The sequence below is a fragment of the Argiope bruennichi genome, chromosome X1, assembly GCF_947563725.1.
Source record: "Argiope bruennichi chromosome X1, qqArgBrue1.1, whole genome shotgun sequence".
In the NCBI taxonomy this organism is placed as follows: domain Eukaryota; kingdom Metazoa; phylum Arthropoda; class Arachnida; order Araneae; family Araneidae; genus Argiope; species Argiope bruennichi.
Window position 1 is genome coordinate 18760179 of NC_079162.1, and position 72089 is coordinate 18832267.

The following is a 72089-nucleotide window of genomic DNA, read 5'->3' on the forward strand; positions in this document are numbered from 1 at the left end:
TGAGTGAAATACTTGATAGTTTAAAGACCAATGTGCAACATGGTTCAACAAATTTTAAATTATAAGTATGGGTAATATATAAGTGAACATTTAAGAAATAATATGTCAAAGAACAATATTTAATGAATTTATAATTGTTATTTTTGATAATACTATATAATTTGTAGGCAGTCTTGAGGCAAGGATCTTGTTTTTATTCTTTTTCTCTTGATGCGATAAAAATATAGTTTCCCAATTCAGTTAATGTTATCAAAATAAATAAGTCTAGAAGTCAAGGGCAGCTACTGTAACACTAACGTAAGCTATTTTAATGGCCGTATCGAAGGAGCCTAACAGCTTCTTACTTCCGTTAAGTTTTAGCTTATTTTGAGCAGTTCATCTGACTGTTCTGCTTGTTATTTGCTTTTTTGTTTGTTTTTTTCGTTGCGGTTACTAAAAAATATGCTCAGGAAAGAGCTATGTTCACTTCAAAACAAAATCTATTTGCATTAAAAATAAAACTAAAGTATTCAGCTTTTAATATATCTTTTATTCAGTAAATTCAAGTAGTACAGAATATCTTGCAAATGTCGCAATATCGATTGAATTAAATTGATCAGTTTCCGACCAAGTCCTACGCTGCAATTCAAGTCAATTTCTTTCTATATCTGCCGAAATTTCTATTCAATATTGTCTGTGGGAAGCAAGTGAATTGATCAATTTTATATTGTGACGGAATTATATCGTGGATACAGAATATGTCTTTCAAATACAGATCAAAATATTATATCAGGTCAAAAAGTGTATAAAAAATCTATAGTATATTTATAGTCAATGGCATATGTTGTATAATATATCTTTGCATACCAATTACTTCCTATTAATCATTTTCAATTTACATGCGAGGAATACGATTGTTAACAAAAACATAAGGAACAAACATCTACATTTCTGCACGCTGCAATCTGAAATGTTAAATTCTACATCTGTAGAAATTTCTATTTATGTTCAATAATGCCTGTGAGAATTAAGTGAATGGATCAATTTCACACTGTAACGCAACTGTATTGTGGAATTCACGATGTAACGCAACTGTATTTATTTAGCTCTAATTCCGTGCGAGGTCTTATATCTGGTGTGAATGAACATCCTTTTTCACGGCATCGCCTTTCAACTGACGAATTGACACAGACCTTGATTTCGAAAGTATATGCACCCAATTTTCCTATTCTGATCCGTGTTCACAAAGTGTTCAAAATGAATTTGATTAGTGAAGTTGTCAAATTTTGCTCTTTGCCTAAAACTCTGAAATTCTAAGAAAATTCGTAAAGAAAATTGCCAAAGATTAAAGATGCGTCTTTTAAAATATTTAAATGCCTTCTTAAGAAGCGCTGAAATGAAATTATATAAAATGTTTAGAAATCTCCTGAAGATTGTCTACAGAATAGTCTTCATAAATCAATAATTTTGATGTTTTTTTTCTTCTGGAATGATTAGTTCACAAATTGTTAAATATAAACAAATAAATTGTTAACAAATAAACTAAGTTAAAAAAAGAATGAATCTTGAAAGAATGAATGAAAAGAGGCATAATTTTTGTTGCTTTCATTTATAGCGGGAACATAAAATAAAAACTGCATGTACAGATTAAATATTTTTTTAAAAAAAAGAGAGAATCATTATTGGCAATCTAAATTTTAACAGTGAATCATACATTAACGTTTTTATGTAAATAAAAATATTTTTAATGCATTGAATTGCATAAAGCATTTGATCAGGAAAATTAGAATGTATATTCAAATTGAATGTTCGTAATAAAGATAGATGAGTGAGGAAAATTATGAAAACAAATTCCTAAATATTTACAAAAACTCTTAGATATAATTTGCATTCAAAGATTAAAGGCTCAAATTTACCATCTGATAGCTGTTAAACATATCTATGTCATATTTTTTCGAAAAGAAAAAATGTGAAGCTTATCGAGCAACGGATTACTTTCTTTCATTTTTTAAAAAAGAAAACCATAAAAATATAGTGACCGTATATTACGAAAAAAAAAGCACGTCGTATACGGTCAATATATTTTTATGGTTGGCGTTCAATAACATTCATATCAGATCTCAAAATTCGAAAAAAAAATGAAAAATGGAAAATGAAATAATTAGGTAGAAATCAATTGCATTACTATATAAGATGTGTCTAAATCTACAAATGAATCCAAGGGGGGAAAATTCTTTTTTATTCGGAAATATAATAACTAATAATATAATATTATATTGGGAATAATAATAATATAAATATAATTTTTATTAGGAACTATAATAGGAAGTTCTAGAATTCTCTTTATTACATTCCTACGTATTTTATTCAATTCAGTCATCACTCCAAATCACCAATTAACATGGGATTTGGCTCAGTTGAATCTTTTCAACCTTTCTCCCAAATTTATAAATTGCCTTATTAACAGAATTAGACCAAATTCCTGCAATATGAGTCCTAGCACTCAATATATCATTGCATTCACTTCGTGTTCTCAAATACTTTTCGTCACAGAATCTTTCAATTATTCTGTCATCACTAGGTGTTGTGCACTTTTTATTGCCTTTACCAAACACATTTTCTAATGAATGTTTCCTCATACTTCTTTCAAGAAATACCGCCTTTAATTAAATTTTATCCAGTTTTCTGTCTAATTTCATTAAGCCTTGTTTATGCAATAGTAAATTTTTAATCTTTTTGGGTGACCAAACAATCTATGTGCAATTTATTTTATTTTATACCTTTTGGCATCTCTCAAAATGGAAGATTACAAAAAAAAAAAAGAAATAATGTTATTAACTTGATGCTTATAAAAAGTCCGAAAGAACGCTCTCCTGTCAACTCCAAAACATAGCATCGATTGTTTGAGACGAGCTAGAAGATGAATATCATTTAATTAATTTTTTCGAATCGCTAAATCGAAATTTGCTTGAAAGTAATTATATACTGATTCAATTTCAATTTATTAAACAATTTAAATTTTTGTATTTAAAAATCAAAAAATTTTATTCTGAAATTATACCTTTTTTACAGCAGCCGTACATGCATCGGCATCTATCGTTACCATCTTTTCTTGAATTCTTTTAAAGTAATGTTTTTGTTGGCACGTATTAAACATGTGGACTGAGAGAATTCATAACTATTGCTGATATATAACAAAACTTATTTTATTTCCATATGTCAATAATATAGATATTGATGAATTATCGAAAAAGAAAAAGAAAGGGTTTTGTCCTACATTGCAGGATTCAGTTTTGTCAGCACTCCTATAATCACAAGTTGATCATTTTTTAAAGCAAATATTCAAAACATTTTGAAAGCAATTGATCGGAAAACCAAAAGACAAATTTGTCAGTATTTAGATAAGTCCATCAACAAATGATTATCAAATTATCAACAAATAATCATTTGTTAGTATTTTATTGATTTCAATCATTTTTACGTTTATAGGAAATAAAGTTTGAGTTGAAACTGTGCTTTACTGCCTTTATTGATGCATTGAAAACTTACAACTTTTTTCAAATGAAATTTAAAGCAAAATTGCATAATCACGATGCCTAAATATAAATATGCTAAACCAATTGGACTCTGATATACATTTACAGCATATTTTAATTTCTAATTAAATTTTAGAAATTTATTTACTCGTGATATACATTGCGGTTTAATTATATTAGTTTCAACGTCTCATACCTTCACAATCATGTTTTGAGGATAATATTTCTTTTTAAAAAAATACTTTCAACGTTTTAGGACACTAATATAAACGTTTTTTTTAATGATGAGTCTTTAATAAAAGAAAGAGTTTGCTTCGTCGCCTAGATTGTAACCTGTATTAAATATATAAATCATAAAACAGAGAACATTATTAAATAATGTTTGTAGAATCCTTTTTAAAAGAAATCACTTAAGATTAGATGAAAAAAGTATTTACAATTAGATATCACCATTTAAATATTTTACCAAAAGATTAAGATCACTTGCGCTGCTTTAAATTATGTTATTATATCCTCAGAGGGACAACTTTTTTGACAACAATTTACTATTTTATTGAAATAATTTAAATATAATAATACAGCAACTTCTCAAATTGAACCCTAAACAGTTGCTTCCATCGAATAGATAAAATAAATGGAACTAGAAGAATAGCTCAGAAAACGGTCATAAATGTTCAATTTGGCAAAGCAGTTTTCTTAACTCGACCGATGACATAATTTTGACCCCTTTTTTCCTATTTCCGATAGTATTTTGTAAAAAGTCGACACACATTGGGTGATGTTGAATACTAATTCACTTTTATATTCTTGTTTCAACACAGCTGCTGGATTAATCGAAGACACTAACCGATTTCACTTTCTTTGTTTAATTCAAACAAATGTTTTCGGAATCGATTTAACATTCCGTCTCCTTTGTAGTAAAAAAAGTTAATCGTATCAAAATAATAAATAACAAATATTAATGACAGCAAAAGAAAATTTGAAAAAGTGAATAATTTCCTTAGTTATTAGGTATTTTGAAGCATTCTAGATACCAAAAATCTTTTCCTAAATACCTGAAATGATGAGAGCATGACTACAAAATCAAAATAGTTCTTTTCATATAATAACGTTTATGCATCATAAAGCCAGTTAAAATTTATTTTTATGGAAGTAATAAATATGCAGTAAAAAGAAAGAATAAAACTTTTTTAAAAATATAAGCTACAAATTTCTTTAAAGCTTGCTTACTTTTGAAGGTCACTCCTATTTTTGGAGGGAAATCATCATTACATAGAAGAGACATGGGACAAATTTCAGTGCTTTCTTATGGGCCATGTGGATCAAGTAATAACCATAAGCTCAATCAATATTCCAAGCAAAAAAGTAGGTTGCCAAATACGTATAGCTGATAATTAATTAAACGTTGTTTACTATCTGATCATTATTATCGTAATGTGAGATGAATTTTTTACTGCACAAAAAATAATTAAATTGAAACGTGTGATTTGTTCTTCTTAAGTAGGCCCGAATATAACTTCATTGTGCACTTCTAGAAACGAATGATGTATTTAAAGGAACGGCTTTTACCGGTGAACGAACTATATCTGAATGGATTAGAATGAAGAAGTTAAATAAATGCTAAACTACAACTAATAATTTCAACAGACCAATGCATTTCCTTCATTTTTTTTCTCAGCTGTCAATAATCGTATATAATATTTTTATTGCAATAACTTACACTGTACATAGTAGTCCATTTATTCTAATTTCCTTTTGAAAAAACTGGTTTTTTATTTCACTCGGACTAAATCGGGTTGCTTATAATCTTCCGATTTAGACAAATCAGTTTGAGATGCACGGAATTCTTTTTTTGTTTCTTTCATATTAAACTACAATCTTGTCATTATGATCAGTTTTGTTTCTTTGTTTAATAACATCTCTTTCTGGACTGGGTATTTCTTTTCGCCCGTTCATAAATCGCAGGAATTCAATGAAAAATAAACAGAAAATTAAAATTTAGAAAAATAAAAAGAATAATAGATTTCATCAACACCTTTACTGTTCTTGAAAACGGTTACGAAATAGCAAGAAAAGAACCTGTTGCATGGTTATCAGACGACGAATTTTCTTCCAATAAAAAAGAAAAGGCGATGGAGAGTGAAATGTCTACCTCAAACTGCATATATATCTTCAAAGTAATGTAATAAAATCCTATAACACATTATTGGAAGAAGTCCTAATTTATTAACACATTTTCGAAAAGAAAAAAAAAATCCTGGTTGAAACATTGTATACACGTGAAGGTAATTAATTTTAACTCATTTGTAACGTGATTCCAGTTAGGTACATAATAATAGTACAGCAGATATCTTTCCTGTACTCAATTTTTATTCAGGGGAAATTCCATTCTTTTCTGATTTATTTGCATGCATTTTTTTATCTTTTGATTGGTTTCAAATCAACTGAAATGTAAACTGCTTTCAAAAACCGAGAGAATCACTCCCTCAATGCGCATCCAAGAACAACCAAGTAGAATTTTTTTTTTATTTGTAAAGTGCGTATGAAGCCAACTGAACCACTTTAGCAGTAATTACTTCCGTTGATTTTGCCGAATGTATGATTTCGAAACCTAAACTTCACCAAATATCAGCCGACAAGGGGGAAGACCCCTTTTCAGACTGATTGGCAGGTAGCCGGACCAATGAGCAAATGGTGGGAGGGTTCGAGAGTCTGCATCCAAGTGCAGCGAAGAGTGGCGAGAGAGCGGATGGGACAGTAAAAACGGAGTCGGCTCAGTGAATCCACTCCGCCCTCGCGCAAACAGGAGACACGTGCATTTCTATGCATTCGAAGCAAGGCAGAATGGGTGAGTAACGACTTCTTTTCCATTTGATGGGAAAAGCAATCGCTTGCATTGGATTGGATATTTTCAAAATATCTTATTTGTATTTGACAACACCGGAAAAATATTATTTTGAAAAGAAAATTTAATAAAAAAGATGACAGAGAAGTGTAAAAATGAAAATTCAATGAGTTCGGCAAAGAAATACAGTTTCAGATAAAACACATTTTCAATGACAGTTTGAAAAAAATTCCTCAAACCTCTGTTTTAATCCATTTCAGCTTCGAAATAGACCCCTTTTCAGTTCAGTATTTAAATGAAAAGATTGGATAAAATTGCAATTATACTATCATAGGTAATATAAAAGAAATATAGAAATTACTTCAACTTAACTAATCTTAATTATATTTTCACTTCAAAAGAAGTTGCATTGCCCATTTTCCTTTAAGCAAATTCTTCTTACGACTTTCCGAATGATGCATTTTGGATGTTTTATTTTGGATCAAATGATGGTATTAAGGTCATATAAATCGTTACATTTTTAAGTTATGAGCACCCCCGCGTATAGATATGCTCAAATTTTGGTGCAATCGACGATTTTGATGATGATAAAATATGCCTAGTTTCATCCATCTAGCTTGCTGCATTTTTGTGTTCATGCTCACATGGACAGACTGACCTTTCGTAAATAGATTTCGTTCAAAATTGGTTAGAATTTCCTAGGTTTTATGAAAAGACTGCGTATCAAATTGCAGTTATCCTAGTTCATTGCTTTCATATACTTTCAAAAATGGTGTTACCGTTCTCATAGAGTTTTAAAATGGGCTTGAAGTAGAATTTTTGTTTTTAACATTACAAAGTTTTTAAAAAAATAAAAAGGAAAAGAACAGGCGTTTTGCCTAAACAACATGAAACATTAGTTGTTTCTTTTTTTTTTTTTTTTTTTTTTTTTTTTTTCGGATTTCGAGAGGGACTGAGAAGCTCCGATTTGATAATTTCAAGATTTTCTTTCAGTTACTATTTAATATTTCAAAATTCTAAGGAGTATTCGCTCAAGTTTTTTTTGATAATGATTTTTTAAAACTATACTGAGTTCTCTACATTAAGACTGTTTCAAAAGTGAAAAAAAAAAAAGTTTAGACGAGAAAATCGTAAGTTTATAAACTTTGTTTATTTTTAAAAGAAAACTTTTGGCAAATTAATTTTAAATAATAATTATTTTATCAACAATGAAAATTTTTGTTCCTTATTTTAAGAAATTGCTTTTCCCAAATTTATTTATTTTAGGTAATGTTTTATTCGATTGTTCTTATTGTATAAACCTTAATAACGATAATCGCTCCTAGTAACAGTTTACATTTTAAATCCCCTTTTTTCATTTAAAAAAAAATTGTATTTAAAATGTTCCTACATATTATAACTCAAGTCATTCAGTTAGCCGAATTTTCATCTCTGAAAGTGCGCTTTTGATTTGAACTTATAGTAACTTTGAAAATTCTCTTGCTTTAACTCCTGTTTTAAAATGTAGAAGGAAAAATTATTTGAATACGAACAGTTTTCAGCATATCCCATTGTGTCTATTTTTATTTCGGAATCAACAGGCATTCGCACCTCTGAACAATTTAATACCTTTAACCAATGCGTATTATCTGATAGGCACATTTCGATATCATGATCTAAATGAGAGTTAAGGACCAATGGAATTTGAGACAGAAAAGGAAGAGGGGATAATTTTTCAAAATATTTAAAACTGGGAAGAGCAAAAATCATAAAACTTTATTAACAAAATAGGAGCTTTATAAAATAGCTCGAATTTTTGCTGCATCTTTTAATGTAAAAATTATTAAAGGAATAATATACAATACATTTATAAAAGTTGAAGTAAAAAAAATGTGCTTGATTGAACTTTAATATATAACTGATATTTTGTGAAAATGATTCTGCAAAAATCGGCCTCAAATTATTGATAAATTTTTTTAATGAAAAATATTTTCTGTATTTGCATAGTTTTCAAATTTTCGTGAAAATGGATTTCACTTCTACCTTAAATAATGCTAATATCATAATAAAAATAATAATAGAAGAGCATATTAAAAAGAATTCATTAAACATTGAAAAAGAAAAAGAGGATATTTCATTTGCATTATTTTTTCTATTATGTTGAATTTTGTCATAACAAAAGTGACAAATAATTTTTTTTAAAATAAACACTCAATAAAAAAAATTAAAAACAATATTTAAAAATTGTAAATTTTTCGTTTACTTAATTTGTTATTGAATGCAGTTGGGAAGTGTATCGCTAGTGAATGCATATGCACACATTGCATTTTGGTAAAAATAAGTTTGGTGTCTAATGCCCTGTAATAATACCTTTTTTTCATTTGCCCTAAGCAATGGTGAAAAACCATTTTTTTCAGACTTAATTTTGTTTATTAGTATTAATAGCAAACTGAAAATGAATGCCACAACTTCTTTAAAATTTTTAAATATCATTTCAAAATCTTGACGACTGAAAATCTTGCCGTAATATGAAAGCGTTTATGTGACTGCATATTTTTTTCCCTCCTCATATGAATATCCAAAACCCAGTTATCTCAGGAAAGGATACCTCAAATATGGAAATGAGAAGCTGCTTTATAAGTAAATGGATTATCGATTCTTGGATGAATTTTGCTTTCATCTCAGAGCTCAGTTTAAATGTCATGGCTACCCTGAATGGCTATGCAGGTCGGGAGAACTTCTTTTGTTGTTTCCTTAGCCCGGATTAACTGCAGATTGGTTTCTGTCACATCAGATGCGTGAGTGAGGGGTTGCTATAAAAATAAGAACATTTTCTTTTCCACTGTACCGTTTTAACTTTCATGACGGCTTATTATCCCGAGCGCTTAAACAATCAAATCATAACAATAAGAGCCCTATAATGGATTTGGATTTGGATCAGAAAAAATATCATCCTAAAGAATAAAGGTGATATTGAGAAAATCCACCCCTTGTCATAGAAAAACATTAACAGATACAATTTATAAGGATGGCAGAAATCTGATAGAAATAATCTACTATTATGAAAATTTGTTACCGAAAGTAATATAAGCTTGAATCTCTGAATTCAATGAGCTTTTCCTCGAACGAATCGTAGTTAGATAGAGTTAAAAAGAGATGGAAATGAAAATTGAATGTTTCACATTCTTAAAATGAAGTGTTAGAATGCTCTTGGCGAGCATAAAACTTTAGTAACGGATCATTTTTAATAACTATATTCATACGATAGCAAAAATATACGATTTGGGAGAACTCAAGAAAATGATGACTCCATTCATCATGAAAATTGGCTCAATGACAAAATTAGTCCTTAAAAAAATGATGACAAAGCTATTTATTTGCTTCACCTGACTAAAGTACTACTTATAAAAAAAAATATCAACTTTTTTTTTTCCTCTAGTATTTAATAGTTCATGCCGGTTTCAATGTCATCATAGCATCGAATGACAAATATGAGCCGTGATAAGATTTTATACTTTAAAGCTCTTTAGACTGCAATAATTTCTCATAAAATTTGTTACTTATATTTTTCTGTTACATACTGCAGAATACATGTAATACTAAAAATAGAATATTTGAATTATTATAACATCAATAATAATTCAAAATGGGATAAACAAATTCTTCAGAAATAAGTAATATTATCGCCTAAAAATAAATGACAAAAGAATATTTGCTTACTGGTCATATTTTAGTGTGCGTGTTTTTTCTCCATCGATTTCCGATAATAAATAGGAAAAAGAAGATAATAATTTATTGAAACAAATATTAATTTAGCATAAATTTTAAGAATCGAATGTTGCTATTTATAACTATGAAGTCAATTACTACTAATTCAAAGAAACTACATATTCATTATTAAAATCCGTTTCAGTACCAAACAGGAGAGAGATGTTGTTGTTAACAACTTATCATTTTTAATTTTTTAATAAATTCAAGTTTTGAATACGTTGATTTTCGTTGATCATATTATTAGAATGGTCTTTTCTTGTATTGAATTTAACTGAATATTTTTAAATATAATCGATATTATTTTTTGGTATTTCAAAAATACAATGCAAAAGTATCATCTTGCCCTGTTACTAGTACAAGATGACAATATAAAAGACGAATATAATTTTATTCTTAGAAGTTATAAAATTAACTAAATTAATTGAAATATTTTGAGTACTTTTTCTTGAATAGCATGTAATGAAAGTGTTATTGTGGTTAGTAAATATAATACGAAATTGCGCAAATTTATGTTAATGTTTATCAAATGTTAAATACACAAATTCCCTTCGTTCTTCGAGTATCCCTCATGCCACCGTGTGTAACTGTTGTAATACACATTAGATAAAATATGCTAACACCATTTAACAAACGAGAAAATGATAGCAGTTGCTCCAATTCTTAGTTTCCAGCAGTGTGAAGAACTAGTAGTATCCGTAGGGTGGTGAAATTTGAGTAATATGAACTTGAACTAAGTCATTTGTTATCTTGCCCCGGTCTCCCCTAAGTCATCTTATATATAATATATATTAAAGAATTTAACATTATCAAATTCATTAATATTCATATTAATTCAAAAGTCGAACTGTGCACTCCTTTTATGCTCAAGAGAAAAGGAAGAAAACTTTTAAGCGAATTGCTTTCTGTTTTGAAAGAAACTGTCAGTTCCAATTGCAATAGAGAAAGTTTAATTCTAAAATTGGATTTAAATTGAAAAAATATTGAACGAAATAGTGAGTTTTAGTTTAACAATGGGATATAATTGTTTAGAGAAACAAAAAAATAATTAGGAAATGATCAAAGAAAGACTTTTGATCAATCAGAAGATGTAGAAGTGCGCATCATTCAAACAGAATCTAGAAGACTAATAACACGATCATGAGCTGACATATTTTCGAGAAAAATCGAATTTGTCAGGAAATGCCATGATTTTTAGTAATAATGAGCCATATGATACCATACCGATAAATAAAACTGCAAATTTCAAGCTTGTAAAAAATAAATTTTAGACTGACTTGCAGCAAATTCAAATAATTTTTCATCTGTCATTTTAATAGTACAATTATTAAAATGAGTAAGATGAAATGTTCCCAAGTTTAAGACTTTAAAATATATTGTTTTACAAGAATATGGCTGAAAGCATTTCGTGATTAATGGATTAAAATATTTATCGACCTATCATTGCGACTTCAACGTTATTGAATATAGTTGGTCAGATACAAAGAGACGAATTTGTAATATAAATCCTACAACTGAGTAAATTACTTAATGAAACGAAGGAGGTGATTAATAAAACGCCCAGGTAATCCCACTGCAAGCATGCTCAGAAACCTGAATCGAAATATTGAATTCCATTGTTAACGGAATGTATGAATACCTTGAAATTCCATTAACAGACTATAAGGAAAATAAATGCAAAGCTACGATTTCGGCAGTAATGAAGGTGATAATATTTAAAAGTAAATTTTACCTAATTATTTTAAATATTATATTTTTAAGGAATTAATTTTAATATTTTAAAGAGTTCCAATTTTGCAGCGAGTTAATAAATGAAAGTAAAATATTTTTATTCAGAGGAAACTTTAGATTATCAGCGGTTACTAAACTCAAATTGTTTTTAATAAAACTTCAGTCATGAAAAAAGAGTATTTTAACATTTAAAAAAAAATACCGGGTTTTTGTGTAAAAAAAAATAAACTTGTAAGTGGTAATGTCTCATAAAGGTATGTACAGGCCCCCTTATGTCAAATAAAAATTTTTCATTTTGCTGTGTTTCTTCGGCAATTTTGAAGAATGAAAGAGATTGCTATACCGCCTAAATCCACGGCTAATCGGTGCTTATTGCTACGTTAAACGTCAACAACCTTCATTCCATCTCTATTTTGGTGAAATCACCTGGTACATGCTTAAAAGGTAGAGAATTTCTCTATCTGAAATTAGGCAGTACATATCTTGAGAAAAAAGGCAAATAATGACACCCTAGTAAGAACGAAACCATATTAAAACCTTTTAATTGGTCGTCTCAGTCTGGATGATCAATTTTTTGAATTAAAATTACTTTTGAAAATTATAATTAATATACAAATTTTATCAATTATTCTTGATAGGCAGTAAATTTATAAATTATTCTTTGATAAATCGTAAACGTATCATTTATTTTTGGAATGTTAGGTAGATTGTGTTTAAATAGACCTTAATTGTTCTCAGATTTTTTTATATTTTTAATTTTTTTCTGCAGCTTTATCATTATAATAAAATATAGTTGCATGATTAATGAAGTATATTATTGAAATTAAGTATGGTCTGATTCCTAATTCTTTCAATTAAAAAATTCTTTGATTTTTATTTATTTATTTTATTTTATTTTACTTTATTTTTGTAACTATTCAATTATACTTAAGATATAAGTTTTAGGATAAAAATTTAGTCCATAATCGTTTTAATTTGATTCCAAAATCAAGCGACAGTACAATTGAAAATAACAGAAATTTTTTGAAATAAAATTTAGTGTTGAGTATTTACATGAAAATATCCTTAAATGGACGGTACAATTTTAAGGATTATTACAATAAATGTAGTCTTTCAAATCTCTGTTCCTTTTGCTACAAAGTGGATTAACATGTCGAGTTATATACTCAATAATAAGATAAACTTTGGATGTGATAAAAGTTTTAAGAAGAATAAACATGTATCTATAATTACACCAGATTGGTTATTGCAATAACGAGTTGTAGTTATCATTATATGTTGTTTAATTATTTAAAAAATCAAATATTCATGAATATTGGTCTTCATTCTAAAATTGGTAATTGGTTTAAAAAATTTTTTACTAAAAAATAGACTTAACAGAGGCCGATTTGGACAAATTGGCTTCCGTTACAACAATTTTTGATTGATTTTTCAACAATTTTTAATAAATGTAGAACATCTACAGTTGTTTTATTAAAAGGCATAGTAAAGAAGTTTTACTGGTTATTTTGCTTTACATGTTTAATAAAGAAAAATACTATAAGATCAGTCCTCATCTTAATTTGCTATCATATTATAATACTTTGTTAGTTGGGTTAAGTTTAATATGGATTATATTATTTTAGAAAGAAATGTTTATAACTTTTTTTTTAATTTTTAGAAATAAAATAATTCGTGAATTAAGAACTGGGAAACTTTTAAATGAATGATAAAAACGAATGAACGAAAATTCTTCGAATCAAATGTATTCGTTCTGTGAATGCTTCTATGGAGAAAAAAAAATTGAGCTCTGCTTGTTTCAAGAAATGCATGATAAAATCTCCTCCAATCCTCTACTTCAAAATGAAATTTATTTTTTTAAAAACAGAAATGGCTGAATATATTTTCTCGATATTTAAGATATATTCTCAGCGCTGAGTAGTAAAAAGAACCTAGACATCACTACAAGCAAACGAGAGAAAAATGTCTTTTAAATGAAAGCCTCTTATTTGAAAAAAATTGTCAGATACAGAGTTCAAATGGAGTATTTTTAAAACGCATAAAATCTCTAACATCGCTTTGATTTCTTTCATGATTAAGTAAATAAACAAAGAATTTGGGTATCTGGAGAGAAGAAAAATAGTCCTTTCGCACATAATTATTTAAAACAATCCTGTTCATTTCCCTATTAGAATAGAAAGGAAAATAATAAATAAAATTTGCGAATAGCATTTGTCTTGAAACCACAATTTTTTAAAAAGAAATAACATGAAATATTAATTTTTTAAAAAGAAATAAGTGAAAATATTAAAATAGACCTTACCAGAATCATAACAGAACATTTTTTTGTGCGGAAAATATTGAAATAGATGTTATTTAAATAATTGGTAAAAACGTAAAATAAACATTTTTCGCTTTGCATTTCAAGAAATCAATGTAAGAAGATAAAATGTCGAATACTGTTGTTGCTTAACAAATGAATTACGTTATAAACTCTTAAAAATTTTTAAATGGCAGAAAAAGTATCTTGTATCATAAGACATTCAGTATACATTTTCTCTTTTCTGGGCTAAATACAATTGATTTATTTCAGATGAATTCAATTAAAATTGTACTTTTTTTTTCATCTCTGCGTATATTATTTAAAAGCTGCTAAACTTTAGCAAGAATCATATCTATTTGGTTGTTTGACCACATGCGTCCAGTTAAATTTAGGTAGAATGTTTTTCCGATAAAACCATATATATTGCAAAAAAATTAAAAATCAAATAATGGGCTCTGAGTATCTTGAGTCACCTCAAAAGATTAGTTATATCATTCCGAAAATCTTCATTTATAGATTTGTAAATAGTTCTAAAAATTTGCTCTTTTCCTTTAAAACTGAATGCGATGCATTGTGTCGATTAATTTCTTAACAGATTGCAAAGGTTTTCATACTTTTCATCAAACTCATGCTTATCTTTATTCATATTTATCATTTTCTTCCCATACAATCCCCAAATCTCTCAGTTGATTTGCTTGCTTACCTGATAAATGCGTAGTCGCTTGGGTAGATCTGATAACACCTCCAGCACTAATAAACGCTTAATAACGAGCTCAAATAACGAGCACAGCTTAAATAACGAGTAAGTTATTTTAAGACGGTTCTCGCAATTTTGAGCCTCGAGCAGATGATGAAGACGGCACTTGATGTGCGGTTCTCTTTCCAGATTTCCACACTACACCAACGAGATAGCGTTTGACTTCAACGCTATGGCTTCAGATTTAGTATGCCCCAGGCTGATGTACATGATAGATCTTTGGTGAAATCGGGTTTCGAACCTGGAGCCGAAACTTTAACACTAAGCCTCCGGAGCCTATCTGTTATTAAACGTTTTAAATTTGTCACATATAAAACTATAAGATGAGAAACATATATTTATATATTGTATAAATATATATGTGACAATATATATTTATACAATATATAAATATATATTATCACATATATTTTTCTCGTATAAATATGTAGATCCATTGCATTTTTAAAGTCATTTAACATTTATATTTCTTTTGGATTTTCATAAAGTTTTGAGATTTTTTTAATTCGAAATTTCTGTGTCATTCAATTTGTTGCAGCCATAAATACAGGATCAGAATTGAAGTCTGCAGTTGAATAATTACTGTTTACCTAAAAATTCTATCAGTTAAGCTGCTAAGAATTTCAAATTAACGGTTGAAGCTATTATTAATGTTTGATATATAATATATTCTTTAAAAACAAGATGATTTACATATAATGTCAGAAATTTCTTTTTTTTAAGGATCAAAATATTTACTACACTTGTAATGATATTGAATGACAAAATGTTTGCAGAGAAATTCTAAATGCAAATGATACAAACTGTGTTTGGAATTTATTGGTGCAACCTGGACTGCAAGATAATGTTGCACCAAAGTGCTTGAATAGATTTCAAAACATTTCATTGAAATATCGCTTATTTATTCAAATTATCTCATAATCATTTATTAATGAGTTTGTAGAATTTGACAAGATTGATGTGTTATGACTGAAACGATATTGTCCTATTTAATCAGTCAACATTTTTGCGGGGAAAAAAGTCTTTGCTCGCATTAAAAGTAACATTATCTTCGTCAAAGAGGAAAAGAATTTCTCCAGTTGTATATTTATAATAGACTAAATGTAGATTTTGATTCAAATATTGCCTAAATGAGAATTTGGATTCGACTAAAAAAAATCGAATAGAATTTCGGAATCAATCACGAGACTGTTTTCTTATCATATTTTAAAGCATTTTATTTTTTAAAGAGAATAAATAACCTTTATGATTTTGAATCAGAGCGGTAGAAAAGATACCGAAAAAGTTTTTTAGCCAAAAAACTAGTAGGTATAATTTGGTAAAAAAATGTTAAATTTGTTTAATTCATAACATTCTCATAAAAGTTTCCTTAATGAAAGTCAATTTCTATTGACTTCCAGTCATTTCTCCTGATTTTAATGATTTCTGACTGCAGATAAAAACCTTAATGATGAAAAGTTCTTAAAAATGGTTAAGGTGAATTGTTTAAATTTTACACTTGATAAATTTGGACTTGAAATCATTCTGAATCGGTTCTGATTAACGCGTATTTACCTCTCTATGTTATCTAAATGTCGTCTTATTCCCCAGGAAATTTTATATGTTTTTTTTATTTCTTTTCAAGAAGTTTTTCTCTGTCAAAGTAAAAATTGTACGAGAGAAAAGAAAAAAAAGAAAAGAAATTTTCTACCTTCTGATTATACCTGAACGACAAAAATATTATGCTGCGTTATGAAATGCAAAATTCTTAAACTTCAGAAGAAACACATTCTATTAAAGGATAAGATTTTACCCTACCTTCACCGCTTAGTCTTCACTATTTCTATTCTTCTTACTTACTCTTCACTTTTATTAATCTACTTACTTGCTCTTCACTTTCACTATTGTTTAATTAGCTGCAATGTCACTGATTTCAGAAATTTCTCTTTCATTATTATATAAGTCTCTTTGTCATTCAGAAATTAAGTAAAACTTATCTCATAAGAGGTAAACAATTGATTAAATTTTGGATCGATTTTTTATTATTAGTCTTTATATACTATAATATTCAGGTCCATATGATTGATATATATATGATAAATCTTTGTTGCAAAGGGCTGGGATTTTTGATCGTATCATAAACTAAGAATAATTCAAATAAACAATAAAGATGCTTTGCCTTATTTTTTTAATTACATTAAAAACCATGTTGATTTTTGAGTAATTATTTAATAAAACGAGTTTTTGGAGTGACTCTAAAACTGTTCAGTAACTGGTATAAAGCAACTAACAGCTCTCTAACTGCAGAAATGATTTTTTTTTATTTCTCTCTGACATCTTATTGTAGAAGAACTGTCTCTTTTCAATAAAAATTGTATTACCGAAATGAGGAGGGATGCTCCTTGGATTCCATTTCACACGTTTAGTGTGACGATCAACTATCTCATACAATGGTTTGTGTTTAAGTGATGCTCCGAGACAGCTTGAAATTAAAATTGAAATGACCAGCATAGTCAATTTCTTTATATTTGCTTACAAAATTATTCTTGAAGATTATCTTTAATTTTTCAGAAGCGTGAAAATTCGGCATAAAAACCACAAAGAAAAAGAAAAAAAGTTTCGTGCATTGCCGTTTTTAATAAAAATGTTGTAAAGCATTTTTTATAGGATTCTTTTCACAGTTACAGTTCATTCCTAATCACTGAAGTAAAAAATAAATAAATACTTCGATTTTATGTCCTTGCCTCTATTATTATTTCTCTCTTTCATTGAGCGAAAGAGTTTTCCTAAAAGGTCAGGTCCTTTTCTTTCTCGCCATTTCTAAAGAAAAGGCACAGGAATTGAAAAACACCCGAGACATAATTGGAGGTTATTTAAAAGGACTGGACTGATAAGCACAACTTTTCAAATTTCTGTGCCTTCTTAGCAAAAACGGTTTTTCTCCCCTTCCTATTACTCTTCTGTTTGTTTCTCAAATATCTAAAATGCCTCGAAAGATTAAAAGAATTTCATTGAATAACAAAATTGAAATTTTATTTGAGTTTTGCTAATGTGCACGATTAATAACGCTCGAAAAAAAATGGATATTCCACATTGAACTCTGAAAACAATTGTCTATGACCAAAAAAAGAAAATCAAATACAGGGTATCAGCTTCCTGAAACTTCTACGTGAAGATATTTCTTATATAAAAAGGCCGCATTTCCCGAAATAGAGGCGTTTTAAACGTTCTGACTTGTATCGAATATTCCAAAGAGTGGATCCATGTATATAGAAAGGGTAAAAGAATGTTAACATTTCATTTCTTAATACGATTCATAGACTGTATTTAATAATACAGATTACAGATTTGCTTTTTATATCACGGTTGTTTACATGCACATAAATTGCAAGATATGCAATAAAATGTTTTCTTACTTTTATGATAAATTATTTTTTTTAAATATAATTATTGTTTGACATTTTATAAATTATTTGATTGTACTATCTGTAAAAAATAATTAAAATGACAGATTTTAAATGATTTTGCAATGGTAGCATTAAATTTCTTGTAATCAAAGTTGTGTATTAAAATTTTATTCTACATTCTTTGCCATTCTATATCGTTTGATTTCGGTCCCTGGAACGACCTCTAAACGGTATTCATGTAAATACAATTACCCGTTTTAACTTCCTTAGAAAGCTTTTTAATCAGATTTTAAAACTTTTATGGAAATATTTAGTTGGTTCACAATCAACAAACACGCTTCAACAAGAGCCCCTTTTTAATGTAATTATTTATGCTAAGAATAAGAAAACATACAGAATCAATTAACATTTCTCCTCTTCCTGTTGATTTTTCCATGTCGGGACAGTTGATATTAGCTACGAAAAACTTCGGTTTACTAAAATTCTATAACAAGAAATTATATCATAAATATATTTCACGATTACAAGTTCATAATTAAAAGCATGGAAAGAAATATTTTATCTCTATTTAATCGTAAAGATCATTCATTACTTTTCACTCATTTTAAAGCGCCAATAACTGATTATGGCATCAGTTACAATATTTTATATCACATCGACTATAAAGAGTACCGTTTAAATCAAACGCATATTCGTAAGATATCCGTTTTTCTGCATGGTATTCAAATTAAAACAAAGAAGGACAGTATGTATTAGGTAGCAGATATTGAACTTCATTAATTGCTAATCGATTAAAGAACTTTTTCTTAGGGGTATTCTGCACCAAAACATCTATTGATGCAAACATAAAATTAAAAAGTTAACAAACTAATAAGGGATAGAATGTGAATTCGTTAATAATTTCAACCTCTTAAATAAGGACAATATTTAATATACTAATAGATCTATGAATTAAAAAAAATCTAACCATCATTGATAAGTGTTAAATTTTAGGTTGAATGGCTTGTTAAATCTGTTAAGAATTCTTAATGTATGAATCAGTGAAAGCTACTTTTTAAAAGAATGAATCATTTCCTCTTGCTTTCTTACTGCCGTTTTGAATTTTAATAATATATTATTGATACAAAGTGCTTTGCAATTAAATGAGAAAGTAATTCTTTGATTTAAGGTACCGAACAACATGTGATTAATATTGATGGACTTAATGAGATTAATATTGCTGCTTTCTAAAAGAATGGATAGTTCCTGATCAACGCTCAAGCATTCAAAATTGTAGTGATATCTTATTTATTCAATGAAATTTGAATACCATTCTTTTTATTCGAATTATATTTACAAATGTCACTGTTATGTCCGAGTGGCTCAAAAATAAAATCAAAGCAGCTATCAGAAAGTAAGAACTATCTTAGATAACTTCAAACCCTTTTAACTTGAGGATGTTATTGAAGTTTCTGAGATGATATAGGTAATCATGTCAATCAAAGCAGACCATCTCCTCTGCAAAAAGCCGCCAAATCTCCATCAGCAGACTGCTCAGGATAAGAGATCGAGCGTGGGATTCACATCATTCATGGGAATGGAAAGATCAGCTGATGAGTGAGGGCGACAACTGAATTTTATAAATAGGATTTATTTATTTATTTAAAAAAATTGAAAAGACTGTGAAATGGATAAAACGTTGAAAGTTACGTTATTTTTATTTTTTTCTATCATAAAACGATAAAGCATATAAAGAGCTTAGAATGACCATGTGATGAATGAATGAATTTTCAAATCAAAAGAATCTCTGGTACAAAATTCAAAAGAGATGTTGCTGAAGGTTGCTTAAAAAGATTAAATCCTCATAACTGGTCTGTTGTATATTCTTAGTATTAAAAATAATAGTATTCGAAAACATTTTTATAAATAATTTAGGGAACAATTGTTAATTAAAGAAACGTTTTGGGCAAATCAAGAGATTTTGACTGTTACCCGGAAGCTTTTAAAGAGATTTGTTCTAAAATTTTTAAAAAATAAACCTATTATTTATTTCGAGGAAATAGAATAAAAGAACGATAAAGTTTCAAAAAAGTGTCATTTTTCTTAGCCTGCAACAAAAGTTTATGTTTCAGCACTTTATTAATTATTTCAATAACATGCTACAACTTTAATTACAAAAATTGATGTTTTGATAAATATATTAAATTGATTAAAATTTCATGTTTAGAATCAGTAGCGTGATTGTAAATAAAAAAATATTAAACAATGACACTAAATATGATTTAACTAGTTGTAAATTTTTTATCGTCATTTAAAACCCAAAGCAAATGCACCGAAATTCAGCATGACAGGTAATTACAGACCTGAAGATATCCAGTTGATGGTTTAATAAAAGTACAAATTTAAATAAGAATTGCAAGATATCAAAAAAAAAATCAAAGGATATTTTCCCCGTCATTTTTATGTAAATTGCCATTTGGTAGGAAACAAGTATTGTTAATGAACTTAACATAATTCTGAATCGGACTATTTTGCAAAAATAATAGTAGTGAGTGTAAAAATATTTCCATCGAAACAATTGACGAAAAGGAAGCGCGAATTAAATTTCGCTGCATTTATACATCCTTAGAAGTAATCGTACACGGAATTTCTTCATACACTTTTCTTCATTTTTATGTCCATGTCATCATCTTCATCATCATCATTATTATTAACGCCATTCCATGCCTCAGATGCCTATAACCCGAAAGATCATTTTACCGTTTTCTTTCATCATTGTAATTAATAGGGTTTTATAATGATATCCCAAGGTTTTTTTATTAATTAGTCTATTACTGTTAATAATCTGCATTATGTTGCTGCTGGCAGTTCTATATAATAACGAGCTTAGCAATCAGAAAAATATTAAATGGCATGTGGAGCAAAATATGAAAACGGAGAAATGCGCTTTAGTATTGTAATTAGTTATTATATCATTAGAACGTGATATCTTCTGAAGAACTTTCGCTGAACTGTCATTGTTTGCATTATTTAATAAATACTACTGGATATATTATTTTCTCCTACAATATGTTTTGGTATCTAAAACTGAATTTGAAATCACGATTTCTCTTTTTATTCTTCTACTTTATTGAATGTAACTGAAATAATTACTTTTCTTATCATTTATTTGGATTCTGTGAATATTTTTTTTTAATTCTACAATATCCGGAGGGATTACTACACAGGTTTACATAATTAATCTCCGGAATCTCATCTAGACTAATGTGACACTGATCTACAATTATAGTGTGAGGTTGCATATTGAACGCAAGTATGAATTTTCGCAGTCATATGCATTCGAATATATAGAGAGGCAAAGTGTCAACCTTTTGATGGATTAGCAGCATTCTTCTACAATTCTGATGATGTGCTAAATTACATCCATCTAATTCCAATTCTAATTCCATCCATCAAATTAAACTCAAATGATGTGTGGAGGTCTGCTTTTCAATAGTTATTTTATTAATATAAGCTTGGTTGTTCATTGAAAATCATTTTATTATAAGTAATTCTAAAGTTATGAAATTAATATCTTTGTTACAGACCATGAAAACTTCTGAGAATATCGACATAATAAAATATTTCGATAACTGGGACGAATTCCAACAAAAGATTTTTTTTTTCAAATTTGATCCATTCCATATAAATAATAATATATAAAAAAGAAAATGAATTAAAAACGGATATAGGGAAATCTGCAAGGAATAGAGCAAAATTAAGAATCCTTTTTCAATCCGACTTGCAGATCCAGAATGCACAATTCAAAGTGTCATTTCTATTAACAGGTTCCTCTTGATTGACTCACCCTCTTTAAAATTCGAGTTTCTTATGAATTTAAATCCTAATTATGCGAATTTGATATTTGCTCCACATGGTCAAGGGCTCAAATCTTTGTTTAAACCCCATACTTTTAATATCAAAAATAAAATACTAAATCTAATACTAAAACACACATACACTAGTGCATTACGTGCGTATGTTCTTAGATCTTTTTAAGCAAAACTGAATGTCTTTAAAAATACTGAAATGTTGCTGTCTGTTTACTGCGCGTATTTTTTTTGAGAGCGAATGTGTTCATTGCAAAAAATATTATGCTACATAATTTCAATCAATTCACATAAAGAAAATCAATCAAAAATATTACGAATTAGAAAAGGGTTGCTTTAGAGGTTAAAAGTTATATTTTATCTTCTTCCAAAATTTCATATAATTTTGTTGTCTTTTATCTAGTTTGTTGTTCTTTTGAAAAATAGGTTCAAAATGAGCAAATGGATCAATATCTTTTGACGGACTGGGTCCAAAAATTGCTACACATTTCAAATTTCGATGATAAAAATTTATGCCAAATGCCATCCATTTTTTTCCCCTCTCTTTGCATTTTTGAGTTCACATCTTCGCAGCCAGATTTCTCGGTTTTGTCCAACACTCAATAGAAATATACAATTATAGGGTAAAACCATATGATAAATTTCGTCTATTTAACTCCCTCGGTTTTTTTCATTTTTAAGTACAAAAAGTGATAGACACACATAATTCTAAAATGTGTTTCTCAGGCTCAAGACGACTAAAATGTAAAAATTCATAAAAATCTGGAAATTTCAAAATTTTATTTTGAGTGGAAATAAAAGCGATCTCTTCAAATAAAGAAAATTGGTTGTTAGAACTTCATAAAAATATAACTTTTTGGTAGAAAAACACAAATAGTTTTTTAATTTATTACATGTTTTTAAGATCTTTGAAAGCTTATAAATTAGAATTGCTGAATTCGGTTCAATGCGTGCTGTTTTTATGTTCAGCATGACAGTGAATAAATATTTTTCAAAACATTTGAGTTAATATCTGCGTTTTCCGAAATATTTAATTGTCACATTGTTCACACCCGATTATTTCAATAAAAAATGACAAAAATAATTCTTGTGAAAACCGAAATTTTGAAGAACTTACCTTTAAAGGACTTTTATAAGGGCTCACTGAGGTGAATCACTCTCGAAAAATGATTATTTTGTAAAATTAAACTCTGAATTGCTGATCTTTTTCAAATTTTATTTACATTACTTATTTACAATAAAATGATGCGCTTTTGATATAAAGTATTTTATTCTGCCAGTTAAAATGCTACATGTTGATTTTCTTTTGATCTAAATCTCACTTGATCCTTTGTAGTGGAATGTCTCTTTTCAGATACCATTCTAGATGATTTATCATTTTGATGTATCTTGATTTCAAAAAAAAAAAAAAAAAAAAAAATCAGCCGATACGTTAAGACTTTTCAAAGCAGTAAATATTTATATGTCGGGAAAAAATTATTACTTTAATTACTTTCCGAGTGCCAAAGGATAATTAACTATTTCAGTTTGCAATGATCGGCTCTCACAGTTAATTATTTATGGAAGAAATTTTGAAAACAGCTTTCCCAAAAAAATTTCTCAATGAAAAAATGAGTACATTTTGAAAGAAAATATAACTTACTAAAGCAGTTACAGAGTAATTCGAGTCATTATGAGGAGTCATTTTTCTCTGATGTATCTTTACGTCATGCTTCACTCAGTGTCTTTGAGCTGAAACATTTGTTACAAGTTATTTTTCTTTTTACGTCTTCCATTAAAAAATGTATTTAATATTTGCCAAAAAAAAAAAAAAAAGTGTTTTCTGGATAGAAAGTGACAAAGCGTCAAAAATCCAAACTCGACTGTTCTAGAGGGTTTTTTATCCTTATTTCTAGTGGCCTCATCTGCAAATCATTAAGACTTTCCTGGGTTATTGATAGCAGATTTGGGATCTCGCCGTTCGAACGTAAACTGATAGCCGGCCACCGCAGAAACAAAAATAAATAAGGACACTTTTTCCCGCTGCGATAGCATTCTCCCCGCTTGACTTTTCACCCGGCTTCCCCTACTTCCAGACGACAGAAGCACTGCGGCGCACAACTTTTAATTAGGAAAAGCCTTCTTTTTTCATTGCTTTGTCATCTCTCAGTAGATGCTGGAGTTCAAAAGATATCGCAATTTAAACGCGAAACTTTCCAACTGTTTTTTTTCTCTCGTATGTTGAATTAAAATGCGGGAATGATAAGAAATTCTAATTTATGAAAAATATTAATATAAAATATTTTAAATCTTTCTTTAAGTTTTTATAGAGTTTTTGACTCGGAAAGATTTTGACTTCTCAAAAATCTGAAAGAAACTGGACAGTAAATGAAATTGTTTTTAGATGCTTTAGATTAATGCGATCGAAAGAAATAAAATTTGTATGGATGAAAGGATAAAATTGTATGAAGTATAAGAACAGTGTGAATTATGATTTCCAAAAAACCTGGCATATGAACTAATTCTTCAAACTAAAAAATAAAAACCCTAATTTAAAACATTTCTGTGGATCTAACCTCTGAATTTCTTTCAATCTATTTTTAACTAATGTTTGATTTATTACTGTTTGAACTCTAATTTCAGCCATCATCAGTATTAAAAAATGACATTTGGGCCCATAAATTTAGCAGCCAGATCTTGATTGCTTTTTTAAAAAGTCACCTGACAGTCTTGATGTCACAAGCATTTCTGCTGTCCAGCTATGTCTGGAATATTTGTGATTCCTTGAACTGGTACAGCTCGTGGGAGTTCTCCCTGTAACAATTCGCAAATACATCTATTAATAATAATAAAACTTATGTTTTTCACTAAAAGATGTTCATTTTTCTTCTCGATCATGGATGAATATAACGTTTCCAAATCTGTATGATGCAGATTCGTCTTTGAAAATTTTCCCCTATACATATGTACACGAAATAAATAACTTCTTGCGCGGTTCTCTACTTTACTAACCGAGTCTTACAAACTTCAGTAACTCATTTTCATTCTCTTAAAACAATCATCAAATTCTAATGATATTTTAAATATGTTCAACTGACGATTTCGCATGAATTTTGTTCCATTTTAAAGAATCAAAAGTTTCGAAGTAACAAAAAAATCTCATCACTGACTGAAAACTGATTTTGTATCCATTATTATAGGCAAAGCCTCAGGTCTGACATTCAAAAATAGCCGTCGACTGGAATCATCCAGATCCTCATTTCATCCTTTGAATCTTTATACATAAAGCGTAGATCCAATAAAAAATATTTAATGCTGAAAGGAACGATTATATTCTATCTTATGTATCATATCATATATCTGTGTAATAATGTTGGTATTAACATCCCCTTAGATAATTAACAATAATTCCGAAAATCCTTAAATGCTTCACAATAGGCATTAATTTTTATAACTCTAAAACAATGCTTTCTTTTTGTAAAAATTTAGGATATTTCATCCCATAGCGATTTTGGATTGTGAAGTTGTATGCATCACATGAGAACTGACAGCATCAAGGATTTGACAGGAATGACCGGAATTAGGAATGTATTTGAAAAGTTGATTTGGTATTTTAAAGAGGCTCACAAAGAAAAACCAGTCTAACAGAAAAATAAAATTATACTAGGGGGGGGGGGAATGGCCTCTACTTTACCCTTTCAGCATGACTTGGTAAGGATTGTTGTCGAATAAGAAAATGTAGAAAAGTCTTTTAATCTGATTTTAATTTTATGCTAACTTTTGATGATCGTATAGTTTAAGTAATCATGATGTAAAATATATAAAAATACTGTAAAATATCTTCAAAATTGATATTTAAGATGACATCAACAGATTAGTTATAAAAATCTAGATCCTAATAACAGCAAAATTTATCTGATATAAACAAATTTGTTTTCACGTCTTAATAATGAGAATTGATAATGCTGTTAGGACAATACTAATACTCTTTTAGATGCAGGATAAAGCAGAAACACATACCAAATAGAAAAATAGAACTCTGAAAATTGAAATACATCAAAATATGTAAGCAAAGAAGCTTATGTATGATCCAAATGGTATGTATGATCCAAAGGAAAAATGTTTGTTGGCCCATTTGTTTCGTATTAGGACAAAATTGTAGGCAACTGGCTTCTTCTTATGATTGTTAAAAAGTGTTGCCAACAAGTCTAGACAAAAGAGATATAAGCTTTTATGGTTATCTCATGCATTCGCAGAAGAAGAGAAAGTGCACAAGATAAATGCAACGTATAAAAAGACTTTTCCTCAATTTATCGAATATTCCGCTTTTCATTGTATATCATTTGAGAATCATACTGAATAATTTTGACCAAATTGATGAATACAAAGATAAAAATCCCGATATCATTTCAAGAGACATTTTTTCAAGGGGAATTGCTTATTCATGACATAACTAAAGTTTCTCCGAAGAATATAAACACATTCATTTGGAAATATGTGCTATTTGTGACAATTTATTTACCAAGAACGTATTAATTTTATATGTTACTTCAGAATACTGGTTAATAATTATGGCGTACAAAAAGTGGAATCATTAATAGAATGAAATTTACTCATTCAGAAGTAAAGTTGGGCTGATTTTTTTTTTTCACTAAAACGAGCTGCATACCTAACTTCGTTGTTGTTATAAAACTATATAGTTACTTGTCATATTTTTTTTCATGCCACATCAGTCTTTTGTTGAACTATACTCGTTAATTATTTGTTTAAATAGTTTTGTCCAGGAAATTTTGAGAGAATAATTAACTTTACATAGAAATCATGGAACTATGAATTAATTTTTGCCATAAAGGTAGTAATAAGATTTATATGTAGTAGGTACTATTGAATGGTATTCTAATTCAATAATATTACTTCTTCATAGTCTCCAAACTCTACTTTTGAGCCTTTTTTCCCCTTTGATATTTCTAAGTTTCAAGCATCATTTCGATTTTCTACAAATGCATCTTAAATTTGGTTTAATTGAGGTAAATGATTATTCCACATTCTTTTGTAAATGAATGAGCAACATCTTAGATGATTCTTGTGAGCAAGCACTAGAAGATTCCCATAAACAAATAGCACGCTAATAATAGTTTGTCTTTAATAAATTAAAGATACCTTTAACATCCAAATCGATAAATTGCCTTGATTTCGAAATACCAATATAAAAAAATCACATAAAAAATGAATTTGTCTCCGATAATTTATTTTTTCATAGACTGTAGTAAAAATATTTTCTTCTAAATAATTTAATTTTAATTCATTTCATTAATCTTTTTGTTTACATTCGCGATACATTCAAATTAACAAGTAAATTCAATTTGTATAAAAATTTCTTTTTCCAATCTGATTATTATTTGTATATCTGAAATTTAAAATTAAGTTTCTTTCTCTACCTTGTTTTATAATGTAATCGAATAAACACGACATTTCAAGTTCTATGTTAACCTTTACAAGTGTTTTTACAAAATTTATCCTGTCGATATGATTACATTGACATAACTTTTTAACTACCTATTATCTTTCCAAAAACCAATGCCTGTCACCTTGCAGTTTATTGTGAATAGATTATAAAAATAATAACAACGGGAATTTCCAGGTGTTGGAAGATTTTATTGCATAATGTTATTTTTTTTTTCATCTAAAAAGATACATTCCTAACTTAGTTGCCTCTAACTTGTTTTCACTAATTAACCTCACTGTTCGGGTCAGGTCTGTTTGACTCGAAATATCTTTGAACTGCTTGTGGCAAATGATGGTATTTTTAAAGACATTTCACAATTTTTTAGTGAGGGCGTTATTTCTCTGAGAAGGGTTTTCTTTTATTTATATATTCTGAAATTTTAAAACTGTATTAATGTATCGTTCAGGTCAATATGCTAATTCTACTCGAAAGTTGATTTCTGCAAAGTATTCACTGTGATGACAAATGAATTCGTGAAAAGGAAAAGGAAACATTTTTTCTGTATGGGAAATTCAAGCAAAACTTTTGTAGACAATTTCAGAGTAAATACAGAATTAAAATATTGATAGTGAAATTTCATGCAATTTCCAAGTCGCATATTCTGGGGAAACCAGAAAAAAAAAATCAAAGCATATGATCGACATATAAATTTTAAGGGTAAAATCGAATATATGATCACTTCTGACAAACTTCTTGTAAAACAAACTATTCCTGTACTGATACTATCAAAAAAAAAAAAAAAAAAACAGAACTTCCTGAATATATGATAAACAAAGAGATGCATAACTTATGCGCTGCAACTGCTATGAATTGCATTCTGAAAAAGTACAAAAACGTCACCCTTATAAATTCAATGCATCATTATAAATAAATAAGTAACAGACCATACAAAACCCCAGGTGTATTAGACATTATAACACCAGTAAAGGAACTGTGGATAATCCATTTCTGAATACATATACTTGTAAAAGGAAAATAAATCGCTGACCTAAAATTATATTTTATGATAATTCTACTGGTAATTTTGCTTCCATCGCATTTATTTTTCTAAGTATTAATGGATTCCAAATGTACTGAAAATAATTTCAGTCTGCTTAAGAAGAGTCAGGAAAATAAAAATAAAAAATTCAAGGAAGACAAACTCTTCCCGAAGAAAGATTTGAAGAGCCGCAAATCCCCAGGAATGGAGAGTCGCAAAATACAATCGAAAAACTATAGGGTATGAGACAAAATGATTTATTATCAACTTCCGCTGTTAATTTACAGCTGAGTAATAAAGCTTTGCATTTTACGTTGTTTCTTTCAAACAATAATAATAAATGAAATATATCGTACAAAAGTTATAAAAATCGTATCTAATAGCTCCATGCAGCATATTTTTGTCAAAATAGAAAATATAAAGGAGGTTAGATTTAAAAATGCTCTAATTTATTTTTATATTAGATACAGGCACTTTATATTTATATATTTTTTACATTACTTTTCAACTGCATCTTGTTTTCTGTTAAAACAATTCTTATTTATATCAAAACACTTTTTCTGAAAACTTGGAGAACATAGATTCCTGAACTAAATATTTAATGTTCTCATCATATTGACCCGAACGTTACATTCATAAAGTAAATGCGAATAAATCAACAAGATTAAGACACAAGATAGAGATACGTCTTTCGATTCAAAAGTTTGGTCACTTTCTCTTCGTCCAGGTATCATCTGAGCCAATATGCTTGAACAGTATGACCTTTGTAAGCTACAAAGAAAGCTCAAGATTATAAACCAAAAGAAAACAAAATAACTCTTTTCAAAAACGAATTTCTCTGTCTTTTAGTGGATCTCTTTTTTTTTTTATACCTATCTGTCTGTTGTAGGTAAATTTTGGCATCAGCCTAGCGATAACTGAGCCGTCTTTCCATCCACCCACTTCTAAGTTTTCTGGATAAGCAATCGAAGATGGTACAGAATCTGATAAGTGCAGGGCATTTTATTCGCTAAGAAACTCCTGTCTTTGCAGGTCTTCGGCGGTATCTTTTGAAGTGGTGAGAACAGGGCGGAGCTTTGAGAGGCGTCAACTGGCGTGACGGATCAGGCACAGGAAAAACTTTATGTAACAAGGACCTGAGCAAAAGAGCGAGGTGTCTCTGGCGTACCGAGTGTAAAGATACCAGAACCCGGCGTTAAGAACCGCGTTAGTCCTTGCCAACTTCTGAGACAGCGCGGCGATACGCTTATTTTTCATGAAACCGAATACACAGCCGTCGCCAAAGAGGCGCTGGCATCTGACGGTGTTTAATACCACTATTCATAAACTTAGCTCTTGATTGTGCGTAATTGCTCAAAACTTCTGTAAAATAAAATTCTCACAAAAAAAAAAAAAAAAAAACTCACTACTCATTCAATTATTGCAGAATTTCTGAAAGGAAAATCCTTAAAAAGTTGCACAAAATGAGTAGGAAATTTTATCCAAGGTAGTAATGATTTTGTTCTCGTAAGAAAGATGAATTTCTTTCAGTTGGATACCTGATTGTGAATTCCAGACTTAATTCAACAATTACTAATGATTCACTGGAATAAGAATTAGGTGAACTAGGGTGAATTAGGGGCGTATAATTTATAAGACTTGATTTTATTCCAGAAAATTTTTTTAAATCGTTAAAAATATTAGATGGAAAACAAAGTTCTTGTCAGCAATTTGTAATAAAAAAGGGTGCAAAATAAAACAAAAACTATCATCTCAGAAATAAATTATAAATTGTTATTTATAACACTTCCCAACTACACGGCAATTATTGGTAAACTTATTTTTAAAAGATCGGAATTTTCGAGTTGAAAGAACTGACGGTTTCCTTTTTTGAAGGTGGGGAGATTCGGTCACCTGAAGTGTTCGGTTTGTTTTTATTCTAGAGATTCTGAACAGACAGGCGGAAATTAGCCGGAGCAAGACAGAGCTGGTATAGAAGATGGTTTCGAATTTCATAACCCAGTTACTGAATCGTTAGATACTACTAATTTTCGTAATGTGCGTTCTAGGGTTATCTTGGAGATAAAGTATGTTCTTGTGGTTCATAAGCGATGTCCTTTTATGCTTCAAGATTTCATGAAAACGGCCCAAATAATCACTGTGTTCTTCGATACTGATTACTTCTCTACTTGGAAAAAAGTAATGAAACATTATTCTACGATGATCCCAAAGATCAGTCCTCGCACAGAACAATCACTAACAGGATTATCGAAAGGAATATAAATAGTATATCCATTTTTCATTACACTCGGAAAAATAATTTTGAATTAATTTTCAACTGCATCGACTTGTTTACTTCTCCAAAAAAATAAATATTTGTAATTGTTTTAAGTGGAATTTCCTCGAAAAATTAATCCACATCTTCCTATAACTCTATAGTACTTTTAACAATCAAAATTGGAAAATAAATAAGTAAAACGTCAAATTGTGCAGTCGTCTTGAATGGTGCCTGAAAGGAGATATTTTAGTGCAAAGATTTAAATAAGCGATTGTGATTTCCCTCTCTGAATAGCAATGATAGACAAATCCTAACAAGTTTGACCATCATGAAGTAAGTTGAGTGATGTGGAGGCCATTTATCATTTTCGAATCTAACAAGGAGAGGGCACATGTTAGGACATTGAGTTTGAATGAGATTCGTTGTCGTTGTTGTTTATAATGGCACTTGCCATCGACATGCTCACTGACGAAGTCAGCGATTTTAAGCCAAGAGAGCGTCTCTTGTTTTAATAGCGCCAACTAGGGCCAAGAGTATGTCTTAGCTATTCACGCATCACATTCACTTGCATAACCCCTTTTTACAGGGGGTCAAATTTACACATCTCACAGATAGAACAGACGAAGAACAACCATGCCCGAAGCGGGACTCGAACCCAGGGCGCCCAGTTCACGGAGAAGACGCGCAACCCCTATGCCAGCACGCCGACTTGAATGAGATTTAGCATAATTAGTATGCTTTTGGGATGTTCATTCATTAAAATATAAATGCGCAAAAGTCAGCCAATTCCGAAAAAATGACTCTCAAACTTTCACTATAGCTTATATATTTGTAATGTGGCCCCCTCCCCCTCCTTCCCCTGTTCCACCCGCCGCCACCGAGCGTCCGAACAGTCCACTGGCTTAGTTTTCACGAGGCCAGGGTTCGGTCCTAAACTAGAGTTTTTTAATTTTCAATTTGTTTTCTTTCAAAATTATTTCAAATTAATTTAACTAGTTACTATTAGTTTTAATCAATATGTTTTAATTTTTTATGTAAAAATATTTATTTTTCTAATTTTTGAATGATAATTTTTTATAAGAAAAATAGTTATAAATTTACATGCGTATTTTAAAATATGCATAAAAATTATATAAATTAAATGAATAATTTAAAGATTGTTTTAATTAATGTTTTACTCAGTTTTTCATGCAAAAATAAATGTTTTGTATCTTAATATGTAAATCATAATCACGATTTTCTAAAGAAAGGTAAATATTTTTTTGAAAGTAAATGAAATTTCCCTTTAAGATTTCTCTTGGGGATAATCATTATTTATCAATTGTCCAAGATGTCAAAATGTCTTGTTTCCAATGTTTTTATGATAATTACTATTCTGGTTATTACATCTAATATAAAATTGATGAAATATTTTTATGATGTCAGTAATTATTATTTATCATCATTTAAGTTATAATCGTGATTATTTTTCCTGTTTAAAAATAAAATTAGGATTCAAGTAATAGATGAATGAACATTTGTTTTTGCATTAGAAAAGAGTGACAGATTATTAAACTGTCTATAAGCTGTTAGTTTTATTTAAATTATTTTTATAATTTTTTTTTCAAAAGACGCTTTTATTTTTAAAAATTATTTTTCTTCTAAAAATTAAATTATAATTCAGATATTAAAAGAAAATACATTTATTTTTACATGCGAAAATGAATAACATATTCATTGAAACCATTTTTAAATTGTTAATTTTATTTAAGTGATTTTGAATAGTTCAAAAAATGCATTTTTATTTCTAATTATTTTAGTTCTGAAAATTAGATTATAATCCAAGAATTAGGAGAATAAATATTTATGTTTGAGCAAAAAGTGGAAACATATTAATATAAATTATTTATAAATAGTTAAATTATTTTGAAATAATTTTAAATGAAAACAAATAAGAAAAATTTTAGCCAAGGACAGAACACAGGGTTAATGATTGCTAAACTAACAATATAACGACTATGCTGTTCGGGTGCAAAGAGAACGGTGCATATTATTAGTATATAAACTATAATGAAAATTTGAAGGCCATTTTTTCGCTACCAATCTACTGAATCTCATCCCGAACTCAATTTTTCCGCCCGTGCCCTCTCCTTGTAAGTCCATTCAGGTATTTCTTCATACCTGTGGGAAATCACCCCACGCGACTACTGAGTTTGTAAATCGATGGCTGATCTTCAATTAATCTAGCCATGCCCTTCTCATTAGGACCGTCTTAGCCGATGAACTAATTAGGCCCAGGGGTGCTAATGATCCAATCCTATAATGATATACGTTTACTACAGTAAATATTTTATTTCTTGTTCGTCATTATAAAGACAATTTATGTTTAGTTATTTAAGTATTTTAGGTACAAAATATTTCAAATTAGAATATATAAAATGAGAACATTTTGTTGACAAATTCTTATTACATAAATTAAGATATATATTCTTTAGTGCCCTTAAAGTTTAAACGCTCAGTGACTCTGTTTTCAGTAATCATATTATAAAAGAATGATTTGTTTCAGTAAAAAATATTTTTATATTAATTGCAGATTAATCCTTTCCACTTTAATTTAAAACATAAATTCCACGGGAGCTAACAGAAAATTAAAGAGATACATATTACGTTATGACTGAAGGCCTTTATAATATTATGAGTGAATTGTATGGCTATCAAAATTTTAAAATATTTTGATGAAGAATCTATTAAAGTAGGAATTGCATAAAATATTTAATTATTAAAATTTTAACGAACATTAAAATTGGCGAATTGGCTGGTCGCCAAAGGCGGCTAGTATAAAATAAACCAAAAATTATTCATACGTATTTTAATCGCGTAAACAATTTTAAGAATGTTAAATAAACTACAAAGTTTTCACATGCATATAACTATTGTTGCATTTAATTATATGTTGTTATATAATTCAAATATATAATATTTATTTATTAGAAAATATTTTTCTTGAGTTATAAATTGAATTGCTTGTTTACTTTTCTATCAAATAAATAAAAAGTTTTTTTTTTAATTTCTTTAAAAAGTACGGTGCTTATATATATTTTATTATTCTAATTTAAATAATAAATTTGTTGTATTTTATATTAAACAAATATGTAGAAAAGAACAGAAAAAATTACATTCCTCATAATATAACCAATAAAATTAAACATTACATAATCAGAGGTGGCGGAAGCTGCTTTATAAATTTGTGTTTTGAAAAGGCACTGAATTGCAAAATTATAGAGAGCTAGTTAGAGAACAAATGACTTCTTTACTTTTTTCTTTTGCTCTTCAACTTGATAAAATAATTACAATTGAGTAAGTATTTGAGTTTGGCCATAGCCTATCAAATTCTCAGTTAAGGCTTTAATAGGTGCCAAATGAATGCAGCCCAGGTTAGATAAAATTTGATAAGATATTCCTGTTTTTACTTTATGGCATTTGGTCCTCAAGCCTATTACGAAATTTGGCACAATTTATCCCTGCCGTAAATCATTTCAATCAATGTCTTCTCTGTTACTTCCTAAGGCGGAATTAATCGTGGTTACAGCGCGCTGAAAGCATTATGTTTAGGTTTTCAATGGAACTAAATAATGTGATAAATTTTAGAAATTTCAACGGAAATTTTATCCACTCTATGAAACAATTAAAAGTTGCAAACAAATAAACTGCTAGGACCTTGATGTTTCCAAATCGATAGCGGTTATGCTACTGTAATAATAATAGACTATTGCCATTGTCTGAAGCGTCTGATTTCTAGCAACAATTTTGCCAATCATTTTATACTAAAGAGATTGTTCCTTTTAGGAAAATAGAGTTTAAACTTTAATTCTTTCAACGGATTTTTTTGAAAATAATTTGTTTAAGATAAAAACAATAATAACGTAATAAACAATAATAATAGTTTTAGTCAAAAACAAAGTAGCAACTGTTACTATTGATAAGCTCCTATTAATCGTGGGAATTAATGAAACTCAAACTAAGTCTGTATAAAAAAAATAAAAAAATCTGTTACGAATACAATATTTGCAAGAAACAGAAATGGCTTTTTCAAACTTTATATGAATATATCAATAATGTGCTCTCTTATATTTTCTTATAAAGCATAAGAATGATAGCAAATGACTTCTGCAAAGATTTCTATATTTGGTCCTTTACTTCTTCATATAAAATATTTTCATCTGATTTTTTTTTTATTATTATTTTGTAAAATATCAGTTATGCCCTTATTCTATTAATCAAGTAATTCTTAAAATATAAAATAGATTTTCTAAATAAACTTTACTTACATTCCCCGTCACTGAAATATAAAAACCTTTGCAAAGATTATAGTTAGGGATGTACTGGCGAAAATAGAAAATCCTGCTTAAGAGCAGAGTATTATTCTGTATATATTTCGACATTTGTAACTTTTACGCTTGGAGGCCGAATTAAGTATCAGTATCACTGCGGAATGGTTTTTAAGTTGCAGTTGATACTTTTTAAATTTCTAAATGAAAATTAACAGCGAAGCAAAATTTGCTTCTGTTTTTCATAAACATATTTTATAGTATGACCAGCAGCAAAATTTAGAAATTTTCAGCAAATTAATTGATTAACTGAAAGACATGAAATCAATATACATATATATATTTTAAATAAAAATATATGAAATTAAAACATTCTGGTTCAGTTTCAATTACAAATTTCCACCTCCTTATTTATTTATCACAGAATCTACGTGTTCATAACAACTTTAAAAAAAAGGAGGGGGGGGGGGACAGAGAATCATCCAATAAAAATTTTGTTTCGAATGAAAAATAAGATGTTTCAAACGAATTTCTACAAAGCAATGTTTATCCCACACCAAATTTCCGTTTTCAGTTATTCCGACTATCGTATCAGCCATTAGCAATGAATGGAGCTTTTCATCGTGCCATTTTTAACAGGTTTCTTTGGAGCTGGGGGAGCGGGAAGTCGCTCCTGAGTGACACATGAGATTCTAGAATGCCAACAGTTTGGAAATGTTTCGTTCGGTCAACTTGTCGGTTGCGCTCAAGCACGGTTGTTTCTTTTTCAGGAAATTGTTTACTTTTCACAGTAATCCTAGAAGGTGATTTTTGAGACTCACAAAGTGAGTGGTTGGTGACATCCAGCACTGAACTGGACTTTTCATACTGTTTGTAATATATTTAACTTAAGTTAAATACTTAATGATGTATTAATGCACTAAACTGGCAGTTACACACATTCTGTTAATTATGAACTCTAAATTAAATTGTTGGTCTTTTTCAGGCAAAGGACTGAAATGACATCATCAAATCAATAAACGTAATCGGGATTTATAAAATTCCTTAAACTGTTGATAAGATACCAAAATACAGATGCGTAAATAGAACACTGAAAGCTCCTAGAAAATGTTTAGTATAAATCCCGTTTTTCATTCATGGAGGATAAGGCAGCAGTAGTTCTTATGCATTTCTTTCTGGAGAGCCTTAAGGTAGTGGACCTCTGTCATTTTCTTATCCTGGCGTTTATTGTTACCTTACTGGTGACGTATATATTTTGAATAAGTTCACCTTGTAGGATATTTCTGTTACATCTAGATACACCACATGGTATACAGATACATAAAAATTCAAGCTGTAATAAATCAACCTTTCTGGGTTTTGTTTTTTCAGTTCTATTCTCTACTATAATGAAAAATATCAGTTGTAGCTAAGGTAATTATAATGCATTACCCCAAAATATAAAGAAATAAAGTCTCAATTTCATTTTAGCAAAACTCTGCATACGAATGTTTTCAGTGGTCTTATCTGACTCCCGAAGATACCTGTGGAAAAAGGTGAAATAGAGAGAATAAGAAAAATTCATTGGTGTTTAGCATAAGCATATCTAAGGGTAATCTAATTTTGGTAACAAAACATATGCAGATAAAGAACAATAACAGACGCAAAAGAAATATTGATAAAAAAAAAGACAGAAAGCAAAATACTCAATATTCTCTAAAATATAAAACAAAACAGAGGGACAAACGAAGAAACTATTGAAAAATGTAGTTTTAAAACGCAGATCAATGTGCCGAAAAATTCGAAGCAAAGTTCAGACTGAGAAGAAAAATCCAACTGGAGGAAAATCATAAATAATAAATAAATAAAATCATTTAAGTCTGAAAAATAAATGAAAAATGAATTTCTTTTAGTTTTGACCTAATCTTGAATTATTTGAGATGAGAGGCTACAGATGAATGAGATGAATAGAAGAACGATACAAATAAAAGACACACTTAATATGACGCAAAGCGAATCACAAAGATTCAAATACTTCGTAACAGGAAAACAATTGAATATTTTCTACAAAATCGAATCAACAAAGGATTGAGTTGCGACATTTAATGGTGGTTACTTCGGAACAGAATTTGGTTAGACTCGTCTTGAGGATCCATCATGAAAGCTTTAGCGTCTTCCAAGACAAATTTGAATTTTAAAGGCAACTGAGAAGCAATTCATCCGCAATTCAACTGAAAAATTTGGCAATTACGGGGGAAATGATGGGAATGAGAATTTTAAATTAACTTAACGAAAATTAACTTGTTCTTTTGAACTCAGAATCTTATTTTAGAGAAAGAAATTCAATTTTAAATCAAATTTTGACTTCAATATAAAGATAATTTTCTCAACATCGATAGTATGTTAATAATTTTAACTGAAATATGTTCCATTGAAGCTAGTTAGATTTACATATTCATATTTTAAGTCTTTACTTCTAAACGGATATTTATAACAAACGGAACAACAAAAATACGAGGAGGCGAAATGCTTATATCCTAACATAAGATTCATTTTTCAAATAATACTGTTTGATTTAATTAAAATTTTCGATCTATTCATTTGAGATAGAACAATATTTAACAAAAGTTGTTCAACTATTACATATTGCCGCCGTTTTTATATTTGAATAGAAAAACATAATTGATTCGAGCAACATGGATAATTCACTTGAGATTAAATAGAATCAAATGATCTAATGAAATATTCAATTTAAAGAAAAATCTGAAGATTTCTACCAAATATAGAAAGATACAAACGACTTCTTAGTCAATAGCGTAAAGCGGCTAGCCGGAGCCTCCGAGAAAGCAGCTCCGGCGGCCCTGCCGAAACCCCTTCAATGAAAAGCTAAGGTCCTTTTTAAAGATGTGGGCCTCTGTGGGAGAGAGAAGTATTCCTTTTAGTAAAGGGAAGAATGTTTTAGGGTTCCTCGAGGTATGTTATTCAAACCAATAGCATATTGGTGTTTTCTTCTGTCTGACAAATTATGAATGAAGCATTATTCCTATTTCAAAAGAAGAGAGAAAGAAATGGTTTTACCGGAGTTTCATAAATTCCAAATTATCATTTTTAAGGACGTGTCGGAGGGAGGGGAGGAGGAAGGCTGCAGTGTATTCAATGATTTACATTTATTTGATTACAAATTTTTTTATGAATGCATTTAATGGAATGCAAATCAGTTTATAATTTTCTAGAGTATCAAAATTTAATATGACTAACTATCCGAATTTCTTATATAAAACTTTTTCAAGTGGTTAAAATTATTAAAAATATTAACATAGTGGTAAAAATAATTATTAAAATGTTCCAATTTCTTTGAAAATTTTCGGAACAATTTTATAAATTGCTTCAATGTCTCTGTGGAATGACCTTAAATACCTTTTAAATAAAAGAGCCGGTTTACTTAATAAACACATTGTACAATATCCTGTGTTAATGTGAGAAGAAAATGTAATATATCGTTTTTTTGCCATATTGCAGGAAATACAGACCATTTGGAAAAAATTTACCAAATTTGGTATAAATATACTATGAAGAGTATAAATAACCACCTCGAAGCGACTTTTTAAATTTTTCTTGGAATTTTAATTAATTAAAATACTAGAGAAATTTCGATGTTTTAGGTAAAAACTTCGTACAAAAGTAATTTTGGTGGAAATAGTATCATACAAAATTAATTTTTTACCATCTTAAAATTTAAAAAAAAATAAGTATCTTTTTGATTATATAAATTTAGTTGCTGCTCAACTTTTTCATGGTTTAAACAATTATTTATAAATGATTTGTAATTTTTACTATAGAAATCTAAGTCAAACTTATTGCTTTGTTTCATCAAATCTTTAAATCATTTGTTTACTTTTTCTGTTGGAGAAAGGTCATTATATCCTAGATAATTCTTTGACCAAGAAATTTATTTTACACTTAAGCTATGAGAATGTAATTTCATAGTTTACTTCATATTAGATTTCTTTTCATTTTTTCTCTGTATGATTATAAGTAAAGGTAATTTTGATTGCAGGATTATATTTGTTATATATTTGTTATATGATATTTATTGATGAATTATTTACGCAACTTCTAAAATATAAATATTTCTAACTCATAAGAAAATGTCAATTTTTCTTACTTTAAGAGTTAAAAGGTTGTATTTATTAATTTATATTATTCATTCATGCGATTTAACTAGTTTAAATAAATTTTTAATTCCCAAATAAATGCAAGTATTATAATAGCATATAATTTGATTCATGCGTGTATTTGATTCATGCAAGTATTATAATTTGATTCATGCGTGCTTTAAAGCTAAAAATCTTTAGAGGTCAGATATACTTTTTTGCTGAAAATTTAGCCTTTTAAAATATTTTACAGCTCATTAATGCCGGCTTTTAGTACGTAACCCCTGCTATTATGATCATATGATCTTTTATTGCTTCATAATCACATTTGACATGCGATGCATTTATATATATATATATATATATATATATATATATATATATATATATATATATATATATATATATATATATATATATATATATATATATATATATATATATATATATATAAATGAATGATGTAGTTGACTGCTGTGATTGCTACTTTTTTTTAAATTTTGAATTACATACGTATATGTGATTGTGAATTTCAAGCGATTATAATAACTACAGAGTAAAACATCTGCAGCATTAATTTATTATTTTATTTTAGGTATAGTTTTAAAATGTACTTTATAGTGAGTTAACTAATGGGTAATTATTTTTAATATGAATTCATTCTTGTTTAATATGATAAATAATTTATTTAATTCTGGCATTTTTAGAACTCAACTTTTTTAACAGTTAAATATTAGAGACACAGTTATTTATAAAACAGCTAGAACGTCTTTATTTCTGTGTTTTTTTCTAGCTGAATTAATAAATATCATATTAAAATTTCTTTGAAACTCCTGTTTGAGACAGTTAAAACACTATAATGGTGATGCTATTTAAATTGAGATGAATATTACTTCACCAACTCTTTTTGTAAGAAAAGCGGTTTTTAGTTTCTTTAGATATATAAAACAATATAAGCGCATTTGCTTCACTTTTATTAATTCATACCAAAGCTTAGGTGTCTTTTACTTTTTGTCAGAATCATAGAAAGAAAAATATACCTGAGCTAAGAAGAACGATTTTGAATAATTGTAACATTTGAATAATATAGAAAAAGTTAACTCCCTGTTCAGAAAGATTGTCCAACCGAACCCTAAATTAACGAAAAATTATTAAATAAAAACTTTTAAGTCGTTCTTTTTAAAGTAAAAGAAGTCGTTCCATAGCTGAAATTTTTTTCATTTAGTAAAACATTAGTTTTTAGTATTTATTGCAATGTGACAACTATTCATGAACACAATATCAACAAACATTCATTCCTGAATTTCTCTCATCTATTATTTCCAAAACGGAAGGTATCAGGAATTTTAATGCTGTCAAAGTAAAACTATTAAAATTTCGTTCAAAATTTAGAAATCTGCAGACTAGTCTTTTAATCAGCCTTTAATACTTCATTAACACTTTTTTTCTGTTGACAAAATTCCTGCAATTTGAAATAAATTTCGATTACCTTCCAAAAAGAAATGGTAACACTGTACCCCTATTTGAATTATCTCCCTTGTTAAGCAAGCTTCAAAATGAACGACACTCCTTTTTGAAATCTGTGATGGCATAATCCATAATGGCCAGATGTCATCTGCGACGGCATCTATCAAAACAAAAGCGTTCTTTGCAACCAGCTTTCCAGTTAAGTTACATCTCGTAGTGAACGCCAACCCCACCGACTTTCCACGAAAAGTGTTGTGTTCGTCTCAGTGCCGCTTATAATTAGAAACCAGCGGCAACTCAAGCAAAAGGGTTGAGTCAATTATTTAGCGTCACTTCTAAAACGTAAAGGTTCCTTCGGCGCACTTTTAACTTCTCTAATGACCGAAATGAATCGTCTATTTTTTTTCTTTATCACAGACAAAATAGGGAACCTTAGACGATCCACTATGCGTTTGAATTGTTTGAAAAAGCAGAAAAGATGGACAAAAAATATGTCATGGAAGTCGCTATGAGAGCGAGGACTTGCAGAAAAAAATCTCGTTACGCTACATTGAGCTGAAAAAACAACACCGGTATATTTCTACGAATACATGTTACAAGTTTTTAACGATAAAACGGAAGCTCGTTAACCGTTTCCTTTTCATTAAAGCGAATGTAAAGACTTCTATATGAGAAAAGATTGCCATTTGTTGGTTTTGAATATTTCGGTGAAATGAAACTCTTTTTTAATTAAAACTATCAAAAGTTTTCTGACCTTCTTCCCTGAAGCTTCCCACTAGTTGCTTCTAATTATTTGGGGGGGGGGGGGGGGCGGAGGAGAAGAATCGTTGGAAAATGCGAGGGTCCAGTGATACCAATAAGTCTAACTGTAGTATAAATATAATTATGTAATTAATGGCATATGGAATATATTACATCTTTTTTTGATATTTTATCTGCATCAGAATGGCAACATTAAAAGTCAATAAATTGTTGAAAATGCATATCAGTTTTCGTGTAAACAGCTAACTCACCACTAAAACATATCTAGTGTTTAAATTCTCTACTTTTAATGAACTATCCGATTTTTTTTTAGACATTTTCTCATAGAATAATTAAAGGACGAATTAGATTTTCTTTTTATCCAGATTCGTAGCCAAACTTCAGTGTTTTGTTCCAATTTCAGTTCATTTAGAATACAACCAATTTATTGAAAACTATCAGAAAAAAAGAGAAGTGTTTTCACACTATGTGTATTGAGATAGTTTGTGAAGTCAAATGAAAAATCTTTTTTTCTGATATTTTGATTAATTTCGGGTAGTAAGAGGACTCATTCAGCCTTTTATATTTAGGAGAAACGCACTCTTTATCATAGTTTCTGAAAGTCTACTTATTTCATTTATTTTCTAAGCGTACTTTTTTTGATTTTCCTTTTATGGAAACAAATTCACCTTCAAAGGAATTTATATCATTGATTTCAATTTATTCCCAATGGCTCATTCTCATAAACTTCATGGAAACAAGGACTTTATTTGCATTTTAAGTTTATTCGCAGAAATTAAAAAAGTGAGAAAAAATGCAGGCGATTGCATAAATGTCGACTGTCTTTTTCATTATGACTTTTCAGTCTACACTTCCGTCAAAAAATTCACGAATTCTTTAGTAAAGAATATTTTGTCCTTTCATTTCATTCAGCCAATGAAATTAGTAGAAAACTGACTTTTAAATTCTTTCAAATCTTACCAGAAGACATAAATTTCGGAATTCCATAATCTTACCACAAAAAATAATTTGCAGCACAATAAATTGACGTTTTACTGCTAAAAGTCATTCCTGGCTCAAAATTATTAATCTGAAGATCTTTCTAGGTCGCAGAAGTAACGAAATAAATTTCATTTCACTGTATTGATTCATTAAAAATATAAATTTTATGTTTTAATTACTTTCTGCTTTACAGTCATTAATTTATAACTCATTCTTATAAGCATTCTGAAATCTTAAATTAATTACTACCAGATAGATTCACTCCTATGGAATCATAAATTTTTATCAGTAGAAAGTTAAATTCTGAAAATATTAAAGTAGAATACTTTCATTGAGAGCACGCACCATAGCGTACAAGATTTCAACACTCTAGCACATCAGGAAGTGAGTGAAAAATTGATTAAAAATACCATCGCTTCCAAATTCCATATGCAGGCGTTTATTTGTAAAGGTTTTTTAATTAATTTCATTTTTGATCATTTACTTACACTAGCGTTAGTCTAAAAAGCGATATAAACTTGGAAATTGCAAAGTAAAAAGGAGTATTCATTACACAAGATTTCAAAAACATCGAATTTAAATAAAAAATCTTCTGAAATTGCCATTATGGAAATTTCAGAATATATTTGTGGAATATGCAATTTGAATCTTCTTTCTGATTGTCAAGCTCTATTAAAAAAATTAGTTACTTCACTCTTCACCTCACCTATTCTCACTTGATCCTATTTATGATTAGTTGACATTTTTTCTTTTATCATATTAAAAGGCGCTAGAAATGAAGTGAAAACAGAATGGAGCTTATTTGCTTCCACTTAATTTCTTTATATTATTATTTATATATTCATTGCGGGTTGCCAAGAAGAAATTAAGGACTTGTTCCCACATATCTTTGGTATTAAGTATTTGATCTTATTTCACTATCATAGCAAGTAATCACTGCCGTAATATATTTATAGGTTCATTTCAAAAATAACATTCTCAAAAAATACTAGGAATTAAATATCATCTTTTGGTCTCCTTACTATATTTTGGCTGATGGCGCAAATGATTCGGTAAATGATATTTTCGTTTCCTTCCTGAAATGTTGTAGTCATCTTTATTATAAATTTTCGACAGAATTATTCAGTAGGCTGGAATGAACTTAGCAAAACAGTTTGATAAATTTACAGCTTATATACAATTTTAAGGCCAAATAGTGATACAATATGCGTATATTTTGAAGTGAAGACAGAATTCAAATCCATAATACATATTCCTAACATATTAAAAGAACGAACAAATGTCGAATATATTAAAGATCAAATTGAAAGGTGTGCTTTCGAATCATGCAATAATTAATATAAATACTGCCGAAAAAATTAAGAATGTGATATATAACTTGAGATCTGATGTAATATGACGTTACGGGAACTTAGAATTAATAAATGAACTCCCTGATAATAATTATAATAAAATTTGGGTGTCAATCTGCATACTAAACCGGTTGTGCAGTCATTTTTATCAGTATTCAAAGAGACATTTTTCAACCCCATAACACTCACCTCCATATAATGGCCGTCAGTCAACATGCTCTGCAAAATCGATATTTTTTCATCTGCGAGATCACCAGATCATTTTCTCATGGTGCACATGGAACATTATTAGTCAATAAAAGCAGCGTCTGCCAAAATCAGCACTAAACCTAGCAGAATTGATTAAGTGCAACAGGCATGGTACTCCATCCCACAAAATAACATTCGGCAACTGTATGATGCAATGCATAAGCGTTTGCATGCTTGCACTCAAACCTGGCAATTGCATCGATTATTAATATATCACTAATTCATATTTGAAATTACTCTTCTCGCGTATACTTTACCCTGCAACATTGAAATTTTAATCAAAATGAATATGTTGTTTAGACAAATGTTTTGCCTAAATTTCATTTCTCTAAATTAATTTTCTCTAGGTGGGATCTCATTTTTACCAGTGTATTCGCAAAATTAAAATTAAGCTTTTTGTAGGAATAACTTGTAAAAATCATAAAATATATAAATCCCATGCTTCGTCTATTTATTTCATAATGAATTATCCAAAGCTTGATTTTTATTTTTTACTTTTTACAGAAACTCAAAGTTGCGGTGAAGTTAATCAACTTGGTGGTGTATTCGTCAATGGAAGACCACTACCAAACGCCATTCGTCTTCAAATTGTCGAATTAGCCCAGCTAGGAGTACGTCCTTGTGACATATCGCGACAATTGAGAGTGTCACATGGATGCGTTTCCAAAATACTTGCCAAGTATCATGAAACTGGTTCAATCCTGCCTGGAGCTATAGGAGGAAGTAAGCCCCGAGTGACAACTCCAAAAGTGGTAGCCTACATAAGAGAACTGAAGCAAAAAGATCCAGGAATTTTTGCTTGGGAAATTCGAGATAAGCTGCTAGTCGACCGCATATGCGACAAATTCAACGTACCATCAGTGAGCAGTATAAGCAGGATTTTGAGACATAAAATTGGCACGAATAGCTCCTACGATGGAATAGATAGAGAAGCTGCCCGGCATCTTTACAATGGCTTTTATTCCTATCCTCGCAATGTAAGTCAATCTCAGCAACAACCTTCCCCAGCTCACTCATCGCCTGTTTTGCTTGCAATTACAAACAATGAGAATGTCAACTCGCCATCCAACCTTCCTCCCAGAGCTTGGCCTTCCGCTCATTCGGTTTCGGATTTATTAGGTCACTCGATCGGTTTCCAGACCAGCAGTCCTGTTCCGATTCCCCCAGGTAGTCAATTCACCCAGTTTGCAACACCGGATGCAGCAGCAGCAGCTGTTGCTCACGCGGCACAAAATTATAATTATTATATGTATCACTTACATGGTCACCATCATCATCAAACCAGCAGTATCCCAAGCTTTGTGCCAAGTGTTCCGCAGCCACCACAAAATTTGTCTCTTTCATAAAGGTGCTGTTTGCTTGCTTGAACGATTTATGAAGCTCCACCTTAGACAAAATAGATTATCTAAATCTGAGTGCAATGGTTATTAGAGGAGAATTTGGCTATTCTTCATGCAGATACCTTCATCTGTTTATGAACTATTATCTTTATCAGAATACTTTATAGAATTATTTTTTTAAGGTTTGACGTGCTGACATGGAAGCTTAGATCTTTATGCACATTATCTCAATGATTTATATTTTTAAGAAGTACACAAGAATATGACACAGTTTCCTACATAATAAAATTGTTAGCGATCCGTTTTTCTACAAATTATTATTCAAACATGCCAGAGTTTTTATCTTTTATTAATAACAAGAGCCTTTTTTAATGAGAGCAGTTCAATACTTAAAAGTCAATACTTAATAATAGGAGATAATAATGTTATTCCTAAAATCTTGTTAAATAGTCCTTTTGCACGGATGCACCCTTCTAAATTAAATTGCCAATTCCTTTCATTCTATTTGATACTAGATTTAAGGATAGAATAATAGAGTTTGATAAATAGGGCTTTTCTTTAGTTTTCTTGATTATTCATACACTGATTCTAAAATAATCTTGCAGAAATAAAATATATTGAGAAATGCAAATAATTTAGACAGTATAAAACAATGCATGGAGAATCAAATGACCCGGAAAATTGATCTTTTCTTTTCCTTCCCAGCAAAGAATTCTTGATGTACTTCTTTTAATTATATTTTAATTATATTAAGTACGCTTGAATGGGCTTATCGAAAAAGGACTGATATATTTATAGTTTATATACATTTTTAGGCCAAATGGTGTCTTCTGATGATACTATCTGCGTATATTTTGGATTGAAGACAGAATTCAAACCTTGTCATACATTCAAAATATGTTGAAAGACCGAAGAGATGTTGAATGGAGTAAAACATCTATATGAAAGCTGCGTTTTCGTTGATGTATCAATTACTACGAATATTTATGAGTGCTGCAAAAATGAGGAATGTGATAAATAACTTGAGATAAATGATGTTGCGGGATCTTGTAATTAAGAAACAAACTCTGTGATTATTTATACCAAAAACTGTTGTAAAAGTATTTTTGAGGAATTTTGTGAAGTTTTTAGTATATAGTTGTATTACATCTCCTTATATTCGACAACTGATGTTAAAACTTTAGGCAATTAGAAAGTGGCGAATTTATTTATATATGATTTTTATGTATAGGTATCTGTATATGATATGAAACTTGACCAAAAGTTAGTTTTGAACATGTCTCTTGTGGAATTAATAGTATTTTGATTTGCTTTTTATGTCATGGTGTTTAGTGTTTTATTTTGGATTTTTTTTTGTAAGAATCAGTAAAATAAACAAATATCAATGGAATTTATTTTGACGAATAAGCAACATATGTTCGTATATGCATTTACTGCATAAAATTAAGACATCTACATATAAAGTTAAGAATATTGTTTTATATTAAAACTGTTCTTTGAATGTTTAATAAAAATTCGAATAATCAGAAACTTTCCCTATTCTTTGCATCATATTTCTTATCAACTACTCTGAAAATGATCGGATTTGAAGTTAGCTCATCAAAATATTTTTTCCAAAACAAGAAAAAATAGTAAAGCATCCAATAAATATCTTCGGATGCAATCGAACTTAGTTTAGATAGATGTTCGCTTGGTAAATAACTTCATTTCACCAGATTTTTTAAGAAATGAAGGTTGATTGCGTGAGTATTTTTATATAAAATTCGAATATTTGCGATTTGTCTAAGTTTATTCTATTGTTGGATCAGGACAAATTAAATTTATTATTGAAGTTTAGTTTTTTAAACATCTTGGAATCGTGATTTTTTAGTTTTTATTTTATAAGACATAAAAGTATTTACCTTGGCAATATTGAAGTTGTCAATAATTTCATTAAAATTCATTTTAGCAGATGTTAGTCTCCAAGTACGGTTTATTTAAATTTTGGGGTCACATTTAAAAAAAATGGATAGAACTGCAAAAGCATATCATATTCTTTAAGTTTTTCATTCTAGTCATTTCCGATGCAAAAGAAAATCGAATTTTGTTGAAAATGGCCTTCGAAATATTTGAAGTCCATTTTGATTTGTACTGCTTAAGAATGATGAATTATTCTGCTGATTTGGGAGGCGTAAATGTTACGGCTTTAATTGGTCTCTGATTACTATCGGATTCGAATGATGGCAGCGTCAGATCAATGGGAGATAGTCTGCCAAACAAAACCACCTGTTGTTCTTCGCATGAAACTTTAAATATGTGCTATTCATTCATTCATTTCGCCGTCTTTCAGCTGATAAATCATTTCTCTTAAGTAGGAGAAGATTTCTTCGAAAACTTAGAGATTTCATTAGTGTGATAATATTCCACACAGAGATCTTATTGTCCATAACCTTCTGAGGGAGAGTCAATCAAATGTTTTTTATTCATTAGTTAAGTCGCGTTTTCGTTCAATTAAGATCATTAAATTGCGGCTATTCATGGAATAATCCTTCATTTATGCCTAATTAAGGATATTTAGGCGTGACTTGTTAAGAGAAATTTAAGAATTTTATGCTTAAAATTATCATCCCCCCCCCCTCTTTCTTTCCCAGAATATATTGAATTCTTTGAAACTGCCCAAATTTTTTTACGTAAAATGAGAAAAACCGGAAATTTGTGAAAGAACAGTTTCCTAAAGTACTAATAATTACTTTTTTTTGTAATCTTCTGTCTGCTGTTTTCTCATATTTATGTATTTTGTGCAATCATTATGTTAAACTTGAGCTAATTTAAAATCATGATTTTAAAAACTTTTAAATTCAGAAAAGTGTGTTAATGGGCTATTTACCACAATATTGAAGGCCATTCTAAAAGAAAATATCAAATAATTTATTCAAGTCACTTATATTCAACGGAAATTCCATTGAAACAGAAAAACTGACAAAAATAAAATAATGGATTCAAAGATGGAAGAAAAATTCATTGATTTATCTTAATCGAAGATTTCGTTGCTCTGATAATAAAAGTAAACAGCTAATCGTTAATTTTAGAATATTTTGTGCGTGTGTGTATGTGTGTGAATCAGCAATGTGTTTTGTAACCTTCAAAAATCAGCTGTTTTTTGTTATTGCAATAAGAATAGTTGATTGACATAATATTAATTTTTTATTCCAAACCGGAAGATTAATTCGAAGAAGATTTCATGATTCTCTAATCCAATTCTTTGCAGCATTTTTTAGGCTTTATTTACGCAATAAAACTAATTATCCTTTCTTTAAAGTAGACCAATCCAATTCCCTATGCGTTTGTTGCGTTTAAATTAATTTCAATGAAAAAAAACAACACACAATTGTTCAGAACGATGGTTCATTAAGATTATACTATCATTTTTAAAATGTTTTAAAAATATATTCCATTCAAAATAATTCGAAGCCATAACTGGATTAATCTTGAAATCTGTGCCTTCAAGTCAAAATATTTGAATGCTTGTTGTATATTTTGTTGTTGAATGCTTGTATTCTAGATTATATTAAAGACTTGATATCTTTCATTTTGCTGAACATTATATTGGCTATGCTAATAAATTTATGACAATATAATAAATACTTGTTTTATTTATTGTTACATTGTGTGCTTTAATAAAAAAAAAACACTTTCACTCAAATTTTTCATCGTGAAAGCTTTCCTTTCAATAAAATAATCCTAAAACTATACATACCCAAAGTGAAAAAGTAAAGCAATTTTCACAATTTTTTCAGATACAAGCACAATAAACTAATTTTGTCAGAAAGAACAAATAAAAAATTTCATATATATTAGATATCTTATTTATATATCCCTTTTTCATTTGCAAAGATCTTCTTAAAAACACTTCTTCGCCAGTTGCATTTGTTGAATAGCTATTCTTTATTTTAAAAAAACACCTTAAAAAGACTATAATATTACATGCGATTGCAAATATCATAAAGAAGCTTTCCTTCCTTTTCAAGAGAAGCAGCATTCAATAAAAATAAATAAAGGTATATTCTATTTAAAAAATCTTGATTTTGTTCGAATTATCCATTAAAATTTTTATTTCAAATTTATAAATTTTGTGTCACATTTATGAGACTGAAGATGGAAGTTAAGTCTCACATCTAGCCACGTTTGATCCAAACACTGCCATTTCATTTGCACTTTCAAAAAGAGAAAATTTCATTTTTAATCAAAAATGAAATGAATTAAATTAATTGAACTAAAAATATTCTACCTCATTTAGACTATGATCAAAACAATGCAAAACGAATTTACCTTTTAGTTAAATTTAATATAAACGGTTTTTAATAACTCAATTTATTACTTTATTGAAGCGAAGATTTTTTATTTTAATGACATCTTAATGCTTAATCTTCTCTTAATAATGCATTATTATGAATATTATTAAAATATTTTTTCTCAAATTCATTTCCAGATGGTATTAACAGTATTTAATAAAGATTTTATTAAATCAATAGAGTAATTGATGATTAAGTTCTCAAAAAATTAAAATAGTGCGCTGTCATCTAGAGGACAAAAATGTGAAAATTTCAAAACACCGGGATATCAGAAAGTGAGTGACGAATCGATTCTATCTTTACAAATATGAAAGAAATGGTTTAAATAATCTCGGACAAATTAGTAAAATTTTTTCCCACTTCTTTTTGCTCTCATTGTATAACTAATCTGAGCACATAAATGGAGATAATAATGGAAGGACTTATGAACACATCTTTAAAGGTTAAAATAGCTCTACACTGAAGAGGAGAATATTGTTGAAAAGTTTTATTTTGAAAATAAATATTTCAGAGAACGTTACACAATCATTGTTGATCATTTCAAAAATAAAATGTTCTTTGTGAAGGTTTTTCTGGTACAAAAGCCATTATTGGCTGAACTGTGCCACGCATATGCTTAATTCAAAACGCTAGGTGGCTAAAATATGAAAAACGCCGATGTCATTGATAAAATTAGAACTTAATAAAAAAGAGATGAAAGACATAATTGTTTGATATTCACAGAAAATAACGCAAATAGAGAACTACTTTAGAAAGTATCAAATGCAAACCAATTTTAAAAAGTTTAAAATATTTGGGTGATATTTCTGACCAACTAAATCTTGCTAGTTTAATGATGATGAATGAAAATAGTAATATGATGAGAAGTAATAGGAAGAAATTTAGTTAAAATGTGCTGAATATTAAAATCAGTGTGGTATGCGGGACGGATATCTCTCACCGAAAACGATCTCTGTTAGTGAGGAAAATATATCCTCTACTAATGACATCAAACTCTCGTATAGGATATACAAGAAGATCACCGAAACAGGAACTATCGATAGAAAGGAACACTCGCAAATAGTAGAACGAAATGTAGAGGAGATTACAGAAATTCGCTTCAAACAACGTTCATTAGATCCTTCCAAAGTTACGCTATCTTCTGAAACGTCACTTCACATCTGCGCTTAGAAAGAAACAGGAAATAAGACTTGATTTCCTATAACGATAAAATTTAAAGATTATTCAACATTAAGAAACCCATGTAATCTTTTTATAAAATATGTTATATAAATTTTTTGATGGTATACCTAATGTTAATGCCTAATGTTTAAAAAGGCAAAAGTATTCGCCATTGGTTGAAACATTTTTTATTTTTTCTGCCTCTTACAAACTTTTGAAAATTGAGATAGATAGTGTTGCTTGTTAAGCTACAACAGGAAATTCGGAGATATGAAATTTTAAATTCTTGATATAAACTAGGTGTCACATTATATAAAATATATTATTGATGAAATAGAGAACTAATCATTATCTTTTTGAATTTCGGATTGGAAGATGTTTATTGAAACAGCTTTAACATAATAAATTGTTTCGTTGTGTCATAAACTAAAATGCAATAGTTAAGTTGAAGACAAAAAAAACTAAAGAATATAATTTTTCAGCCATATTTTATGAAAACACTAATGGCTCAAAACATATATTCTGGAATAGTTTTCATACATAACTAATTTCAAATGGATTTCAAGGGAGAAAGAGAAGGATATGACAGTAAACTATGCAAAAGAAAAAGCTTGGAATAAGCGAATTTTATATTTTTTAAAAATAACATATTTAACATTCTGGGAAAAATTCAGAAAAGATAGTAAAAATTTAAACTTCAAGCAATGATGTAATTTTTTTTATTTTGAAATTTAAAAAAAAAATTACATTTTAATATTTTCTTAGCAGAATTTATGTTTATTATTATATTACCCTCTGAGCTAAAACCTCTTCCTGTCGGTACACTTGAGCCAATGGTTAAATACTTTTGAGAGAGAATTTCAAAGTTTGGAAAAGCCTTTGAATGCGAATTCCACCACATGAAAAGATAATATAATGTCTGGCAATGAAAGGAGTTTTACAAATTTTCTTTCAGGAATTAGATTTTCCTTTGATGATTCTTTGGTAATACATTATAATACCTTTGCTAAATCTTTTCGTTTTTTATAAGAGAATTAAACATTCATCATCTGAAGTTAATCTGCAGTTGCAGAGCAGCCTGTCTCCCTAGTGTTTCTTTGACGAGTTGTTTCCCAGAATCATAAAAAAATATTACTTGAAATCGAGGGTGCGGTTCAAGAAATGTGTTTATTAGCAAAATAGAAAGTAAAAGCTTGGTTTCATATCCCTCCCACAGTAGATTTTATTTTTAACATTTTTCACCAGTTGTTTATTTTCTGACAAGTGTGCTCTTACGCAATTATGCAACGACTCGATGCAGGATATGCCGCAGTAGTCTTCTCCACTTACTGCTTCTGTAATTTTCTCCAAATTTAGATGAGCATTTGAAGGTAAAACTCTCATATTCTTCTAAAATCAAATAGTTTTTCGAAGGATAGTTTTCTAGCATTTTACGAATCCCCAACTAATTGCTTAAAAAATCTTTTACGCAGTTCAATAACTGACCTCCACCATAAAATGCCATAAACAACGTAAGTAGTCACTTCAACATTTTTGAGCCAAACGAGAGCCGCATGATCAATAGGAATGATAAAATTAATATGATGAATTATACTTACGTAAAAAGGAAAAGAATATACTTCAATTTATGTGGTAGGAAATATTTTTAAACAACTTGTAAGTTGTTCGCAAGCAAGTGAGGAGTCAGAAAGAAATAAAGAGAATTAAGCCTCATCATATAAAATTAATAATTTCGCTTTCTGCTATGATAAGTAATTCGTCTCAGCAGGAAAAGAAAAGTATTTCATACACGAATGAGATTATTTTCTTGAAAACTAAAAAGAAAAATTAATAAAATGCACTCTGTTTTTTTATTCTTCTTTTTTAATATCATTTCATTTATATTTTTTATTCTCATTTTGTTCAGAAAAATGAATGAAATCTTTGGTATTTGACGAAAAAATACAAATTCAAGAGCTGTAGAAATACAGATTTCATACTATTTTAAAAGTACCCTAACTTTTTCTATTTATATAATCACAAATAGTTTTGCTAGAATAGTGATCAAGCCCCAAGATGTCCAATTATGTTTTCAAATTCAAAGTAAAATAAACTCGAAACGTATGCAGCTTGCTGGGAGAATATGGGTAGAAAATATAAGAGAAAAATTTAGATTTTACTTATTAATTTTGAGACAGAATTATGAGTCAACCTCAATCTGCTTCTATAGAAGGCATATATAATAAAATTAACAGATAAAATCCTAAAAGAATTACAGAAAAATCTATTATTTTTCTTACTATATTTCTTCCTTGCAAGTTCAATATCAAAGCTATTACAGAAAAAATATTGGAAACCAAAGACATTGTGAAATAAAGTTACAAAATTTCTGTTGAATAAAGAATTAGCTTTGCATTTTTTGGCCAATTTTTGTTCGAGACAAAAGGGCAAATGATTTCCTATCTGCAATATATAGCTGTAATAAAAGGTGTAGTGAGTGAAATTATTACGGGTATAAATGAAAGATGATGAATTGATTGAATCGATAATTCAAGCAATCCAAATATTTTGACAGCTTCACCAACATTGTTACTCTATGTAGATGTCTTGATCTTTCACAACACTTTGTATGGAAGCGACGCATCTCTCTGTCAACGATGATCTGTCACATTCTGAACTGGAAAAAAACTTTACATGGCGTTTGAGATCGGAAATTCCAGTAGGATTTGTGTTCGTTTCTGTTTCGTTTATTTTGTCGACTTTTACACCACCTGTATTTTTATAGACGTCCTTCAATGGTGATAACATTTAAGGTCAAAATAAGCATTAACATGAACGATATTTAATTATAAAAGATTCGATATGTCATTTTAATAATTAATTGCAGTTGAGAAAAAAAATGGGAGAATTCCTTTGATTCTCTCGTAGAACACAATGCGTGGCTTTTGGAGCTTAGATTCGTCTTAAATTAAATATCTTTGACTGATTTAATACAAAATTTGATATTGATCTACAATTCTGGAGCAAAAATGTATTGAATTTCATGTATCTTGGTTGTCATGAGTTTGGGTTCACAGGTACACGAACAGATAAATTGACAGGGTTCAGTTCCCTAACCGATTTGAGTCAAAATCCGACATCAACAATTCTGGTAATAAAACCATAAAATTTCACCTTCCTAGCTAATTCTGTTTCTGAGTTACCGTGTCCACATTTTGATGTATGGGCTGGTATATTTTCCCAATTTCGTCCGAAACGTATCAGAAATCTGTGATTTTGGTATGGTATAGTTTAGGTTTTCTGGCACAAGGTCCAATTTAGGACAAGCTGCCCCAATTTGCTGTGCTTTTGGTATCAAGAGCATATAACAAATCTCTTCTTCTAAAACCACATACCAAGTTTTATCTTTCTAACTTCTGTTTTTGAGTTACAAACATAGTCCCAGAAACTTTTTTTCAGGGCAATCTCAAACGCGTAATCAAAATCTCGAGATCGAATTTTTTCGATAATTTCGTTTTCTATACTAAATAGTAAAATTGGATTTAATTTTGAAACTTTTTCCTGCATTTAGGCTTTAGTCAATTTTGTAGAGATGAGATGTAGAGATGAATTTCCTTCTTAGTCAAAAGAAATTGAAAAATGCCCATTTAGCCTCTAAACTGGTTTTCTTCCTTATATATTTAGATTATATATTTAGATGGCAATTTATACAATACTCTGGACAATATTATCTTATAGATTCAATTAAGTATACATAGATGGATTATATGTGTATTACGTGTTTGAATGGTTTCATCTCATCGTCTAAGTTTGGGAAACGTCCTACTCATTTCTTTGTGATTGTGAAGCACTTTTCGATCTGTGTTATATTCAGGTGATACAATGGCGCAGAAAATGCAACCATGGGAAATATACTCTGCCAAAAAGTCAAAAGAAAATCATTCGGAATTACTTCCTGAATTTGATGAAATCACTACTAGATAATTGTTCTTTTACATTAAAAATAGCCAATTTAAATAATAAAAACTGTTTTTAATAATATACTTTCATTAATGTCCTGGAAGGAAAAATTGTTTCATTTTCTACTTTCCAGACTTTAATTTTTAATTATTTATATATATATATATGGAATTTTGAAATAGATTTTTTCGAATTCCCTACCAGACAGTGCCAATACTATGGAATCAAAATTTGATTATATTTATCGATTAACTAATAACTAAATTATAAAAATATTAAAAGAGCATATTGTTGCCGAGGATAAACAATTTTTGTGAACCAAGGTGGCATTATTACTTTATTTACTAAACGAATTTAAAACGCACTTCATCTGATATCTCTAAGAAAATAAATAATAGCGCACATCATAAGTATTGAAAAAGATTCATCGTCATCAATTCGTCATGTCCAAAATTCGGCCTTTTTTAAAGCCGGTAATTTGTTAACATTTGGGAAGTAATGGGGAAAGATCTGTCAACCACATCATCAGTATCCATCATCTCTCTGTTCTTCCACATCTATCATCGCTCCAATAATCTTTGGAAACACGCTCATCAAAAATGCACTAAGAGACCGTTTACCCTGAATGAGGTCTTAACGAGTTGCCTGTGGGAGAGATTAATCGCTACCTAAGCTGCCCAGATGGGATGAGAATGAATTTCAGAAACTATATAAATTTGAAGAATGCTAGATTTTTCTCCCTTGTGCGGCTATTATGTTATATCAAATCCTTTTTTGTTTATGTCTCATTTTTTCTCTACAACGTCTTAAATATTTAATATATATCAGGGTTGCCACGCCAAAGCAAGAACCTGAAAAACTGGGAAAACACAAGGAATTTAAATAAAATCATTGAAAATACAGGGAATTTAAAATTTCTTAGCTATTTTTTTTCCATCTAAAAAATACAGATCTCTAAAGATTGCAAGAATAAAATATCGTAGTCATAGCTTCCAAAAACGAAACAATACCATTCGCGATTGCGTAATGTAGAAACTCGCCCTTTTTCTACTCTTTCCCCATTTTTTTCTGTATAGATCAGCCCAATTTCGATTTGCGAGACAGTTCATTCTTTATTCGATTTCCGAATTGCAACTAAGAAGTATACGCGAAATCTCTGTCACCGTGTGAAAGATTAGAATGCATTTTTCTGGCGGGAATAGCTACGCTCAATCTGCGGACACATTGCGGTGGTGTTTAGTCACACACACGTGAATTTATTGAATGGTTTGTTTATCATTTGAGAAATTGTGAGCTTATTCAGAGTAGTTTGGAGAATTTTTTTAAACAATAAGCTGCCCAAAACAATGATATTTAATACGAATTGGACGGATAAAAAAACAAATCCTGATTTTGCTAAAGGCTTCGAAAAATCCCATTAAAAACCATTTGTTACGTACGGCCCGCTTTGTAAGAAAATAAGAAGCCTAAGCAAAATGGGGAATGTGCGTTAGACCGTAGAAAGATGTCAGACCTTATTTGTTTAGGATTAGCTCCGTGAAACTGATAGCTGAAAAATCTGGCGAAATTGATGCCCAAATACATGAATTGCAAAAATGAATAAATAAAAAAAAAGTAATTTTGCTTTGTAATGTGTTTTTTTTATTTAAGAATCATTAAATGATTTGTGTCATGATAACAATGATAACAATGATTTGTGTTTTATTTCACCCGAGTCCTTCATTTTGTGTGACTTACAATTCAAGAGCATGAGAGGTAATATCTCCCCCCCCCCCTTAATATATAGATTTTGTCTTATTAAATTCTGGATAATAAATAAAGAGAAATTGTTTTTTTTTAATGTAAAATATCAAAATTCTTTTAATATGCTATTATTTCAAATAATGCTTAAATTATTGCTCCTTTCCCTTGCCTTTTCCACTCTTTAAAATCATATTGGTTATAACTAGTACATAAATGCTTTTTTTTTTTACATTTCTAAGTATCTTGAATATATATACAGGGAAAGAACAGGAAATTTTTTTCCAGATTTGAGTGGCAACCCTGTATATTCATTTTTACTCATGGTATTTTATTTCAAAAGGTTACAAAGCATCCTCCAGACGTCTTAAGAACACTTTCATCATAATCAGTGTACTTTTCAGAGACCCCAGTGAAATTAGAAAAAGGTACTATCTTTAGATTTCAAACAATCATCCAATTTGTACTAAGCAATTGCAATAATATGCAATCTAAAATACATAAATAAAAAAATAAAGTGAAAAATATGCGACAATTGTCAGAAAGATTGATGTGGAGTTGAACCAAAATAACATTCTCAAAAGTAATTGCTGATAGTTTAGTCTCTGCTTGAAGGTGGCCATTGATAAAGTCTTCAGGCCCGATTCATCATTTCCTTCATTTTTTTATTCCATTTTGTTAGTTATTTATTTATTCATTTTTTGGAATTTAAACTTAAGATTGATGTTTATTTCTAATTTGGTTAATTTCCTTTGTGTTTTAGATGTAACAGCATTTAGTGCTATCTAAATACAATGCATCTTCCTTTTAAATGTGTTTGAGAAGGAAATAATTACTTTATAAGTTCGATTCATAAAATTTTGCTTTAATTTTATGTTTTGCAATTTCTATGTAGTAATAAGTATTTCTGTGTTTTTGTTTTTTTTTTGGATTATTACATTTAAAATATTCTTTATTATATCCATTAGTTATTGGAAGGAATAAAATAAGGACACATATAAAAAAAAAAAACTTCATTTTTTGTAACTATATTTCGTCAAGATTTCAATCGGAAAATAAACTTAATTAGAATAGTTTTTAAAAGATAACTTTTATTAGCTTTTTTTAAAAATAGAGATTTTCTTTATCTTCTATTTTTCTGTCTGTATTCTTGACATTTTTAAAATCATTTTCCAATTTCCAATCTTTAATTTGTGATTCGTTATTATAAAAACTTTAAAATCTTAAAATCATTTTTTCCTTAAATTCTCTACCAGGTGTGTTAGTTTAATGTAATCAAATTTTAGTATAATCATACCGTGATGAGATTGTGTGATTTTTGCATATAGAAACAGATGTGCAGATATAAAATTATCATTCAATAACTTTTTGACAACTTGTGTGATTAATCAGAGCAAGTTTCAGATGCGGCTGCAGCATTTTAAATAATATTTACAATCGTGAGATTCGGCAAAATTTGGCACACTCTATAATAAAATTGTAATTGAAATCGTTGGAAATCTATTGATAGCGGTTATTCATATGTATACACCAATCACACACTATTCTTTATAAAAAAAATCCATCAATAATATTTCGAAAAAAATCTGAATTTTTTTTCTTTTATCTATAAATGCCACTTATTTAATTATCACAATGTGTGACACCCTATATAGTTGAGGCTCTGACATCAGTCTTTTGAAATAACGGGGGGAATTGCAATTTCAATATTCTCAAACTAATATTTGACAGAATCTTTTGTTCAAAATTTTCTTGTAATCCACTTTCATACAAATTTTTAAATTCGTTTCCATTTTAAATTATCAATTTTATTTAACTAAATATTAGAACTAAATACTCGTGCTAAAATAATTTGATGAAAGCTATTATGGCTAACATTTTTTATGTCTTTATAATAATTATTATGGATGTTTGTTATTTTTAAATTTGAAATATCTATATTTTTTAGCGACCACCTTTCAAATAATTCATAATATCTTTGATTGCATTCCAATTAGTAAAGAAATCGAACCAATTATTTATTGATATTTATATAAATTGCAATTTTGTCAGGGTATAATATCTAAGCAGATTTAATAGAACTGAAAAAAATTATTTCAATCTTCAAAGCATTCATTGTATCGAAATTTCCCAGTAATTTTGAAGAAAATATGTCGAGGAAAAATATTATGAATAATATATTTACTTCAAATGAAAATCTGAAATTTCTTTACATGTCAACTAATTCAAAAAGGTGTAACGTGTTTCGAAGAAAGGTATTTCAAAGGTTAAAATTCTGTATTTGTCATAATTTTTTACAGTGGGAAAAATAATGATTATTCCATAAAATGTAATCCTTGCCCATCAATCAAAAATCAAAACGAGAAATATGCATTCTTTCTAACCCTTCTAGTCATTCGCCAAGCTTTTCTGCCAAAGGTAATAAAGCTCCAGAAAACCTTCAATGTGAGACCAAACGGCACTAATTAATCCTCACAAATGTGATTGAGCGTATCTGCCGCAAAGCAGTTTGAGCAACTGCACTACACAGTTACTTTTTCGCCATGCCCTGCGCTGCGTCAAACAATCCAATGCGCTCTTACGTCGCTCACTATGTCTAGCAAAACGACTGAAAAAGAAAAACAATTAAATGGATTTAACAATAGAATAGGGGAGCAATAACATAGGGGAAAAGTGAATAGGATCAGACATTTGCAGTAAATTTCATTTTAGATATATATTATTTATTGAAATGAATTTAAACTGATCAAAACCTTTCTTCAAGCAATTTTCTTCATGTAGATTGTAGTGAACGAATTTACCTAAATTTATGGATAAAATAAAACCATGCATTTTTAAAAAGATGTAAACATGCATGGGTTCTCTAAAAAACATAAAATTTAATTTTTTTTTTTTTTTTTTTTTTTTTTTTGAAATGGATAAATTTTAGCTTTGTAGCCAAATATAATGTTAGAAATTATTTTATATATATGTATATATATATCCATCATAAATTAATTGCAGAGTCAGCGGCTCAAGTTTACTGTTGGGGGGGGGAGCGGCAATTTAGCTTCGAAATAACTCATAAATTACTTTTACATTCAATAAAGGCCAATCTTTTTTAAACCAATTTTTTTAATCTTTTTTAAAACTTATAAAATATTTCAATTACAGAAGAAAATGAATTTATCGAAAAGCGCACAGCAATTTATAATTGTCTAATATTAAAAAATACTTTATTATTCATTATTATAAACATATTGCTATATATTTAACATTATACATCAAAATAATAATAAAATGTAATAATTAAATCTAAAAATTCATAGAAAGTTTTCTTGATTAGCTAATTTTCTTCAAATTAAACAATGTTTCCACAATATATAATTATAAGGTCAGAATGACTGCATAAGACACAGTAAGCACACGATAAAATACAAAAAAGGTAAATCATACGTTTATTTTTATAAACTCCATTCTATTCAAAAAGAAAGGGGAAAAATCATTTATCATTATTAGCGGTACCTTGAAGAATATTAGAACTTCGATCGTCTGTCGATGAAATAATTTCCTACTGATTATTCTCTTTCTTTACATCCATTTCTAGGACCGGGATTACCTGATACTGTTGTACCATTTAGAGATACTTTGCACTCGTGCGTCTTTTGCGTAATCAGTGTCAAAGTATTCTTAACAAAAAACACGTTCAACATTGTATCGATTGCCCCTGGATGGCATGTCATTCCAAATGAACGAATGTATGCTCTTATAATGGAGCTGTATAAAATGAAAGTAGAAATTAAACTCAAACTGTTTTATATATAAAAAAAAAACTTTTCAGAAATCTGGAATAATTAATAAAAAGTATTCAATATTTTCAGCAAAAGTAGGTTTTTTTTTTTTTTTTTTTTTAGCATAGTTTTTTATTTAAAGGAATTTTTAAATAAGGACTGTAACAAGGAAAAGCAATTCGGATTTCTTTCGAATCTGAGGCGAATAAACTCGCGTGCACGGACAAAAATTAACTTTTGTTCGGATACGAGTAATGGAGAATGCGGTAAAGATACGATGATGTTGTTGCTTTTTTAAGAAGGCTGGAAAAAAGTTTTTGTCAATATATGTACAAAATTATTCTTTTATCTAATGCTTAGTAAAGTATGAAGAATGCACATATAAAAAATGTGCGACTTCATTAGAATCTTTACGTTAAGTATGTGTGTGTGTGTGTGTGTGTGTGTGTGTGTGTGTGTGTGTGTGTGTGTGTGTGTGTGTGTGTGTGTGTGTGTGTGTGTGTGTGTGTGTGTGTGTGTGTGTGTGTGTGTGTGTGTGTGTGTGTTTAGACTTAAAAAACCAATGCAATCAATGTATTCAAAAACAATTAAATCTTGAATCTCTGAACTCACTTATGTTCCTTTTTAGGCAGATGTTCTTATCGTGAAGTACTTTTATTCCCTCGGAGTTACTGTAATATTAAAAAAAAAAGTTTGTCACCCTAAATTGCATACATAGGTTTTTCTTAATGAGCTATATATGAATTTTCTATGAATAACTATTTTAATAATTGTTTTGTTAAGACATATTTATCCATAACGGAAATTTAGAAGCGTTTGGAATTATATAATTTTTGTAGTAAAGAGTAACTGAAAGAAAAATTAAGGAAATTACTTTTCCAATTGCATAGTTATAATACTGAATATAGAATCTGAAAAAATTAAGTAATACTTTATTAAAAATATTTAGTGCATATTTGGATAAGCTGTTTTAGTGTAGCTAAAAATCTACCACATCATATATTTTCTTTCGTCTTTAAGGAAATATATGTGCATCTGGTAGGTATTGCAGATATATTGCAGTAGATAATGTGGTTGGTATTATTTCATAAGGGATTTATTTCATATTATATTATATTATATTATTATTTCATAATAATATAATAGCCTAATAAATTTAATTGTAAAAAAACAGGTATTTTATTCTTAAATAAACCCAATTTACAATTACATAATTTACTTATTAAGCATCCATTATACATAATTAACACTTCTTTGCATGCATATTGCAAAAGAATATCAACAATAGTTGCCAATATTTTATTAAATTTACTTTAATAATTGACCATATTTTAATCAGAGAATTATCATAAAGAAATGAGCATAACAGATTACAAAAACTGGCAAATTCATTCCTGAGAAAATAATACTTAAATGAATAAACTGATGATTCTTTTCTGAATGATTCAGTGAATTTGTAATCAAAAGAAAACAACCCTATTGCCTTATTCATGTATGATATAAATAATTCATTTATCCTAATGATTTCTCTGACTAATGATTAGAATTGTGGATGAAAATAAAAAGGTTTTTTTTTTTCTTCCTTAAATCATTAGAAAATCTTAACCGAAAGACAAAGAACGTTCGTCAAAAATGCAACATCTTATTCATTTAGCACCTGTTATTCTACCATCTATAGTGGAAAGCTGAATAAAGGATATTTGAATAAGATGTCTGAAAATCTGCGGAGTTAACTTCGCCGACATCTATCATATTGGTTTCTAAATAGACCAACTAAAAACTATAGACAAAATGCTAAATCTTATTGACTTGACATCTATTTTGTCGCCCATTTTGTGACTAATGTAGTCATTCTGCCGATTTAATTCGTTACTTGGATATTTTAATTATTAACAGTATATTAACTTTAAGATGGCTTTTAAATTAACATATTTTTTAATACACGGCTCTCCACAACCTTCCGAAACCAGGGAGACTTTTGGCGACGAAACTCTATATCTCTCGGCAATGGGGGGCTCTGGGGGCAAAAGATTACTGACAGGGGAGCAGTTGTCCCCTTTGACCCCCTACTGACACCACCTCTGTCTAATTAGTTACTTAATACACAATAATAACAATAGTAAAACACTAAACTATCAGTTAAAAAACCTTTCAATCCATGATTTATTAAATTATACACAGCTCATAAAACATGCTAATTGAAATTACTTATAACTTAATTCTGGATGTCTCTTTAAATATCTTCAAAAACATTTTTACTAGTCAATCTTACTTTCTTATTAAATCTATGCAGCAAATTTAAATTTCTGCAAGATCATGCGCAAACTATAAAAATTCTGTTTTGAAAAGAGGCATTAATCTTGAGTCTCAATTTCCCAAATGTTCTACCAATTTCACATCCGCCACCAAAATAATTTTGAAATATCGCATCAGCATAGTTATAATATTGAATATAGAAGTTTTTCCTGTCGATATTAAAATTCTTACAAATGTACAGAGAATTCATAATTAAATCACCCTATTTTAAAGTTGTCTATAGACGAAACTATTGTTCAGAAAGCTATGAAACTTTATATGGGTTATAATGAAGGGATGAAAATTTGTTTGAGAAATTAATAAAATTAGTTCAAAATTTCGCCACCAGGGAGAATTTTTTAATGAACTACACATTTAACATACATTTATGATAGTTTAGATGTTTTATTACTACAAAACATGTTCAACATGACGGCCGTTATCTTCAGCTATCATCTGGAATCGTAAGATGGCATATTCCATAAATGACCCAGGTGTGTTCTGGGAAATGTTCCGAACAGCTTCCGATATCTGCATGGAAAGAATAGATCTGCAGAAACAACTTATGTCCCATCCAAATAGTATTTTTAGATTTTTGATGAATATTTTTGCTTTTTGAAATCCAAAGGACAATAATTCATTCACTCAATTCACTTGTAATCTTATCAACAAATAAAGATCAGATATTTCATCCAACCCTAACGATTCGAAAGGAATATTTATTTCAATAGCAGTAGATGCTTCATTGCATAACCCTTGTATTGTCCTTCTGGATCTATGTAATGAACTTTTGATGGGTGATAAAGAGGGAATATCCGTCAAAAGTTCGAATCCCCTTTGAAAGTGAGTAGACTCGCGATATATTTTTGAGACGTATTCATCAATCTCACGAACTATCCTCTAAATTTCGCTACATGTTTCTTAATGTCTATCTTAACTTTATCGGCTTACATGAATGATGCATATCGGAAAGAACTATATATTCTGTTCACACAAGCCGTTTATAATTTTTGGACTTTTCTTTCGTGCAGTGTTATGTATATGATAGCGGTAATAATATTCATAGGATACTACCATATTGTCGATACTTATATCCCTTATATACAGATGATGGTTTTACGTTGAATGTTTCTAAAATTTCAGTACTATTATTTAAAATCAAATCGAAGCAATTGGGGAAAAAAAGGCAGACACCCCAAACGCCGGACCAAGAAATAAATTTGAAAAGATGTTTCTCGCGTTCTTTAAGAGTAATTACCCGTTTTACCTTGGGGAAAAGAGGATTATCTTATGAGAAAGACTCCTCAACCATCAATCACCTCGTTTTTAGCAGAACGAGAAATATGCATTCTCTTCAATCCTTTTAGATGCAAGCCAAGTTTTTCTACCAAAGGTAATTAAGCTCCAGTATGCTTATAAAGTGATCGCAAATGGCACTAGTTAATGAGTGAGTATAAGTACCTCTATCCTGTCTTTAAGATCAGGAAAAGTTCTTGGGTTAGCACGACTTCCCAGATGTTTCAAATGCCCAAAAGATGCAAAGATAAATGATCCACTAAACAAACTATTCCGTTACTTTTAGTGAATGCAAAAAAGGCCAAAAATCACATTGATTCCAATCTGGGGAAGGGGACGCCACAGATCACGAAAGTGGCAGTGATGACACGTTCTTCTGTGAAGAGATATTTGAAGAAATCTTTAATACAAAGGCTAATGTATGGAGGAGTTCCATCTTGCATAAATATTTTGCGTGAAAGGTACTGACGTGCTTGTAGATTCGAAAAAAACTTTATTCTGTAACAACTTTGCATAACGTTTCCTGTAATCAAGCACTGGCCCTCTAGCGCTCGAAGACATAGGACAAAGATAAATGATGCAATAAACACACCAGTCCGTTACTTTTTGTGAATGCAACAAAAGACTGAAGCGAATTTTCTGTTTCCCGAGTTCGGCATTTATAAGCATTCACCGAGCTTATCCAGATGAAAATAAATTTCCCCTGTCCAGATGATTTTTACAATGATTTTCCATTTATTTCCATTCTGTATGCTTCAAAGTGAGAAAGCGATTGAAGAGAGAATCGGTGTCGAAATCACGTAGAAGCAAATCCAACATAAATTGAAGCATGTACAGATAATATCAGAAGATACTCTGCATGATCTTCTGAACAGATGAATACGTCATATCCAATTCTTCTTCCACCGACTGACAGTCTTCTTCCACCTGAAGCACAACTTTCTTTATTACTTCCGCGGAAACAGTTTTCTTCCTCTTCCACAAAGAACATTATGAGAACTTTTTTCTTCAAATATGGCTACTTCATAGAAGAATTTTAACAGTCAATGGACCTTTTCGCATCCCCTTCAAAGTTCGATATTTCCTTAGAGCAATTATTGCAAAATTATCGTTTTGGTAAAAGAATTTAACTAACAAAGCTCAATCTGGTAAACGTAATGGCATTATGATTAGCTATAGTGAGCACATTAAAAAAAAATCTCCGTGGAAGTTTCTTAATTTTGTAACAACAGCTGTGTAACGTGGATTAAAATTTGAATCTTTGTTTCTTTTTCTATGTTCGTTTCAATTTTTTGTATGAAAATTAGGTATCACGCAAGTTTTCGATCGAGTGCAATTATTGAACGACACTAGTTGAAAGACCTTGTAATTCGTAGTTTCTCTTGCATTCCAAGATAAATTTCATAAGGGAAAGCACTTGCCTGCATAGAAAGACATTTCGCCACTTGAATACTTTGTTTTTTTCATGTAAACTGTCAAAGCGATTTTTTTTTTGCAAACTTCAATTTAGAGCAGTGAACTCGCGTATGTTTGATGACAGTTGCTGTCAAAAATGCCACCAAGATAATTTTAAAGTGTTTTAATTAAAGTTTTGGGCTTACTTTAGAGATTGTGTAAATTTTGTGTTAAAGTAACCTATTAATAAAAGGGCATTGAAAGCGTAATTGTTAACAAAACTGTTGTAAAAATTCAATTCATTAAAAAACTTCCGCTGGCGGAGAAATTTTCTACTAGTTTTAACTATAATTATTATTTCCTCAAACAATTTTCATTTATTCATTACCTTTTATCTTTACAACGATGAAGCAAGTCAAATGAAACAAAAGTGTGTAAAAATAGCAGCCAGTGTTTGGTTTTATACCTCGAAGCTATAACCTCATAATGCAATTCCATATACAGGGTATCCCACAATGTATGCAGCATTTACTATCTACAGATTAGGATAGAAAGCGTCAAGATGTGCATTTTGATGTACATTATGTGGGTTCCCCGAATATAGTATCAGAGTCTAATTATGCGAAGAAGGTTAATTACGAATCCGACAGTTTGTATTCCAAATTAAGAATCCAAACGTTTGTATTCCAAATTAAGATGCATACGACAGTTGCACAACATGTAAGCTTCCCTAGGTGACTATGCAAATTTGTGGAAACTAGTGACAGGAAATAAAAATTCCCGCCACGGCAAACAAGGCAAGAAAACAAGTTTGATGAGAATGAGTCGCACTTTAATCACTACGAAATTACTGTGTATTTTGCGTAATAGTTGTGACTTTAAAAGAGAAAATATTCGATTGACCATCGTGTTTTCATGGTGCTGACTTACCATGAATTGCAATCACCAGCAGCTGTGGTGAAAAAATTCAATAAAAAAATTCACCACAACATAAACGGCAATACCATCAAAAGAACGTACGAAAGGTTTAAAGAGACCGGCACTGTGTTGGACAATGTTGCTAGCAATGGGGGAAAAGTATGCGTGCAAGACCGGAAGCTAATATTCAGAAAGTGAAAGAAATATGCGAAGCAAGTCCGTCAACTTCGGTACGACAGGTGGCACAACAGCTCTACATGTCCAAAAGTACGGTACATCGGATAATGAGGAGGGATGCGGCTATGCTCCCTTACAAAATTCAAATCAATCAACCATTGACCGATTTGGATGGTTTAAGGAGATTTGATTTTGAAAACATGATTATTAATAAAATTGAATGTGGCGAAATTGATTTTAATCGGATCTGGTTCAGTGAGGAGGCGCTCTTTCACCTCCAAGAATATGGAAGTTCTGGGCCACTGAAAATCCTCATCATACAATAGTTCAGCCACTGCCTCCATTTAGGCTCACAGTTTGGTGTGCGTTATCTACCAAAGGCATCATTGGGCCAATTTTTTTTATCGAAAATGTCACCGGTGAAGCTTATTTTGACGTGCTGAATGACAGGGTCATCCGATTCTTGCATGGCATAGACAAGATTAGCTATTATTAGTTTATGCAAGATGGTGCTAGACCTCATCACATTCAGCGAAACCTCGATCTCTTAGAGGAACATTTTCATGATAGACTGATCGGGTTGGACTCCAATACTAAAACAGGCAACGGTATAGAGTGGCCAATTTACTTCCCAGCTCTTTACACGAGTGATTTTTTTATGGGGTTGTCTGAATAACACAGTGTACCTCACAAAGCCCTCAACATTTGACGACTTGAGAACAGCAATTGAAATCAAGGCCAAGGAAATTGGAATAGACGTTTTGCAAAAAACAATTGCGAACTTCGATTCCAGACATCGCCATGTCATTTGTTTGAACGGCTGACATTTCGAAAATCTGTTGTATTGAAAGTTTTCACTAAACATTGATTTTCACTTGGGTAATTTTTTTTTCTCATTTCTTGAAATTTTCATAACGCAAGCTTCACACCTTAATTAGACTATGACGCTATATTCGATGACCTCACCCATTATACATCAAAATACTCGTCTCGACACGTTCTATCCGAATCTGTAAACATTAGACACTGCATACTTTGTGGGACACCCTATATTTTGCATTTCATTTATTTTTAGTTTACTCATAACACTTATTGCGTTATTTTGATTGTAAGGTCATAGTTTGGATACTAATCAACATCAATGAAATTCATTTTCGATTCGAGTTCCAATACAGTTACCGTTCTCACGGCCATGTCCAGAATGTGATCTAAAAATGGTGAGTCTTTCCGCCTGAGTCTATCGCATAGCATTAAAGCAATGGTTTTAACTTTTACAAAGACGAATTTTTAAAATTATAATTAGAAGCAATTTTTATTTGATTATATCATTTTTCATTTGCATTGGCAGCAATATACAGTAAGGTAGAAAAAATTCGATTGACATTTTTAATTTTTATCCATTTCATTTTCTCACTGTCACAGTAATTTTAATTTAAATAAAAACTAATGGTACACACATATATATATATAAATATGACTGACGAAATTAATTTATAATTAATTAATTATGTTGCAAAATAAATTAGTTACTTTGCTTCTGTTTTTCTAATATAAAAAATAAATTTTTCATTTATAATCAATCTGTTGTACTCTCAAGCGTAAGCTGGAGAATTTTAATTTTTATATCATTGATTGTAAACTGTAGTCCCTAACTGAGCTTTGTTTATTAAAATACTTATTTAACACTAATCGTTTGTAGTTTATTAAATACTACAAACGATTTTTCTAAGAAGATCGTGGTTACTTCCACTTGCTGTCACACACTTAAAATACAGTTTAACACCTGCTTGTAATTGAGATATGAGAACTGATCATACGACAGGCTGTTTAATTTAATCTTTATTTATATCTTTTGGGGAAAAAGATGCTAAGAAAAAACCTACAAGGAAACCTTTTATAATAATATAGTATGATCACAAAATAACTTTTCCCGTCTGCAGCCAAAACAAATGAACAGAATTAAACAAAATTTCATATTCAAAATATGGAAGATGAATTAAAAAAAAGGGGGGGAGGGAAAGAATGTAACAAAAATTCTGCGCAGAAGAGATCAGCACATTGGAAATGGTCTGCGTGAATCAGAGAACCTGATTCACATAATCACGGCAATGTTGGTTAATAAAAGATTATATTTTGTGACTTTCATACTATATGTCATCCATTTATCTATGTGCATTTTTCTATAACTCGAACATTAATAAAATGTTACAAAATCCATTTTTAGAGCACTCATTGCGATCCGTTTTCGTTCTTACAGAACCAAAATCTCACCTAGTGGTGACTTTTGTTTGTTTAATTTATTTTCCTATCCCTTCCACGGTCTGCATATGAAATTTGGTTTCGTTCTGTTGATGAGTTTAGTTGCAAATGCAGGCAAACAGAGAAAATTATTTTATGTCCAGCCTAATGTGTTGTTTTTTCATCATATACGACACTTAGGATTAAATAACATGCACAGCGACAAGGTTTATTCGTGTAAGGAAATAAAGGAATAAAATGTCTGAAAAGAAATGAAAATATTTGTAAGTGTTTTGAAAGAAATTAATGAATTTACATGTTAATAATTACATTTTTTGGAGTAGAATTTGCAGAAATCAATTAAAAGTAAATGCTTTACCCTAAGTCAGTAGTACATATTTCATAAATATATGATAATCACAGCAATGAATAATTTTTCACAAAATTAGCAGGATGAACCTAAATTATTTTCTTTTACTCTCATTTAATGCATGAAATGTCCGTCATTTAAATTTTTCAGAGAAATTTTCATAGAGAAATGGCCAATAAGTTTCTTTTGCATTTTCTTTGTCCATTGCTATTTATTTCGTGTTCGCCATCATCTGGTTAATATTTAAAATTATGAAGTTTTCCGAACTAGCTTTAAGTACCTTAGCAAATAAAAGAGAAGGAAATCTAACAAGATAAACTTAACACCTACGAAAAAGTTTTAAAGGAAAATTGCCTTTCAAAAAGCATTCGATTTTCAAAGCATTATTTGTAAAGCATCAATTTTAAACACTATAGATAAAAAATTTACTATTTGATTAAATTAAGTAAGCATAACCAAAGTGACGCAATCAGATTGATTCATTCCTTGTCAAATAAGTATGATTTTCTCTTCCACTTCATTTGTATACAGTGTCTGAACTACCATATGTTGAAACTTCCGAAATGTTTCCTCTGCTCAATTCTACTTCCGATTCCGGAGAATTCCCATAGCAGGAAATAAGCAACTCGAAATTTATGGTCTTGTACGCTCCATATATATTCATGAAGGGTGCTGGGTCGGCCGTTTCACATGCCTCCCTTCTGTCGTTGCAAAATCTTCTATAAGCGCCAAGTTCTTTCTTCCTGCAAAGACTTTTATCAATCAGATTTTTTTCGATGATGCGCTATTGGATTCTGTAAATGACATAAATTTGTAATCTGCATTAATGCTTATAAAACGAATTTAGTTTCTTATTGAAGGAAAAATCTGTCACAGTCATTCCGCTTTATCTGTAGCAGGAATTATTTTTTTTTAATCCTTAATTTTACTAAAATTACGATTTAAAATTAAAATTAAAATATTCGTTTTATGAAGTATTTCTCTAGCAATGTAACGAATAACAGGGAAGCATTTTTTAAAGAACGAACCAAATAATATAAAAATTCAAAACTTGAGTTTTTTTAAAAAAGTATATCCATTAAACAGTTTTTCTCGTATAATGTTCCCCCATATTAGAAAGATTGTATCAACAATAACCAGGTTTTCAAAATATTCTCGCTCTTAATCAGAGAATTAATTTTCGACACTCTAATATTTGGGAGATTTTGCCAAAAATACTGTGGATTATATTCTGAAATTATTCATATATATATTATTTTGTTTTTTTCCATTTGGAGAGAAGTAGAAAGAAACTGATTTTTTTAAGCTCTACTCTTTTACCTGTATTATATTTCTGTAATTTACATTTGTATTCCTACACATTTTCACTTTTTTTTTTATTATATATTATATATATTTGACGTAATCCCAATAAAAATGCAAGTAACTATTCATCCAAACTGATGCGCAGGTCTTAAATAATTCTATGTATAAATCAATATGGAAGGAAAACAAAACTGCATCAAAGATCTTTTTGCCATCTCACGAAGCGCGAGAGATGAATGAGATGAATACGTAACTCAAACCACATGAGGCACTTCTTAACAGTTATCGAGTTACCCCCTGACACCCAAGTGCTGGAAGATGTCGTTTTAGATAAGCTTAAAGTGCGAACACATTTCTTGAGATAGTTGAGATCAACTTCGGAGAATAAGACTTATTTCTGATTTTGAAACCTTTCGCGGTTCCTCGTCTAATTTTTCTGCATTAAAAGTTTTTTTCGTTGATCGAAAAAGAAAAATTACTTTTAGATTACATTTTAATCTTGTTCTTTCGATATCAAAGAAAAATATTTTTACTAACTGTGATAAAGAAGGTGCGATTTTATTCAAATAAATTATCAAGAATCTTTTTCGAAATGCGTTGTTTAGTGAAATATTTATTTTCTTTGGAATAATAGGGAGTAAAGCATAGGGAACAAGGGACTTAAAAAGTATTGAACTGAAACGATGCAATGGAAACAAACCAAAATAAAGTGAAAGTAAAACAATGTATTTAATTGCAAACAATGAAGAGCTGATTAGTTATGATGCAAAGTAACTAAATTAATTGGCGAATAAAATTGACGTAATCAGTCTAGGTGATATAGTTTTATTTTGCGATAACTCTCGAAATGAGGTGGTAGAGGGAACAGGCGATCATTGATGGATTATCTAAGGATCATGAACTTTCAGGTGAAATAGAAATTGGCGACTTCAAACCAGTAGTTGAGGCTATTGGCAAGTTAATTTTTATTCCTATTATTTTAAATTGTTGTTTTAATAATACTGAAACAATCTGAATATCGCGGTTTTTGAAATTATTAAGTGCTCTCTTCTTTTATACCTTATTTCCGCAATGCTTATTCACCCCCAACGTCATTTCACTCTTTTTATTAATTCATTTTCTTTCTTTCTTTTTTTAAGAAAAAATAAAGGAAGAAAATTATATGTTGAGACAGAAGGAAGAAGAAAATCTATGATTTCAGCTATGAAATCTGTCGTCGGCATCATACAATTTTTTATACTCATTTCGATATCAGATAATGGTGATTTGAAGAGTGATTTGCTGTGTGTGAATTGAACATATATTTTTGCTTTGCTAGTGTATTAAATAAACAACTTTGTTATTCGAACTGCAGAATTTTCGTGTCCGCTTTACCCAAACATTCGAAGACAAAATTATCAAAAATTATTATAAATGTACCAGTATTTAATTAAATATGATTAACTCTTGAAGATTAATTTATCCTAAATGGCACTTTTTCTTTTGACCAAAATTGTGTTTATGTATAAATAAATTATTGTCAGCAATGCATGAAAAAATTAAACTTTACTTTAAAATCAAGATTACTTGTTTAATTAAAAGTTCTATTTAAAAAAACTTTTCTTCTTCAAATCAAAGTCAATAGTTTTATTAGTCTATTCAAAGTTGATTAAGGAAGTAAGTTATTTCTACTGTTTCAGTAGGAATATCCCATATCTTGTACTAAAATACA

At 29.5% G+C, this 72089-nt stretch overlaps 1 protein-coding gene across 1 annotated transcript; it reads left to right on the forward strand.

Moving 5' to 3' along the window:
* Positions 1 to 6287: 6287 nt before the first annotated feature.
* Positions 6288 to 46206, forward strand: LOC129959561 (paired box protein Pax-1-like). Its single transcript, XM_056072473.1, has 2 exons — positions 6288 to 6363; positions 44608 to 46206. The coding sequence occupies exons 1-2, from the start codon at positions 6339 to 6341 to the stop codon at positions 45447 to 45449; spliced, it is 867 nt and encodes a 288-aa protein (XP_055928448.1). The 5' UTR covers positions 6288 to 6338; the 3' UTR covers positions 45450 to 46206.
* Positions 46207 to 72089: the final 25883 nt, after the last annotated feature.

What these genes read in the sequence shown, in the direction of transcription:
- LOC129959561 (XM_056072473.1), top strand. Translation starts at nt 6,339, where the DNA reads ATGCATTCGAAGCAAGGCAGAATGG. An exon ending in TTCGAAGCAAGGCAGAATGG is followed by an intron (nt 6,364 to 44,607) that starts GTGAGTAACGAC and finishes TACTTTTTACAG; the next exon opens with AAACTCAAAGTTGCGGTGAA.